Source organism: Triturus cristatus, chromosome 5_1, assembly GCF_964204655.1.
Source record: "Triturus cristatus chromosome 5_1, aTriCri1.1, whole genome shotgun sequence".
NCBI classification, from domain to species: Eukaryota; Metazoa; Chordata; class Amphibia; order Caudata; family Salamandridae; genus Triturus; species Triturus cristatus.
This window is the reverse complement of record NC_140587.1, coordinates 341,811,179-341,883,267: the sequence shown is the minus strand read 5'-3', so window position 1 is coordinate 341,883,267 and position 72,089 is coordinate 341,811,179.

Genomic DNA, 72,089 nt, shown 5'->3' with positions numbered 1-72,089 from the left:
TATTCTATTTATCATATATTTTATTGAAAAACAATGCATTGCATCTTGATGGCAGCTAATGTTATAATTTTATATCTTCTGAATACCCACATTGGTCTATGACTTGTTTTAGGAATAAGCAATGATTTACATCCCTGATTTTACTTGATTTTATTTGAGGTTTCCTCAAATGTTTTTAAGTTTCATGGGACCTTGACCGGCTATCTTGTTTTGTAATTGATTTAAAAACTAACTCTAATTAATTTGAGACACTGTGTCTCAATTGAGTAAATGATCGTTAGCTTGCAAATATCTGTAAATCTATTTTTTTCCTTTTTCGCCATTAGATACATCTGGGTATTAAAACTGAAGAGTGGGACAAGACAACTTAACATGATGAAATTAACTGAATGATTTATGATGAGGAGATTACTTAAGGGACATCGATTATCTGCTGCTATATTTGTATGTTCACATTTTTTTGACTGAAATTCTATTATTATGCACTTTAGCACTAGATCACTTTTTTGCACAATTTTGCACATAACGATTTACCATGTAAACGGAATTAGATCCATGATTATATTTTAATTAGGCCAGTGATTGTGGTTACTTACACTATATGTGGAAATTTATACCAACTGAGACTCTTCATTATGAAATATGTAAGTAATCTTGGCTCTAATATTTGAAAAGAATTCTTGCAGACTGGTTACGGAAGATTTTAGTTAGAACAAATTACAAGCACTATGTTTTTATCATTGTTCGATACTTTATTTGTTTTGCATTTATGTTTAACATGTGTTACCCTTTAGGGGAGTATCATCAAAACCGGTTTTATATGCTAATTCTCTGATTTCTGTAATTGGGTGAATTGAATCATGTGCTCAATTTGAATTTCACTATTTATGTGCACTGATAGGTCCAGCGCGTCATGTGATCAAGACTGCCTGTGTGCAGTCGAAACGCGTCATGCTGGGCACTTGCTCGTATTGATTTCTGCACTCGCATTTGCACTTTTTTTGAATCTGAAAAATAAAATGAAGAATTAAATATCCACGCTGTGGTCCGTACCTGGTTGATGTGATCAAAACTACGATTACTTCAGGATGGTGGTTTGCTTATATATATATATATATATATATATATATATATATATATATATATATATATATATATATATATATATATATATATATATGTATACCAAAACAAGAGTCTGATCAGGCAAAAGGCTGTCAGTCGGGCGGTCCGCACTCAGGTTATCGGAAACCCTGTATCTATTATTCCACTACTTCTCGAATTATGGAAATATTACGGACACAAAGGCAATTGCAGCAAAGGGTTTCTTTAGGCTGCATAGCAACGCGTTTCATCTTTCGCCTTGATCACGCTATGTGACAGGCGTTTTTGCACGTTATTTTAAATGCAGTGTCAAAACATAAAAGACAGACAAAAAACGTTCCAATAACCATGTGAAAACGGCGGCCATCTTGTAATATGTAGTCTTACATTATTATCTTTTCAATTACTATCATTGTATTAATTGTGCATATTTCAGGGGAGAATTACAGAAATGAAAAAACAAACAAAATCGATCGACAGTCAATGTGCATATATCCTGATAAATAATGCACCTTTGTTGTAAACATTCTTACGAAAATTTCATTGAAATGAAGATCGAGTTTGAATCTTGCCCAAGTGGGCATTTGTAACCACTGTTGATGAACACAATGTCTATATTGCAAAGATTTCATTAAAATCAGATTAGATCAAATTAAATCCTGCCTCAGTGGGCATAGTAACCTCTGTTGTGAATACAATGTCTGATTGCAAAAAATGGCATTAGAAAAAATCGTCATTGGAAAAAATCTAATTAAATCTAAATCCTGCCCAAGTGGGCATTAGTCACCAAACAGAGTTACTTATATTGTGTCCATATCCATATGCAACAGTCGGTCACATTAGGAGATTCTCTTCCAAGTCCATAATGTATCATCAATTAATGCTATTATCTCCTCGGAATATCATGATATCAGGTTGTTTAGATAGCCAGCCAACAAGAAAAAGTGCAAAAAACCTGAAAGTAAAAAACAAAAAAAGACCTAATTATAATCTGATTGTCTAAAATCATTCAATTCAGTATTTCCACAGCTACATTTTTACTTATGCAGATGTACAGACAATTCTTCATTGGAGTTTAAACCCAAGGGGGCCATGGTTTCAAGATCTATAATATATCTAGACTCCAACTTACGTAAAGTTAATAATCTGTTTCCACCTCGGACATTTTCTCCGACAGCATCAATGACTACCATTTTGAGAAATTTCTCATTCTGTATATGAGTGTCAAAGAAGTGTCGTGCTACCGGGTATTGTCTGTTATTGTGGCAGATAGCCCTGATATGTTCCAGTACTCGTTTTTTAGCACGATGGATTGTGCTCCCTATATAGGCCTTACTGCAAGGACAGACTAATGCATATACACAATAGGTGGTATTGCACGTCAGAGATTTTTTAATCACAAATTAATTTTTACTGCTGAAAATGTTCAGTGTCGTGCAATCAATGCTGTTACTGCACGCTTTGCAGTTCCTGCAGCATCGAAAGCCTGCTCTGCCACTCTGTTTCGATCCATTCATACTAGTTACCAAGTTGGGACTTAATTCATCTCTTAAGGACCGATTTTTCTGGAATGTAATCTGAGGACAGTTACTTAGATGTTTTTTGAGATGAGAGTCAGTTAATAACACATGCCAATGTTTCTTAAGTGTCATCCTTACATCCCTTGCTTGCCCCGAATAGGTGGTAATAAATCTTAGTGTATTTGTATCCTTGATCTTTTTATCTGGATGTAATAGCTGAGTCCGTGTAACTGCCTCTACTTTTTTACAGGCCTCAGAGATCGTTCTTTTTCCATAGCCCCTTTCCCTGAATCGTTGTATCATAGTCTGTTTTTCTTTTTGGTATCCCGTCTCAGAGCTACAATTTCGTTTGGCCCGTAATAGTTCGCCAAACGGAATACTTTGTATCAGTTTTTTTGGGTGTGAACTCAACGCACTTAAAATACTATTTCATGCAGGTTTTTTACGGAATAGTTTGGTATGCATGCCGCAGTCCTTGATTTCAATTTGAATATCAAAAAATTCAATTTCAGTAGTACTGATTTGTTCTGTAAAGGCCAAATTGTAACAATTATTATTCAGTTTTGCAATGAAGATTTTAACGGAGTCACTATCTCCGTTCCAAATGAAGAATATGTTGTCAATAAAGCGTGGCCACAGGACACACTGATCGAATTATGCCATCTGTGCCACCACCATCTCCTCCCACCAGCCCATGACCAAATTGGCATAGCTGGGGGCGAAGCAGGTGCACATGGCTGTGCCCTGTGACTGGCAATAGACGACATCATCAAACAAAAAGTAATTGTTTGTCAAACAGAACTGGATCATGGTCAGAATCATCTCTGAGTGTCCCAATAATGATACAGATCGCATTTTGAGGTAATGTTTTATGGCTTGTAAGACAAACTCATGTTGGATGTTGGTATAAAGGCTACACACATCTAAAGTTACACGTGTGTAGTTCAATTCCCAGTGTATGCCATCTATGATGGTCAAAAAGTGTGTAGTATCTCGTAAATACGATGGTAAAGCGACCACATATGGTCTCAGGTAATAATCAATAAAGCGAGATGTATTCTCCAATAGTGAACCAATTGAAGACACGATTGGTCTACCTGGCGGGTTGAGTGGATCTTTATGCAATTTCGGAAGTAGGTATAAGATAGGGATTTTGGGGTAGGGACATTTTAGGTAGTTGTACTCCTCCCATTCTAATAGACCCCTTTCACGCCACTCACCAAGCATATTCCCATATTCTTTGTTGGATCTAGATATAGAGCTTTTATCTGATATGCTATAACACCTGTTATCTGACAGCTGTCTATGGCCCTCTTCCAGATAAGCATGTTTGTCTAGAATCACGACATTACCCCCTTTATCGGAATGTCTTATTACGATGGTTGAGTCGGATTTTAAACTGTCAATGACTAACATTTGTTCGTGAGTCAGATTTTTTTGGTTAAAGGCAGTCTTCTTATACCGCAATTTTTTAAGATCACTTAAAACTCCCCTCTTGAACACATCAATCGCATCACACTCTATCTGTGGCAGGAAGACTGACTTTGGTTTAAAGCCACTTCCTGGATTTACATATCCATCAATATCGTATTGTTGCAAATCTGTAATCACATTATTCATTCCAATTTCCTGATCATGCTGGGAAGTTAAAATATTCAAGATTTCAATGTCATCAACATTTAAATTGCTTACAGTTACCCTCTGTGAGGCAATCTCATCAGTCACATGTTTTGTATCAAACCATTTTTTCAATTTCAATTTACGCGCAAATTAAAACAAATCTATTCTAGTCTGCGCAAAATTCAAGTTATAAGTTGGGCAAAAAGACAGACCCAGTGCAAGTAGTTTCGTTTCTTCCGTTGTCATTGTTCTATGGGAGAGGTTGACCACAGTCATACTTGTTGTTTCTTCCCCCTTGTCGTCATTCCCATGGGGGTTGTTACATTGTTTTTTTCTCCTCTTCTTTGCCTGCTTGTTCCGGTACCTCTGCCTCTGCTTCCGCGTCCTCTCCCTCTCTGAGCCCCCTGCACGAGCACTTGTTCTGTCCGACCCTGGTTCATCATGTGAAATTGGGCTAAAACATTTGTTGACTTTTTGTGAGCTACATTGATGCTGGAATATACTGCCGAAGTCGATGCATCCGATAGACTTCCATCCGATACGTCACCTTCCGATATCTCAATTCTTTCCACTGTATTAGTTTGATAGGTTGGACCACCCCCTTCTTTAACTTTTTCAGTCACTAGTCTGCAGTAAGATACATTTAATGACTCACTTATAGAGTCAGTTACACACCACAGAAAATCATCCATTTACACAGCTGTACACCCACTCATTCTTCAACAGGCCTTTCCCTATATATATTAAACATATTAAAACTGTTCAGAAACACATACTCAATGGATGATGCCATCAGTGATGTCATCAGTGATGTCATTTGAGATGCCATCACTGATGTCATGAGTGATGTCACTGACCATGTCATGAGTGATGTAATATGTGACATCATCAGCAGTGGATTGCTGGCGCGCGAGTTATAGTTAGCTGAACTAACTATAACGGGGGAATTTCATTGGTTTTTTATGAACGAAATGTTGAGCTAACTATAACATGTGTGAAACCAATGGTTTTTTCAGTGAATTTGCAAGGTTTTTTAAATGCTAATTCCTAACTATAACGTGTTTCAAACCTATGGTTTTTTCAGTGAATTTGCAAGGTTTTTTAAATGCAAATTTTTGAATTTTTTTTTATATTTGTTTTTTTACAATATGCTACCTATGTATATAATTATTGATTTAATGTATCGTGCAATATGGGATGGCTCACCTTTTTTAAAAAAATGTTTAGATATAATTGAACAGCATACTTAATATCTTCTACAACCCTCTAAACATTGTTTTTTTTTTTTTTAAAGGGATTTTTACCGTGCGCGCACCGTAAGCTTACGGTGCGCGTGCGTCGTACGCGCACCCGCCTTACGCGCATGCCCCTAATGCGCATGCGCGCGTGCGTCGTACGTGCGTGCACCGTATGCACATGCGCGCGTCTTACGTACGCGCATGCGTGCTTGTACCGTGCGCGCAACGTAAGCGTACGTTGCGCGCACTGTAAGTCATGTGATTAAGAAACAACACTTTTCATTGGTTTAAAGTACTTTCAGTTCCAGAAACTTCCTACACCACACCCATTCCCCTCATTATTTCTTCTGTTTCCCTGGGAGAAGGAGCTGAACTGTTTTTGGGATACAATGGCAGAGCAGCAATCATCTTCTGGGAGTGAGCAGGAGAGCCTTATCAGACAGAGACGGAGGAAACAGAAAGATTCTTTTGTCTGGCAATATTTTACATTTCCAGAGGGGCAGAAGAAAGTCAATGCTCCATTAGTCACCTGCAAACTTTGTTGGCGTGTCTTATCTAGAGGAGATCCTAAGAAGAAGTACTCTTTCAGTATCTTCACTATGTTCAGGCACATTAGGGATGTACATCCTGCGACTTTTGCTCGAGCTACTAGAGCAACCCCTCCAGCAGCTCAGCCGAGCACATCCGCAGAAGCTCAGCCGAGTACATCATCGGCAGCTCAGCCGAGCACTTCCTCTGCAGTGGGAGCGTCACCCTCTTCTGCTCCTCTGGACATTTACCCTCGGTTTCAGAGTGTACATATAAGGTGCAATACTTGCTACGCTCTTATTGCTTTTGGGGAGTCCAGTATTACCCTTATAGAGAATAAGATACAGCAGCACAAGTGCGGCACCTTATAATATTGCCATTCTTTCCTTCCTCTGTCCCTGTATTAACACAACAGCTCTTTTTAGAGTCACCTTACCTCTTAAATTTTTTTTATTTTGTTTAATCATTTTTAAAAAAAAATAAAATGTTTTTTTCACCCTTCATGGTCTTTGAGGGACCACAAGGGGAATGAGAAAAGCAGAGTGAGGAAAAGTGAAAAAAAGGGAGCATGAAAGTAAAGGGGTGAGAAATACAGATATTTCAAACTTACCTGACCCACAAAATAAATTAATTATAAATACATGTTTTTTTTAAATGCTAGAAAAAAGGATTAATTTTCCTAAATTTTCTTTCTCGATCTGAAAAAAAAAGAAAAAAGTATTAATATTTAATAATACATTTTAGAATACAGTAAACATATTTTCATATTTAACAAAGTAATTTTTTGCCCTTTTTTTGCTGTTTTCAGAATATATTGAATTTCACTGCAAATTGTGAAACCAATTGCATTCATCACTTAACAGCGGGCAAAAAAATTTACAATCTGAAAGATTGTTTAAAAAAAGCCCAGAATCTCTTCTCAGTAAAACATACCTTTTTAGGATTGTAACATATTTAATAAAAATATCATGTAAGAACAATAACTTTTTGCAATAAATATCGTCTGTAAATCTTGTTGCTTAAGCACATACACCAAAAAATTATCTGTCAAAGAAGTCCACAAGAGAAATTTTTACCTTTCCAGGAGGCCAAATGGTAATTTTTTAATTCTTTTTTGATGAAATATCCAATGGTAATCCAATAAAATCGCAATAATGGTTTGTTCAGATGGTGCAATTTGTATCTAAAATTTTGGTTTTAGAAAAATTAAGTAACAATTTGGTAAATCATAAGGCAAACGTTGCTTGAAAATCAATTGAGAATCATTACACAGTGTCCATCCTTTTTCACATTTAAGATAAACTGTGTAATGACCAGAAGTTATAGAAGGTCCATCATGAAAAATTATTGCAACTGCAACAAAAGTTTTTCCAGATATTGATAATTGATGTCCTGTAAACTTCTTTATTAAAGTGTCCAATTTTGTACCATCAGCTCTACAACGTTGCATCGTTAAAATTAGATACTGTCCATATTTACTTAAAAATAACGTTGAAAACATGTCTGATTTACATTGAGAACATTCCATGTTGTGATTGGCATCTTTAACTAATTTACTAAAAGTCACTGATTTACTCTCTGGTAATGTTAAATATATGAACCTTTCAGAATCAACATTAGAGCTGCATGTGTTCAAACAGTTTTCACAACTATGTTCCCATTTATAAGAGAGACCAAACATATTTTCCATTTCTACCCCTTCATCTTCTAGTACCATAAGCATATACATCAAGAATTCCTGTGCATCTTGCTGGACATTTTGAGTAAACTGTGTACATCCTGAACATACATCTAAAATATTTCTAACATCAGAAGCACTTTCTATTTTAGTTTTATCATTACTCAGCTTCTCATAAAGGAGACTCAGCAGAGAACAGAATCTTTTTTCATGATTTACTATTATCTGCTCTTGCAAAATTTCAACACTGTCCTTTTTCTTTTTGCTTGCAGTCACATCACTCTCTTTTTGTTTTCTCTTCTGTACATCCTCATTACAGATATTCTCAAATCTCCTTTTCCGACAAACAACACGTTTTTCAAACACAGGATACTGACCTAAATGAGGAGCATAGCTTCTTCTTAATCTATTATACTCCTTTACACAGTTTGCATCAGCACGTACTTTTGAGTCATCAAAGTCTATAATGAATAAACCAGATATTTTTTTCACGCGTGACAAAGCAACATATGCCATACCTTCTTTAAACACAGTAGATCCAATGTTTACAAATGCACTATCTACAGTTAATCCTTGAGATTTGTGAATAGTTACCGCATATGCTAGAGAAAACGGAAACTACTTCCTACGTACATATAAGTCTTTCACAAGCAAGAAACGAACTGAACAACCACAAATGTCTTTAACCTCTTCAATCTGATCAAATTTTATTTTTAAAAATTCAATTCCAACTTTTTTCTGGTAATTAACAAAACCCACAACTTTACCCATAGCTCCGTTCACTAAACCTTTCTCTACATCCAAATTACGTCTTAAAATTACTCGACAGTTCATACATACATAAAGATTATTTTCTAAACCGGCTGTTTTTGAGATGTTTTTCTCCAGAGAATCCAATTTACTTGTCAATTTGTTGGTCAATATCATAGTTATTCCCTCATGTTGTATTTTATATACAGCTTCCAGTTTGACAATCTCTTCATTTTCCAATTTCAAAAGTTCTTGATTGAATATAGAGCATTCATGTAGTGTTGGCATTAAGCAGATTACAGTATTTTTCCAGCAATTTTCTTGTATATTTTCTCTGGAACTATTTTTTTTGTTGGAAACACATTACATAGCAATCGACTCTATAAAGCTTTTCTGCCATGTTCTGTGAGTAGTCCAATTCTGATATCTTTGAGAATACTTGCATAATCCTCATCATTGGCTTGCCGCATATTGGTAATGAGTTCTTTGTACTCAAAGTATGTCCAAATATTCACATTACCTATACTTCCTAATCACTTTTTCGTGTCTTCATGTGTAAGGGTTTGAAAAACTGGTTGTCCTTTAACTGGAGTAAGCTGCAGAAGATCTCCAAAAACTATAACATGTTTTCCTCCAAATAGCACGTCATAGTTTGTCTTTAGAATTTGCTGCATTCTTAAATGCACAAAGGCAAGCATTAAGTTTGATACCATGCTTACCTCATCAATGATGAGAACTTTCATTTTTTTCAATACTCTTGCAACTTCAAAACATGCTTCTCCTGTTAGCTTGTGGTATTGTATTTTGTTCTCGTGCTCTACTGGTAACATTAGCAAACGATGGAGGGTAATTCCTTTTATGTTATATGCTGCTAACCCAGTTGGAGCAGTAACAACACAAGACAAAGTTGAATCTGTTTTGTGCTGTAGGTAGCTTCTAATTACTTTAATCAAGAAACTTTTTCCAGTTCCGGCTTGTCCACTCACATAGATTCTGATTGGTTCAAACGATGTGCATGAGCACTCTTTATTTTCATGTAGTAATCTGTGATTTATTTTTTTTCTGACTTCCTCATAAATTTGTTGTTGTTCATCATTCAGTTGTTGTTCCATATTTGGTAACTTTATTAAATATTCCTGAGCTTGATTCATAGCTGTTTCGACTTCAGTCATGGCTAATGCAGCTTCATTTTCTACGATTGGTTGTCCTAGAGGATCTTGACTGAACGTCCCAGAACTTTGACTGTCTTGAGAACTGTCTCTAGCTACTTCAGCTGCAATTGTTGCTTCTTGTTTAATTTCTTCATTTAACATTTGAACATAAGTTGAGAAAGTACTGCATTCTATGCTATCTTTGCAAGCATTAAAGGAATCTTCATAGCTCTGAAAATCTCCAAGTAGTTCGTCCTCTGAACGCCATGGTTTAAACAGCTGTAAAAGTGCCAAGTAGTAAAATTCCTTTTTGTCAGTAGTGTCACAACTCAGCTTCCGGTGATTAATCAAACTTCCTTTTGTTTGTTTTACCAAACATCCTTCCTCACCAGTGACTTTATATTTTCCATTGCTGATGTCTTCTGTGGTATTCCGTTTATAAATGTAGTTCTGCAGCACTTCACATGTTCTCAAGATGATGACTTCTTTGTGGGTAATATGTGTCCAACATGTTTGTTCTTAAAATGTCTGTACTTTCAGGTTCGTTCTCTGCTAAATATTCAATTTCTCAAACAGATTTCAGTACCCGATTTCTCATTCCTGCAAGGCCTAAACTTACCCAAATTATTCTTCTGGATTTGGAGTACAGACTTGCAGATGATAATCTATCTGAGCATTCGTAGGATCCAATTTCTCGATGCGATAACATCTTTAAACTGAAACTGTATAGCTTTTTACTGACAGTCTTCTCATGAGAAATCTCTTCCCACATTTCTTTCAATTCCGTTTTCTCAGATTTAGTGATGTAAGATGCGACATACCGAGCAACAGCAATAGAATTGTCAGCAACATACTGTATATCCATGTTAGCATTCCACATGGATAAAATGACTGGATTGTAGTCATTTATATATTTTGACTCTTCTTTTCTTCTTAGGTTGTAGGTATTCTTAGGCGATTTTCTTGCAATAGTATGTCGCACAGCTGACATAAAACTGTTTACTCTTCCTATTGAAAGAACAGGTCGTGGAAATCCAAATCGACATTTTGTGTAGAATTTATCTTTACTCTTGTACTTTCGTCGACAGTATTTTCCACACCGATGTATTTGGAAACGTAAAACTTGCTCTTTTAAGTTTTTTTCTTCTGTGCTTTTAGGTATAGCACATGTTGCATATTCTTCAATGAATGATAAAACTGCATCATCAGAATTCTGTTCCAAATGTTGGGGCATCCTTGATCCACAACAGCATATGAATATGAGGAGCACCTCTTGCTTGGTACTCTTTCTCCAAAAGAAATCCACAACTTCTCCAAGAGGTGGATATTTTTTATTGCAGATGAAGGACATCATAGCCTCAAATCTATGATTGAAATATCTACAAACAATAACCGGATCCAATGAGCACAATTCTCCTGCTGTCTTGTATTGGATGTTTTCAATATTTGAATTTGCCTCTCGAAGAAAGTCCAGTAAATCATCCCAAGCGTACTCAGCACAGCTTAGGGTAAGGAACCATGTAGGAGTTCCTAAATTCCGTAACATACATTTCAATTCTCCATGGCGTCGGTACCAATATTCATTAGTTCCTCGCTGAAAAGCCATCAAATTTATCAATTGAGATTCCAAATGATCATCTTGCTGTTGCACTTTGTTCATAAAATCCTTTGCAGACACATTATGTAGATGTACTCCAGTTTTTAAAATGTGATTTACTGCATAAGATAGTGCAGACAAGTCACTTTCAAATAAAAGATGGAACAAATAAGGAATACTTTGACGAAATCTTGGATCTTCTGCATATAATCTTGTAGTCCGATACTCAGTAGCAGGAATCTGTACTGGACGTTCATCATATCGTCCACCTTTTCCTGTAGGGAACAGCTGGGGAAAACAACGAGCTTCCAAGCTCTCCTCCCATACACTCACAGGACTTCCTTGTGCTTTTTTCATCTGAAACAGATCAATAGTGTTTCCCATAACTTCTTTAGAATGAAGAGGATGTATGCTGAAATGTTCATAAATTTCTTCTTCGTTTGACTTATCCACTTTTTCAATTTGCCCAGCTGGTATTCCTGAGTCTGCTAGTAAAACTTCTTCATCTTCATCCATATAAATTGTTTCATACCATTTATTATTTCTTTTCAAATATAAATTTGCTCTTTGTACTTTTCGTACATCTACCAGCTCCTGCCAAATTTTCTTATTCTTTGTTGGTACTCCATTAACCAGAATAACTAATGGTTCAGTTTCCAATCTATCTGCATCAATTGTTTCCATATTTTTTTTCAAATCCAATGACAAATAGACAACTCTTCCTTTTAAACCTCTTTGTAAATCCGAAGGAGGTAATTTACCTGTTTTGGGCTCCATACGAACTATAGTCTGAAAAGGATGGACACATTGAATGAGTATAGACTCATATGTATTTAAATCACTAAGTTCTGCAGGAATTTCAACCAATTCTAAATTATTATGTACAGATCTTGCTGGCATTTTATTTTCTTCTAACTTGTTATAACAGTATTTACAAATACGGTGATATTCACCCAAATCAAAACAATTTTCCAGAAATAAATATGTAGCAAAATCCATCCACTTAGTATTATTTTCTTTTTCACTGTTTTTATAGCGATCAACATACCTTGTTTGATTTTTATAATGGCTTCTCCGGCAACAAATACAAGTAATATTTGGTCTTTCATTAGAGATGATTGTAAATTTTGTCATTTGATCTTCAAATGTTTTACTAACAGTGGGTTCTACATTCTCTTCCACATTTTCCTCAATAACTGTGTAATTTCCTGCACTTTCTTGCTCTGGACCAAAGTAACAAAACTGAATATCATCAGTAACCTTCACTACATCTGATACAGATCCATGGAACAGAGCACTATTCAACTCATTTAACTTTAGTGCTGGACTTTTAGCAAAATACAATGTTCTCACAAACTTTCTCATTTCAGTATGATGAACAGCCAGCATCCTAAAATGGTGAAAAACACTTTGGCAAACTTTCCTAGATAGACAAGCAAGAGAATGTCCTTGCAAACCAGTATTCTCTCTCACTCTGCATGGGTCTAGTCTTTGAAGCACCTTAATCTTCTGTTTAACACTCTTTTTACGATATTCTCTTAGGAAGTCACGTAATTTATCAATAGATTCCTGTCGCACAGTGCAAATACTACTACAATTCCAAGTGTACACTGGGGCTTTAGGACGTCTCCCCATAACCTCATCAGCTAACACTTCTTCCTCATTTCTTGGAACCATTTTCTCCTTTTCCATTACACAACCATCTTTAACTTCATAAGCTCGACCATTGGTGTCAACTGCATGCAACAAACTATTACTTTGAAGATAACTCTCTTCATTAAAAAATGGCTCAGTACTTGAACTATGCTTCCATTCTCCTAAGAACACTTTACAAAAGTTATTTTTTTCACTACTCTTTTCCTTTTGCTTTGTGACTTCATTGCTTATACAAATTTTTCTAATCTATGCACCCTGTTCAAATATAAATGAATAGTTTTCATTTTATTTCCAAAGCCTTAGAAACAATTTTTTCAATATATATTTTTTTTATAAAATTTGGTTTTCTTCTTATATTTTTTCACATCCTTTAGCAAATTTAACATCACTCTTCTCTGAAACATTTTTCTACGAATGTTTTTAAAATCTATTTTTCGTGTTAAGTAACTCTTTCTTACTTCTGATTCAACATTGGCTTTTCGTATTTTTTGTCAACTCTGTTGTTGTTTTGTACTTGAAACACTATTTGCAGTGCATATTTTCGTAACATTTTTTCTTTGTTTGAAGATATTTTTTTTAAAATCCTTAGTCTGCTTACCAGAAGTCGTTTTCTTTTTTCCAACATGAGGTTCTTCAACTATTTTTTTTGGTCCAGTTTTCTTCAAATATAGATGTTGTTGCTGTTCTTTTCTCTTTCTTGACTTTATAGGCATCTTTAATTAATTTCACTGTTGTTCAGCAATACCTGAAAGAAACTAATAAAAAATACCTTTATGTAATTTTAATACATTACCATTTTTTTCAGAGCTTTTCAAATCCTATCTCATGACCTGTCCCTTTCCTACAACTCCAAGTCTTACAGAACAAGAGCAACACGAATTAAATCTCTGACAACAATTCCTGAGTGCACACAGACTCATGGTGTGATTCTAGGCAAAAAACGATTTTAGTTTGGCAATTTCAAAGCACATTTACTACCGTGGAAGAGTAAGTCATAATTACTATGGCAGCCGGACACATTTTCCTCATATTTTAAAGAGGCGGAAAAGAGTACATGTTCTAACAGCTACTTGAGACCATCAGCATGTGTTACAGGGTGAGTGATTAGAGTAGAGCAATGGAAATGAGCCTTGGTGACGTTGAATGTGTTAGCATTACACACTGCTATCTAAAATACCACACAGAGCTGAATAGTAAGCATGAGAGTGCAGGAGAAGCACCTGTCTGTGTGCTAAGGGCGTGCTTCTGGAGACCATGTATTGTCAGGTGCAACACAGATCTGCATGGACTCTTGTAGAACTGCATGAAGACTGCAGAGATGTATGTAAGAGTACATGTGTGGTAAAGGTTAATTGGAGTTTTGAACATGTAGGATCTACCTCACCCATTGTAGGAGTGGAAGGAAAATGTACCATGCTAATTTCAAATGTGTTAGCATTTGCCTCTCATTTGTGACAAAGTGATTTCTGCTGAATGCTAACCATCACAGATCTTGAAAACAAGCTGCCCCTTTCCTGCGAGTGCAAGTCTAACAGAGCAAGAGCAAAACGAATGAAATCTCTGTGAAAAATTCCTGTGTACAGACAGACTCATGGTGTGATTCTAGGCACAAAACAGTATTTCTGGGTGATACCAGTACACCTTAACTTATGGTGAAGACATACTCCATAATATCTTTCAAGTTCAAGGCACTTAAATATCTTCCTTAACATAAAATGTAAAACACAACTTTTAAAGTGGTAGGAAAATGTACCATGCTAATTTTCAAATGTGTTTGCATTTGCCTCTCATTTGTGAGAAAGTGATTTCTGCTGAATGCTAACCATCACAGTTCTTGGAAACAAGCTGCCCTTTTCCTGCGAGTGCAAGTCTAACAGAGCAAGAGCAACACGGATTAAATCTCTGAGAAGAATTCCTGTGTGCACACAGACTCAGGGTGTGATTCTAGACACAAAACAGTATCCCTGGGTGATACCAGTACACCTTAACTTATGGTGAAGACATACTCCATAATATCTTTCAAGTTCAAGGCACTTAAATATCTTCCTTTACATAAACTGTAAAACACAACTTTAAAAGTGGAAGGAAAATGTACCATGCTAATTTCAAATGTGTTAGCATTTGCCTCTCATTTGTGAGAAAGTGATTTCTGCCGAATGCTAACCACCACAGTTCTTGAAAACAAACTGCCCCCTTCCTGCGACTGCAAGTCTAACAGAGCAAGAGCAACACAAATTACATCTCTGAGAAGAATTCCTGTGTACAGACAGACTCATGTTGTGATTCTAGGCACAAAACAGTATTCCTGGGTGATACCAGTACACCTTAACTTATGGTGAAGACATACTCCATATTATCTGACATGTTCAAGGCAGTTAAATATCTTCCATTACATAAAATGTAAAACACAACTTTTAATGTGGTAGGAAAATGTACCATGCTATTTTCAAATGTTTTTGCATTTGCCTCTCATTTGTGAGAAAGTGATTTCTGCTGAATTCTAACCATCACAGTTCTTCAAAACAAGCTGCCCCTTTCCTGCTAGTGCAAGTCAAACAGAGCAACAGAAACACAAATTAAATCTCTGTGAAAAATTCCTGTGTAAAGACAGACTCATGGTTTGAGTCTAGGCAAAAAAAAGTTTTTTAGGTTGATACCTGTACACCTTAAGTTATGGTGAAGACATACTCCATATTATCTGACATGTTCAATGCAGTTAAATGTCTTCCTTTACATAAAATGTAAAACACAACTTTTAAAGTGGTAGGAAAATGTACCATGCTATTTTCAAATGTGTTAGCATTTGTCTCTCGTTTGTGAGAAAGTGATTTCTGCTGAATGCAAACCATCACAGTTCTTGAAAACAAGCTGCCCCTTTCCTGCGAGTGCAAGTCTAACAGAGCGAGAGCAACACAAATTAAATCTCTGTGAGAAATTCCTGTGTAAAGACAGACTCATGGTGTGATTCTAGGCACAAAACAGTATTCCTGGGTGATACCAGTACACCTTAACTTATGGTGAAGACATACTCCATAATATCTGACATGTTCAAGGCAGTTAAATATCTTCCTTAACATAAAATGTAAAACACAACTTTTAAAGTGGTAGGAAAATGTACCATGCTAATTTCAAATGTGTTTGCATTTGCCTCTCATTTGTGAGAAAGTGATTTCTGCTGAATGCTAACCATCACAGTTCTTGAAAACAAGCTGCCCCTTTCCTGCGAGTGCAAGTCTAACAGAGCACGAGCATCACAAATTAAATCTCTGTGAAATATTCCTGTGTACAGACAGACTCATGGTGTGATTCTAGGCACAAAACAGTAATCCTGGGTGATACCACTGCACCTTAACTTATGGTGAAGACATGTTCCATAATATCTGACACGTTCAAAGCAGTTAAATATCTTCCTTTACATAAAAAGTAAAACACAACTTTTAAAGTGGTGGGAAAATGTACCATGCTAATTTCAAATGTGTTTGCATTTGCCTCTCATTTGTGAGAAAGTGATTTCTGCTGAATGCTAACCATCACAGTTCTTGAAAACAAGCTGCCCCTTTCCTGCGAGTGCAAGTCTAACAGAGCAAGAGCAACACAATTTAAATCTCTGTGAAAAATTCCTGTGTACAGACAGACTCATGGTGTGATTCTAGGCACAAAACAGTATTCCTGGGTTATACCACTGCACCTTAACTTATGGTGAAGACATGCTCCATAATATCTGCCACGTTCAAGGCAGTTAAATATCTTCCTTTACATAAAATGTAAAACACAACTTTTAAAGTGGTAGGAAAATGTACCATGCTATTTTCAAATGTGTTTGCATTTGCCTCTCTTTGTGAGAAAGTGATTTCTGCTCTATGCTATCCATCACAGTTCTTGGAAACAAGCTGCCCCTTTCCTGCTAGTGCAAGTCAAACAGAGCAACAGCAACACAAATTAAATCTCTGTGAAGAATTCCCGTGTGCACACTGAATCATGGTGTGATTATAGGCACAAAACAGTATTCCTGGGTGATACCAGTACACCTTAACTTATGGTGAAGACATACTCCATATTATCTGACATGTTCAAGGCAGTTAAATATCTTCCTTAACATAAAATATAAAACACAACTTTTAAAGTGGTAGGAAAATGTACCATGCTATTTTCAAATGTGTTAGCATTTGTCTCTCGTTTGTGAGAAAGTGATTTCTGCTGAATGCTATCCATCACAGTTCTTGGAAACAAGCTGCCCCTTTCCTGCTAGTGCAAGTCAAACATAGCTACAGCAACACAAATTAAATCTCTGTGAAGAATTCCCGTGTGCACACAGAATCATGGTGTGATTATAGGCACAAAACAGTATTCCTGGGTGATACCAGTACACCTTAACTTATGGTGAAGACATACTCCATATTATCCGACATGTTCAAGGCAGTTAAATATCTTCCTTAACATAAAATATAAAACACAACTTTTAAAGTGGTAGGAAAATGTACCATGTTATTTTCAAATGTGTTTGCATTTGCCTCTCATTTGTGAGAAAGTGATTTCTGCTGAATGCTAACCATCACAGTTCTTGAAAACAACCTGCCCCTTTCCTGCGACTGCAAGTCTAACAGAGCAAGAGCAACACAAATTAAATCTCTGTGAAAAATGCCTCTGTACAGACAGACTCATGGTGTGATTCTATGCACAAAACAGTATTTCTGGGTGATACCAGTACACCTTAACTTATGGTGAAGACATACTCCATAATATCTGACATGTTCAAGGCAGTTAAATATCTTCCTTAACATAAAATGTAAAACACAACTTTTAAAGTGCTAGCAAAATGTACCATGCTATTTTCAAATGTGTTTGCATTTGCCTCTCATTTGTGAGAAAGTGATTTCTGCTGAATGCTAACCATCATAGTTCTTCAAAACAAGCTGCCCCTTTCCTGCTAGTGCAATTCAAACAGAGCAACAGCAACACAAATTAAATCTCTGTGAAAAATTCCTGTGTACAGACAGACTCATGGTGTGAGTCTAGGCACAAAATATTTTTTTGGGTTGATACCAGTACACCTTAACTTATGGTGAAGACATACTCCATATTATCTGACATGTTCAAGGCAGTTAAATATCTTCCTTAACATAAAATGTAAAACACAACTTTATAAGAATTTTCACATTTCTATTATTTATATCCAACTACACCACATACATCCCCTCTCAAATTCATAACTCACCTTTAAAAGTAGTTAGTTGGGAAAGAAATGTGCCACTCACACAGCAGATTATCAGAGCCAGAATCTCTGAACTGTACACCTCTCAGCAGAACCAGTCAATGGCAATGTTTCCCTCTCTTTTTTCACACATATACATGTTAATTTCAAATCACAGTGCTTCCCACATTTTTTCAAATGGAAACACACATTTCTATTGGTTGCAAATTTCAACCCTTTTCCAAATGATCCCTTCCCCCAACATGACTTCTACCTGCTACCATAGCAACAGGTCATGGAACACTGGAGTGAGCAGAGAGGTCAGAAGTTCAGAACACAATGTTTCAAATCCAAAGAGCAAGAGTGCTTGACTTTTCAAACCTAACAGCAAATCCAAACTAATGTTCTGTGGGAACACATTTTTCTGAACCAATACAAAACATGTTTTTAAAAATTTAAACATACAACCTAGGTGTCGCTCGTTGCCACTGACCTGTGCACTCTGGAACTGCCCTGATCCCTGCTTGATTTCCCCCGAGTGGCGTGGACGCTCTGCTGCATTCAGGGAGGACGCTGGAGAGGCTCTGAAGACCGGGACTGCGAGGACCAGGGTGCCTGCCTGCTGGCTAGTTGATTTTGCACACCTGACTCCTCTTCCCTGCCCCGCCTCCTGCCACTATATAACTTCTCGCGGCCCCCGCTGCGTGGGTGTCGCTCGTTGCCACTGACCTGTGCACTCTGGAACTGCCCTGATCCCTGCTTGATTTCCCCCGAGTGGCGTGGACGCTCTGCTGCATTCAGGGAGGACACTGGAGAGGCTCTGAAGACCGGGACTGCGAGGACCAGGGTGCCTGCCTGCTGGCTAGTTGATTTTGCACACCTGACTCCTCTTCCCTGCCCCGCCTCCTGCCACTATATAACTTCTCGCGGCCCCCGCTGCGTGGGTGTCGCTTGTTGCCCCTGACCTGTGCACTCTGGAACTGCCCTGATCCCTGCTTGATTTCCCCCGAGTGGCGTGGACGCTCTGCTGCATTCAGGGAGGACGCTGGAGAGGCTCTGAAGACCGGGACTGCGAGGACCAGGGTGCCTGCCTGCTGGCTAGTTGATTTTGCACACCTGACTCCTCTTCCCTGCCCCGCCTCCTGCCACTATACAACTTCTCGCGGCCCCCGCTGCGTGGGTGTCGCTCGTTGCCACTGACCTGTGCACTCTGGAACTGCCCTGATCCCTGCTTGATTTCCCCCGAGTGGCGTGGACGCTCTGCTGCATTCAGGGAGGATGCTGGAGAGGCTCTGAAGACCGGGACTGCGAGGACCAGGGTGCCTGCCTGCTGGCTAGTTGATTTTGCACACCTGACTCCTCTTCCCTGCCCCGCCTCCTGCCACTATATAACTTCTCGCGGCCCCCGCTGCGTGGGTGTCGCTCGTTGCCACTGACCTGTGCACTCTGGAACTGCCCTGATCCCTGCTTGATTTCCCCCGAGTGGCGTGGACGCTCTGCTGCATTCAGGGAGGACGCTGGAGAGGCTCTGAAGACCGGGACTGCGAGGACCAGGGTGCCTGCCTGCTGGCTAGTTGATTTTGCACACCTGACTCCTCTTCCCTGCCCCGCCTCCTGCCACTATATAACTTCTCGCGGCCCCCGCTGCGTGGGTGTCGCTCGTTGCCACTGACCTATGCACTCTGGAACTGCCCTGATCCCTGCTTGATTTCCCCCGAGTGGCGTGGATGCTCTGCTGCATTCAGGGAGGACGCTGGAGAGGCTCTGAAGACCGGGACTGCGAGGACCAGGGTGCCTGCCTGCTGGCTAGTTGATTTTGCACACCTGACTCCTCTTCCCTGCCCCGCCTCCTGCCACTATATAACTTCTCGCGGCCCCCGCTGCGTGGGTGTCGCTCGTTGCCACTGACCTGTGCACTCTGGAACTGCCCTGATCCCTGCTTGATTTCCCCCGAGTGGCGTGGATGCTCTGCTGCATTCAGGGAGGATGCTGGAGAGGCTCTGAAGACCGGGACTGCGAGGACCAGGGTGCCTGCCTGCTGGCTAGTTGATTTTGCACACCTGACTCCTCTTCCCTGCCCCGCCTCTCTCCTTGCTCTCACGACAGCATAAGACTCCCGCTCTGACGCGCCAGCGGGACGCGCCCAGGGCGAAGACCGGGCAAAGAGCGGGCCGTTTGAGGCCGTTCGAGGTCTGCGAGGTCTGGTCGGGGCTACCCTCTTTCGTTTTTTATTCCAACAGTTCTGTGTTGAGCCTAATTGCCATACTATTTATTATTTGATTCCCACAGTTAAGTCAGGGGGTTGTCGTTGTTGTGGTTGGTAAGCTATGTCTACCAGGTTAACACGGAGTAAGGCCGCAAACGGCGGCCCTCCAATCAATGGTCCTATGGACGATTTTATTACTCGTACCAACACAGCTATAGACCATGAAATTTCCAAACTCCAGACTCGTGTTTCCCTGGAATTGGCATCTGCCAGGAGACTGTCCCAGGTAATTGATTTGTCAAAAAAATCCTCCCTGGGCCATATAGCCACTGCGGTTACCCCGGTGCGTCCAGTAATCCCCCATTGTGTAGTTACACAAGTTGATGTTCATCATTCCCCGACTTTTCCTCCACTACCCCCCACTTTAGAGCCATTGATTCAGGATAGCGTAGTGAATCCCCCCACTATTCCTCCTAGGCATGACGCTAGTTCTAATAATTCCATCTCTATAATGTTTCCATCTAGGCGCACTATTAGTAAAGATCACCATTCTAAAAGAAAATGCACCTCTCGGTCTGCTTACTGTCGTAAGAAGGCCAAAATTGCGAATGCACAACACCTAAATTCGACTAGTGTTCCGGTTTTAAATCCTATTGGAGGGTGTGTGTCCAGGGAACAACCACATTGTGAGGGAGTCAAAGAGGGGTTAGTTTCTGCTCTCTCGACTGACCCTACGGCCACTGAGGCAGAGGTTGAGGGCTCACATACAGGGAGCGTGGATAGGAATGATGGGGAATTTATAGGTTTAGTTTGGGAAACCCTTAAGAAACTTATTTCCCCTCTCGATCTCAGACTCTCACGTATTTAGAACAATTTGCTCGAGATGGAAAAGAGCATTATTGCTCTGGCCACTCTCGGCCTGAGAAGTCTTGAAAATCAGGGCTCTCCTGTTGTCGAGCCACCACCCCATGTTTTAATTCCTCAAGTCCCGCAAGCCTCCCCTCTAGTACCAGCTACCACACGATCGGTTTCTACATTGGGGTCTGTGGGTGTGGATCATAGTACCACCACCTCCATACTCAAGGCTCCTAAGTGTTTCATCCCTCAGCCACCAGTTAAACCCAATGCAGGTGTTCCGCATAGTCCCCCTCCTAGTGAAGTGGTGCTACATCCAACTAAGAGCCCACCTATCAAGAATAATTTTAGAGGGGGTTATATTGATCTCCCTCCAGAGGCCAATGACTATGTGGTTGTGTTGACGGGTGTCCCCCAGTTAGGAAACGGCCAACATGAGAACCACTGGTCTTTGAAGAATAAGACAATTCATTGGCTTAATGCGAACAGACCAATTCCTATCGGACAGAGAAGCAAAATTCTGATGGTACGCAGAACCCCCTGGGTAGGCCCCTCAAGGAAATCTAGTCCCGGGGACTGTATAGTGGTGACCTTTGAGGACCCACATACGGCACATTATATCTGCTCCTGCCCCATTGGTGAAGGATCTCTTGTTACACCTAGGCCTTTGTCCTTTTTCTACCCACCGCGCCCTAGATATACAAGCGAAGAAGACTGGTCCTTAGTTCACCACCATAACTGGAGGAGCCATCCCAAAAAATTCCAAGATTCCTCCACAATCTGGAATGGCTTCCCCACTTCGAATCGGTTTGCGGGGCTTGAGGAGGTAGATTGACTCGCACGCCATCCTGTTCCCCAAGTTCCTTTACCACAGGTTCTGGGGCACAATGAATCTTTTCTTATGCCGATTGAACCTCCGGTTGTTAGCCTTCCAAGTCTAGAGGGTACGTTTACTCCTTTACCGATAGAGGCGGGTTTGAACACGTTAAGTACTTTTGATTCCCTAGTAGCAACGGATCAACTGGACCCATCTTGTATGATTCCCCTGCCTCCAATTCAGAACGTTCCACCAATTAGGAAGTTGACTGATGCAGAAATGGCTCCCCATCACCACCAGCTTGACCCACTGCCTAAGCTAAATAGATTTGTTGTGGGGAGGGCAGGACCTGTGTCCAATTTGGTTACATTAGATAACCCTCCAAGGCAGATTACCGCAGACGACCCCTTGCTAAAGATTATAAGCTGGAATGTGGCAGGTCTCGCTCGTAATTTTGAAATTCCTGAATGGAATGCTTTTTTAGCCTCCTATAACATCTGTCTTTTGCAGGAAACGTGGTGCCTCGAACCTAGGCATAGAGTGGGCTTTACGACCTACTTTGTTCCAGCTTCCCATCAATACGGATGTAAAGGTCGCCCGTCAGGTGGCCTTCTTATATGGGTTAATATAGCTTTAGGTTTAAGCGTAAGCCAAAAGTCTACGCACTCTCCCGATCTCCAGTGGATAACCATTCTATGCCCAGGGGGTAGGAAGCTGGAAGTTTTTAACCTTTATTTAAGAGGGGCCAGGGGCGGGTTATCCACTCTATCCTCTATAGGATTAAGCAGCGATCTAGCCGCCTGCAGTATTGATTCTTATGTTCTTCTTGCAGGCGACTTTAATTGCTGCTTTGAGCCATTGACTAGGGAGGATATCCTGAACACTTGGGATGAGGACACAAGGAGAGGTATTCCCACCCTGACCATAGATCCGATTCCTAAATGGTCTCAGAGTGCAGTAGACATCAATGCACTCTGTATGGAACATGACCTAAGACCAACTAATGGTCGATCTAAATCGGATCCCTTGGGTGCGCACACCTACAACAGGATGGGTCACACTTCCAGAATAGATTATGTTGTGTTGAATTACAATTTGTGGTCACTTCACTATGATATGGAGGTTATTGCGTCTTGTGATAGTGACCACAATCCTCTCTCCCTAACATTGATTTCGCCCTGGCAGGTTGGGAATTCAGTTAAGATCCCCTATAAGTGGAAAACCTCCCATGAGCTTCTTCCCTCGTGCTGTGGCAGGCGTTTAAAGTGGGCTAAAGTAGTAGCGGATGAGGAAAGGTTGGCACAGGCAGGGACCACTATGGTAGTGGTGGGGCCGCGCCTTGATGCCCTGGGTGTCACCAGTCAAACTGTTTTACCAATATTCACAGAAACCATTGCGGTGTTAAGTGATTTGTTTATTATACCCCAAGCCAGCGTGAAGGTTTCCGCGAAAGGTGCTCCTAGGGCAAGAAATAAGTGGTATTCTTCTAAATGTCGGGCTGCCAAGGGGGAACTCATTTCCGCAGTGAAAAGTAAGGTTCCAGGCAATATTAGATTGGCGAGGAAATTTTATAAAAAAGTTGTGGCGGAGGCGAGGGAGGCCCACGATTACAGTTTTTGGTGGGACCTAGTGGAGGCAAGCGCCAGGAAGGACTCCAAGGGGTTTTGGGATCTGCTGAGAGCTAGGGACAAACCTCTTGATTCCCAGTTTACTTGTAACATTCCGGGTGATCTCTGGTTTGCCCACTTCTCCAAACTGTACTCTGTCCATAGTGGGGAATCCCACCTAAACATGGGCCCTCTCGCCAGCTTACCAGCCGAGATTCCCATCATTGCCTGCCCCTTCAGCACTGAGGAAGTTGCAAGGGCAATCAGTTGTATTGTATCTAATAAGGCTGCTGGACCGGATGGTATTCCGGGCGACTTGCTGAAAAAATATCCATTACCGTGGAGTAGATTAATTGCCACACTTTTGAATGAGGCTGTGTTGGGAGGTCCTCTCCCTGACTCATGGAGGGGCGCTGAGGTCGTCCCTATTTTTAAAAAAGGTTGTCGGGACGACCCAGCCAATTATCGCCCTATTAGCCTGCTTGACTCATCTCAAAAGGTTGCGGGCAAAGTGATACTAGGCAGGATCCTGCAATGGGTTGAAGAAAATCAGGTTCTGTCAGATTTCCAGGCAGGTTTTAGATCAGGGATGGGCACCATCGAACAGACGTTTCGCCTTTTAATGATATACTGGAAAGTGGTCGTGCTGGGCGGGGGCAGCTTGTATTTAGTCTTCATAGACTTGCGAACTGCCTTCGACCTGGTCCCTCGAGTTCAATTGTGGAATGTCTTAGGTAGGTTGGGTTAACCTCCCTATTTGTTGGCCTTGCTCATAAAGTTCCATGATAGCAACTTTGCCCAGATTAGATGGGGTACCCAGGGGGAGAAGACATCTCGTATTTCCGTAGATAGGGGCGTCCGCCAGGGATGTGTGCTTGCCCCCACTCTGTTCTCTCTTTATGTTACCGGAGTGGTGGACCATCTGCTCCAACAGCCGTCAGATGCACCATCCTTGGCTGGTAGGAAAGTTCCTACGCTCCTTTTTGCGGATGATACCCTCCTAATTTCAAAGTCACCAGTAGGTATCCAAAAGTTGCTTTCCAGCTTTAAGGCCTTTTGTGATACCAAGGGCCTGTCTATAAATATAAGCAAGACCAAATTCCTTGTTCTTAACCCTCCCAGGAAAGCGGTTGTTCCTCCTACCCTGGACTCTGTCTCTCTTGATAGAGTCAACGAATTCGACTACCTAGGTATTCGACTGTGTGTTAATATGAGTTGGAAGGCGCACCACCAAAAGGTGTTTTTGACCCACAAGAGGGTCGCAGGGGCCCTGCTCAAGGAGCAACGTGCCTCCGCTTTAAAACCTATTGGGGCACCACTTGATATCTACAGGGCAAGGGTGGTGAGTGCAGTATTGTATGGTGCGGAACTGTGGGGTACACAAAGAGTTGACATCTTGACACACCTTGAAAATAATTTCCATAAAGATCTTATGAAGTTACCCCACAGCACCCCCACAATTCCTCTCTTGCTAGATGCAGGCACACGCCCAATTTCCGAGCAAGCTAGGCTACGTCCCCTTTTATTATGGGCCAGGATATGGAACGTCCCTGAATTGAGTAGCTATGCAGATGCCCTCAGCGAAATTTTATCCTTATCAGGCTGGTATAAGGTAATCTGGCTCAGGGAGGTTAAGCGACTTCTTTATGAGCTGGGCTTAGGAGAGGCTTGGGTCAACAGAACAGCACCCTCAAAACAAATGCTTAAGAAGATTTATTGGCTCTGGGTGGATAATGAGAGGTTGCGTAACCCTAATCATTGCAAATCTGTCGCCCAGTTCCTGCTAGTTAAGGAGATCCCTTTTAGAGAACCTTACCTTGACTCAATCCTTAACCCGGGTGACAGAGCACTATACTTTAAATTCAGGGTGGGTGTTCTTCCTCTAGGATTTTTCACGTCTACTTGGAAACCTCCATTCCAAACCATTCCTTATTGCCCCTTTTGTGACTCAAGGGTGGAGTCTATAGCTCATTTGTTGTTTGAGTGCCATGCTTACTCTGCGCCCAGGTCGAGATGGTTGAAGCCTCTATGTAGGAGACTAGGCACAGGATCACATTTGGAAGCTTTAAGCATATTGCGCTCAGATGCCTGTCCCTTTTTTGCCTGTTGTATGGCTAAATTTTTGGGTTGGGCTTGGAGGATAAGAACTGCAAGGAAACAGTTGTTACAGTAATGTGTTCTTTTTATAACTTTTAAATATTAGACAGTATATGGAATTTAATACGTTTTTACCTTGTAATAGTAATGTATTATTTGTTATTTATTGTGTGATATGTGTTGTATTGTTGTGCTTTTATGACAAAACTGTCGAAATAAAGCTATTTCACTCACTCACAACCTAGTTTTTTAGTGTTGTATGGTCTGAAACAGCCAATGATTTCTTTTTATTTTGAAAAAAGTATGTAAGCCTCCATTTTACAACTATCTTTCTTTACATATTGCCATTCTACTGAAAGACACCTTCTGAGTGCATCCAGATCTCCTTGAAAGATGTTCACAGTGTGGATTATAGGTCACAGCTATGTCTTCTGGAGAGAAAGGTTTGCAGAAAAAAGAGGTATTGTGAAAGATCTTGCTTTGCCAAATGTAGACATTAAATGGATTGGTCAGAGAGGGTTAAAGTGGCACCAATTAATGCCTTTGGTGAAAACCTTTCTACATCTCCCACAGCCTAACCTTATTATTGTGCACTGTGGTGGAAATGACCTAGGCACTTTAACTGGGGTAGGTCTGGAAATGCTTATTAAGGACACCTTTGTGCAATTGATGTCACTTTTTCCACAAACTGCCTTTGTATATTCTAATATATGCCAAAGGCAAAAGTGGAACTGGTCCTACCAACATTGTCCGCAGATTGACAAAGCAAGAAAGCACGTCAGTAAGTCTGTTTCTGCTTTCCTCAGAGACTATGGTACGGGTTCTATATACCACAACAACTTGCGTTACAACATGCAAGGCATTTATAGAGGAGACGGTGTACATTTCAATGATGAAGGGAACAGAATCTTCCTCTTGAACTTTAGACTCTGCATCGGTACTTACTTGTAGGTACCAAAAAACACTCAATGAACACAACGGCTCTTTTTAGAGCCAACCAACATCCAAAGACGTAATCTTTCTTTTAAAATCTTTTTTTTTTAAATTTTTTTGCCGTGCGCGCACCTCGCGAATTAAAAAAAAAATTAAATCTTTTTCTTTGCCCTTCGGGGTCCCACTGTGACCCCCTGACAAACGCTAGGGGGTCAGGAACTCCCTACCCTGCCCCCTTTTCACATTCTCCACCTTTCCTTTTCAGTGTGACTGACAAAATGGCGGCCGACACTTCCTGATTTTCGACCGATTCTAATGTTTACAGACATATAACAACCAATCAGAATTACGCTCGCGCACGTTACGGTGCGCGCACCGTATGCTTACGGTGCGCTTACGGTGCGCATACGGTGCGCGCATATAGATATGTATATACTTTTAAATGCTATTTTCTGAGGAACTAATGAACAGATTGGCACCAGACATGCAAAAGGCACTTCCCTGACCTGAGGACTACTTCTCTGCCAAATTTCAAGTAATTCTGTTCAGCCGTTCGGGCTGTACCTTCGACTAAAGGTCCTATGGAAAAATGCATGGGGAAAACGCGTTTTTGGACCCCCCTTTTTTCTCGGCCCCCGCTTGACAAATCACCCCGAGACTTTCAGGATAGGAGCTGAGCGGAGCGCCCCATTTGTTTTGAAAATTTCGCGAGGATTCGTCAACCGGTACCAAAGTTATTCAAAATAGAATTTTCAGATTTCCTATGGAAACACGGTCCTAACTATACTATCTACTGGCGACCGCCAGTAGATAATATATATATATATATATATATATATATATATATATATATATATATATATATATATATATATATATTCACGGGGGAATTTCATTGGTTTTTTACGAGTTAAATGTCCAGCTAACTATAACATGTGTGAAACCTATGGTTTTTTCAGTGAATTTGCAAGGTTTTTTAAATGCTAATTCCTAACTATAACCTATGTGAAACCTATGGTTTTTTCAGTGAATTTCAAAGGTTTTTTAAATGCTAATTCCTAACTATAACATGTGTGAAACCTATGTTTTTTTTAGTGAATTTGCAAGGTTTTTTAAATGCTAATTCTTAACTATAACGTGTGTGAAACCTATGGTTTTTTCAGTGAATTTCAAAGGCTTTTTAAATGCTAATTCCTAACTATAACGTGTATGAAACCTATGGTTTTTTTAGTGAATTTGTAAGGTTTTTTAAATGCTAATTTATGTATGTATTTTTATATTTTTTATATAATTATTTTACAATAAACTACCTATGTATATAGTTATAGATTGACTGTATCCTGTAATATTGAATGTCTCAGCTCTTTTTTTTTTTATTTGGATAAAGTTGAACAGCATAGTTAATATCTTCTATAAACTTATAAACACTTAATGTTTTTTGTAATTTTTTTAATGGGTTTTTGACCGTGCGCGCAACGTGCGTGCACGGTATGCACTCCACGTGCGCATGCATACGTCATGTGTGCTCCATGCGCACATGCTCCGTACGCGCATGCGTGCGTGCTCCCTATGCGCATGCTTTGTACGCGCATGCGTGCGTGCACAGTGCGCGTACGGTGCGCGCACCTGTGTGCTCCAAGTGCGCATGCTTACGTTATGCGTGCTCCGTGTGCGCGTGCTCCGTACGCGCATGTGCGCGTAGACCCTACGTGCGTGCTCCGTACGCGCATGCGCGCGTAGACCCTACGCGTGTACTCCGTACGCATATGCGCACGTAGGGTGCGTGCACGGTGCGCGTACCGGCATGCTCCGAGTGCACATGCGTGCGTGCTCTGAGTGCGCGCACGGCAAGTCATGTGATTACATAACAACACTTTTCATTGGTTCATATTAGTTTCAGTTTCAGAATCATCAAACACCACACCCACTACCCTCACTTTTTCTACTAATTTCCTGAGAGAAGGTTGCTGAAGAGCTACTCCAGTGAAATGGCAGAACACCAGTCATCTTCAGACAGTGAGGAGACCTTTCAAAAACCACCAAGAAAGAGCAAACAGAAGCACTCTTTCATTTGGAATTATTTCACTTTTGCAGACGGGCAACAAAAAGTGAATGCGAAAGGTCACTTGTACAATTTGCGGAAGTGTCCTGTCTAGAGGGAATCCGGCCAAAAAATACTCCTTCAGCATTCATTGCATGCTTAGGCATTTTAAATCAATGCATCCAATTCGGTTTGCTCGTGAAACCACAAGAGCCCTAAGGGAGAACCCTCCACCTGTACCTTCTCAGCCGAGCACATCATCTGCGGCTGCAGATTCACCATGCACCAGGCCTCTTGACATCCGGCCCCTGTTCCAAAAAGTGCACATTCATTGCAATATGTGCAATGAGGTAATTTGCTACGGTGAGAGTAGCATAAATGTAATTGAAAACCGTATACAGCAGCACACATGCTCCAGGTCATAATTTTTTTTTTGTTTTGTTCCTGTTGAGCAGTTTTTTGATTCCCAGTTTTGTTTTGGTGCTGTAAAAAAATCAACAAAAAAAAAAATTGTTTGAAAACTAAAAAAAAAATATAAAACAAAAAAAAGACAAAAAAAAACGTTCTTTTAAGAACTCACTTCACTTCTCCAAAAAGAGCTATATTCTTAATATACTGTTTTTTATTTTGATTGAATGAATGTGTAGTGTATTCAAGAATGATTGAAATGATTGAAATGACTGAGTGAAGAGGAGGAAAGGACAGACAGAATGAGTGAGAAAAGGAAATTATGATCAGTCATGAAAGGGAAGTGAAAGACTGACTGCAACAAAAGGACTAAGGGTAGAGGATACAGGTAAGAAGAGTAAATGAATAAGGGAATGGCAGTGAGTAATGGAGAGTGATGGAGGGGGAGTGAGAAAAGGGGAGTAAGGGACGGAGATAGGAAAAGGGAGTAACAGATGAAGCGGATAAAGTACAGCAGGGTAAGGCGATTGAAAGTAAGAGAAGTGGAGTGATGGTGAGATAAGGGGTATGAGGATTAGAAAAGGGGGTAAGGGAAAGTGAAAGATGGGGAGTGAGGGGATGGAAGGATTTAGGAAACTGGAGTGAGAGAAAGGGAGTCAGGATTTCAATGGGCAAAGGAGAGTGAGGGAGAGTGAAGGAAAGAATGCGAAAAGATGAAGGGGTGTGAGATACAGACAGGAGGAAGTGAAGTAGGAGAATAGGAGTGACTATGAGTAAAGGATAGTGACAGTTAGGGAAGGTGAGGGAAGGAGAATGACGGAGAAGGTTAAAAAATTAACATAGATGGAAAATGAGTGATGGAGAGAGGAGGAGTGGTAGAAATAGAGATATTAAGGAAATTAAGGGAAAGACAGAAACAGGGAGAGAGACAGAAACAGAAACAGAGAACAAGGAACTGAGAAGGAGTAAGGCAGTTAGAATGACTGAGACATATAGAAACAGGGAGAGAAACATGGTTGAAAAAATAGTGATGGAGGCAGTAAACCTAGGGGAGTAGTAGAGAAGGAGTGAGGGAGTTACGAAAGAGCAGTAGAGGAAGAAGAGAGAGGGAAGGGGAATGAGAAAAGCAGAGTGAGTAGAAGTGAAGAAAAGGGAGAAAGAAAGTGAAGGGGTGAGAAATACAGATATTTTAAACTTACCTGACCAACAAAATAACTTAATTAGAAATAAATGTTTTTTTTTAATTGCTAGAAAAAAGGATTACATTTCCTAAATTTTCTTTCTCGATCTGAAAAAAACGAAAAAAAGTATTAATATTTAACAATACATTTTAGAATACAGTACACATATTTTCATATTTAACAAAGTAATTTTTTGCCCTTTTTTGCTGTTTTCAGAATATATTGAATTTCACAGAAAATAGTGAAATCAATTGCATTCATCACTTAACAGTGGGCAAAAAAATTAACAATCTGAAAGATTGTTTAAAAAAAGCCCTGAATCTATCCTCAGTAAAACATACCTTGATAGAAATGTAACATATATATTAAAAATATGTTCTAAGAACAATAACTATTTGCAATAAATATTGTCTGTAAATCTTGTTGCTTAAGCACAAACACCAAAATGATATCTATCAAAGAAGTCCACAATAGAAACAGTTACCTTTCCATGAGGCCAAATGGTAATTTTTAAATTCTTTTTTGGTGAAATATCCAATGGTAATCCAATAAAATCGAAAAAATGGTTTCTTCAGATGCTGCAATTTGTATCTAAAATTTTGGTTTTAGAAAAATTAAGTAGGAATTTGGTAATTCTGCAGGCAAACGTTGCTTGAAAATCAATTGTGAATCATTACACAGTGTCCAGCCTTTTTCACATTTTAGATAAACTGTGTAATGACCAGAAGTTATACAAGGTCCATCATGGAAAATTATTGCAACTGCAACACAAGTCTTTCCTGATATTGATAATTGATTTCCTGTAAACTTCTTTATTAAAGTGTCCAATTTTGTTCCATCAGCTCTACAACGTTGCATCATAAAATTACATACTGTCCATATTTCTTTAAAAGTAACGTTGATAACATTTCTGATTTACATTGAGAACATTCCATGTTGTGATTTGCATCTTTAACTAATGTAGTACAAGTCACTGATTTACTCTCTGGTAATGTTAAATATATGAACCTTTCAGAATCAACATTAGAGCTGCATGTGTTCAAACAGTTTTCACAACTATGTTCCCATTTATAAGAGAGACCAAACATATTTTCTATTTCTACCCCTTCATCTTCCAGTACCATCAGCATATACATCAAGAATTCCTGTGCATCTTGCTGGACATTTTGAGTAAACTGTGTACATCCAGAACATACATCTAAAAGATTTCTAACATCAGAAGCACTTTCTATTTTAGTTTTATCATTACTCAGCTTCTCATAAAGGAAACTCAGCAGAGAACAGAATCTTTTTTCATGATTTAGTATTATCTGCTCTTTCAAACTTTCAAGATAAATACAACATTCAGCACTACATTAGCGTAGCAGTTGACACCAGAGCTATTTTCAAACTGACAACCAACAACCTCTTCAGCATTGTCCTATTACTTTTTGCTTGCAATCACATCAGTCTCTATTTGTTTACTCATTACAGATATTCTCAATTATCCTTTTCCGACAAACAACACGTTTTTCAAACACAGGATACTGACCTAAATGAGGAGCATAGCTTCTTCTTAATCTATTACACTCCTTTACACAGTTTGCATCAGCACTAACTTTTGACTCATCAAAGTCTATCATGAATAAACCAGATATTTTTTTCACGCGTGACAAAGCAACATATGCCATACCTTCTTTAAACACACTAGATCCAATGTTTACAAAAGCACTATCTACAGTTAATCCTTGAGATTTGTGAATAGTTACAGCATATGCTAGAGAAAACGGAAACTGCTTCCTACATACATATAACTCTTTTACAAGCAAGAAACGAACTGAAAAATGACTAATGTCTTTAACCTCTTCAATCTGATCAAGTTTTATTTTTAAAAATTAAATTCCATCTTTTTTCTGGTAATTAACAAAACCCACAACTTTACCCATAGCTCCATTCACTAAACCTTTTTCTACATCCAAATTACGTCTTAAAATTACTCAACAGTTCATACATACATAAAGATTATTTTCTAAACCAGCTGTTTTCAATATGTTTTTCTCTAGAGAATCCAATTTAGTTGTCAATTTGCTTGTCAATATATTAGTTATTCCTTCATGCTGTATTTTATCCACAGCTTCCAGTTTTATAATCTCTTCATTTTCCAATTTCAAAAGTTCTTGATTGAATATAGAGCATTCATGTAGTGTTGGCATTAAGCAGATTACAGTATTTTTTCCAGCAATGTTCTTGTATATTTTATCTGGAACTATTTGTTCTGTTGGAAACAAATTACATAGCAATCGACTCTGTAAAGCTTTTCTGCCATGTTCTGTGAGTAGTCCAATTCTGATATCTTTGAGAATACTTGCATAATCATCATCATTTGCTTGCCGCATATTGGTAATGAGTTCTTTGTACTCAAAGCATGTCCAAATATTCACATTACCTATACTTCCGAACGACTTTTCGTGTCTTCATGTGTAAGAGTATGAAATACTGGTTGTCCTTTAACTGGAGTGAGCTGCAGTAGAACATGTTTTCCTCCAAATAGCACGTCATAGTTTGTCTTTAGAATTTGCTGCATTCTTAAATACACAAAGGCAAGCATTAAGTTTGATACCATGCTTACCTCATCAATAATGAGAACTTTCATTTTTTTCAATACTCTTGAAACTTCAAAACATGCTTCTCCTGTTAGCTTGTGGTATTGTATTTTATTCTCATGCTCTACTGGTAACATTAGCAAACGATGGAGGGTAATTCCTTGTATGTTATATGCTGCTAACCCAGTTGGAGCAATAACAACACAAAAGTTGAATCAGTTTTTCTCTGTAGGTAGCTTCTAATTACTTTAATTAAGAAACTTTTTCCAGTTCCAGCTTGTCCACTCACATACATTCTGATTGGTTCAAATGATGTGCATGAGCACTCTTTATTTTCATGTAGTAATCCATGATCAATTTGTTTTGTGACTTCCTCATAAATTTGTTTTTGTTCATCATTCATTTGTTGTTCCAAATTTGGTAAGTCTATTAAATCTTCCTGAGCTCGATTCATAGCTGTTTCGACTTCAGTCATGGCTATTGCGGCTTCATTTTCTACGATTGGTTGTCCTAGAGGATCTTGACTGAGCGTCCCAGAACTTTGACTGTCTTGAGAACTGTCTCTAGCTACTTCAGCTGCAATTGTTGCTTCTTGTTCAATTTCTTCATTTAACATTTGTACATAAGTTGTGAAAGTACGACATTCTATGGTATCTTTGCATGCATTAAAGGAATCTTCATAGCTTTGAAAATGTCCAAGTAATTCATCCTCTGAACGCCATGGTTTAAACAACTGTAAAAGTGCTAAGTAGTAAAATTCCTTCTTATCAGTAGTGTCGCAACTCAGCTTCCTGTGATTAATCAAACTTCCTTTTGTTTGTTTCACCAAACATCCTTCCTCACCAATGACTTTATATTTTCCATTGTTGATGTCTTCTGTGGTATTCCATTTAAAAATGTAGTTCTGCAGCACTCCATAGAGACACATGTTCTCAAGATGATGACTTCTCTTTGGGTAATATGTGTCCAACATGTTTGTTCTTAAAATGTCTGTACTTTCTGGTTCGTACTCTGCAAAATATTCAATTTCTCGAATAGATTTCAATACCAGATTTCGCATTCCTGCAAGGACTAAACGTACCCAAATTTTGGATTTGGAGTACAGACTTGCAGATGATAACCTATCTGAGCATTCGTATGACCCAATTTCTCAATGCGATAACATCTTTAAACTGAAACTGTATAGCTTTTTACTGACAGTCTTCTTGTGAGAAATCTCTTCCCACATTTCTTTCAATTCCGTTTTCTCAGATTTAGTGATGTAAGATGTGACATACCAAGCAACAGCAATAGAATTGTCAGCTACATACTGAATATCCATGTTAGCATTCCACATGGATAAAATGACTGGGTTGTAGTCATTTATATATTTTGACTCATCTTTTCTTCTTAGGTTGTAGGTATTTTTAGGCGATTTTCTTGTAATAGTATGTCGCACAGCAGACATAAAACTGTTTACTCTTCCTTTTGAAAGAACACGTCGTGGAAATCCAAATCGACATTTTGTGTAGAATTTATCTTTACTCTTGTACTTTCGTCGACAGTATTTTCCACACCGATGACTTTGGAAACGTAAAACTTACTCTTTTAAGTTGTTTTCTTCTGTGCTTTTAGGTATAGCACATGTTGCATATCATTCAATGAAAGATAAAACTGCATCATCAGAATCTGTTCCAAATTTTGGGGCATCCTTGATCCACAACAGCATATGAATATGAGGAGCACCTCTTGCTTGGTACTCTTTTCTCCAAAAGAAATCCACAACTTCTCCAAGAGGTGGAATTTTTTTATTGCAGATGAAGGACATCATAGCCTCAAATCTATAATTGAAATATCTGCAAACATTAACTGGATCCAATGAGCACAATTCTCCTGCTGTCTTGTATTGGATGTTTTCAATATTTGAATTTGCCTCTCGAAGAAAATTCAGTAAATCATCCCAAGCGTACTCAGCACAGCTTAGGGTAAGGAACCATGTAGGAGTTCCTAAATTCCGTAACATACATTTCAATTCTCCATGGCGTCGGTACCAATATTCATTAGTCCCACGCTGACAAGCCATCAGATTAATCAATTGAGATTCCAAATGATCATCTCGCTGTTGCACTTTGTTCAGAAAATCCTTTGTAGACACATTATGTAGATGTGATTTACTGCATAAGATAGTGCAGACAAGTCACTTTCAAATAAAAGATGGAACAAATAAGGAATACTTTGACGAAATCTTGGATCTTCTGCATATAATCTTGTAGTCCGATACTCAGAAGCAGGAATCTGTACTGGACGTTCATCATATCGTCCACCTTTTCCTGTAGGAAAAAGCTGGGGAAAACAACGAGCTTCCAAGCTCTCCTCCCATACACTCACGGGAGTTCCTTGTGCTTTTTTCATCTGAAACAGATCAATAGTGTTTCCTATAACTTCTTTAGAATGAAGAGGATGTATGCTGAAATGTTCATAAATGTCTTCTTCTTTTGACTTATCTACTTTTTCAATTTGCCCAGTTGGTATTCCTGTGTCTGCTAGTAAAACTTCTTCATCTTCATCCATATAAATTGATTCATACCATTTAATATATCTTTTCAAATATAAATTTGCTCTTTGTACTTTTCGTACATCTACCAGCTCCTGCCAAATTTTCTTATTCTTCGTAGGTACACCATTATCCAGAATAACTAATGGTTCAGTTTCCAAACTATCTGCATCAGTTGTTTCAATATTTTTTTTCAAATCTAATGGCAAATAGACAACTCTTCCTTTTGAACCTCTTTGTAAATCTGAAGGAGGTAATTTACCTGTTTTGGGCTCCATATGAACTATAGTCTGAAACGGATGGACGCATTGAATGAGCATAGACTCATACGTATTTAAATCACTAAGTTCTGCAGGAATATCAACCAATTGTAAATTATTATGTACAGCTCTAGCTGGCATTTTATTTTCTTCTAACTTGTTATAACAGTATTTACAAATACGCTGATCTTCACCCAAGTCAAAACAATTTTCCAGAAATAAATATGTAGCAAAATCCTTCCACTTAGAATTATTTTCTTTTTCACTTTTTTTATAGAGATCAACATTACTTGTTTGAGTTTTATAATGGCTTCTCCGGCAACAAATACAAGTAATATTTGGTCTTTCATTAGAGATGATAGTACATTTTGTAATTTGATCTTCAAATGTTTTACTAACAGTGGGTTCTACAGTCTCTTCCACATTTTCTTCAATAACTGTGTCATTTCCTGCACTTTCTTGCTCTGGACCAAAGTAACAAAACTCAATATCCTCACAATCCTTCTTCACATCTGATACAGATCCACAGAACAGAGCACTATTCAACTCATGTAACTTTAGTGCTGGACTTTTAGCAAAATACAATCTTCTCACAAACTTTCTCATTTCAGTATGATGAACTGTCAGCATCCTAAAATGGTGAAAAACACTTTGACAAACTTTCCTAGAAAGACAAGCCAGAGAATGTCCTTGCAAACCAGTATTCTCTCTCACTCTGCATGGATATAGTCTTTGAAGCACCTTAATCTTCTGTTTAACACTTTTTTTACTATATTCTCTTAGAAAGTCACGAAATTTATCAATAGATTCCTGGCGTACAGTACAACTACTACTACAATTCCAAGTGTACACTGGGGCTTTAGGACGTCTCCCCATAACCTCATCAGCTAACACTTCTTCCTCATTTCTTGGAACCATTTTCTCCTTTTCCATTACACAACCATCTTTAACTTCATATGCTCGACCACTGGTGTCAACTGCATGCAGCAAACTATTACTTTGAAGATAACTCTCTTCATTAAAAAGCGGTTCAGTACTTGAACTATGCTTCCATTCCCCTAAGAACACTTTACAAAAGTTTTTTTTTTTTCACTTCTCTTTTTCTTTTTCTTTTTGACTTCATTACATTCACTAACTTATCTAATGTACGGATCCTGTTCAAAATTAAAATGAATAGTTTTCTTTTTAATTCCAAAGCCTTTGCAACAATTGATTCAATATGTTTCTTTTTCTTATAAAATTTGGCTTTCTTCCTATATTTTTTTGCATCCTTTAGCAAATTGAACATCACTCTTCTCTGAAACATTTTTCTACGAATGTTTTTAAAATCTATTTTTCTTTTTAAGTCATTCTTTCTTACTTCTGATTGTACATTAGCATTTAGTATATTCTGTCGATTGTCTTGTTGTTTTCTACTTGAAACACTATTTCCAGTGGATATGTTTTTTAAATTTTTTCTTTGCTTGAGGATATTTTTTATAAAAACCTTACTCTACTTACCAGAAGGCTTTTTCTTTTTTCCAACATGAGGTTCTTCAACTAATTTTTGTTGTCCAGTTGTCTTCAAATATTTTGGCTTTCTTCCTATATTTTTTCCCATCCTTTAGCAAATTGAACATCACTCTTCTCTGAAACATTTTTCTACGAATGTTTTTAAAATCAATTTTTCTTTTTAAGTCATTCTTTCTTACTTCTGATTGTACATTAGCATTTAGTATATTCTGTCGATTGTCTTGTTGTTTTCCACTTGAAACACTATTTCCAGTGGATATATTTTTTACATTTTTTCTTTGCTTGAGGATATTTTTATAAAATCCTTAGTCTGCTTACCAGAAGGCTTTTTCTTTTTTCCAACATGAGGTTCTTCAACTAATTTTTGTTGTCCAGTTGTCTTCAAATATAGATGTTGTTGCTGTTCTTTTCTCTTTCTTGATTTTATAGGCATCTTTAATTTATTTCAGTGTTGTTCAGCAATACCTGAAAGAAACTAAAAAAAAAATACCTTTATGTAATTTAAATATATTACTATATTTTTTATGAGCTTTTCAAATCCTATCTTATGAGCTGTCCCTTTCCTACAACTGTAAGTCTTACACAATAAAAGCTACACAAATTAAATCTCTGACAACAATTCCTGTGTGCAGACAGACTCATGGTGTGATTCTAGGCAGAAAACGATATTTGATTGGCAATTTAAAAGCACATTTACTACTGAGGTAGAGCAAGTGATAATTACTGTAACAGCCTGACACATTTTCCTTATAGTTTAGAGAGGCAGAAAAGAGCACATGTCCTAACAGCTTCTTGAGAGCATGAGCATGTGGAACCTGGGTGAGTGATTAGACTAGAGCAAAGGAAATGAGCCTTGGTGATGTTGAATGTGGTAGCGTTACACACTATTATCTAAAATACCACACAGTGCTGAATAGTAAGCATGGGAGTGCAGGAGAAGCAGCTGCCTGTGTGCTAAGAGTATGTTTCTGGAGACTGTGTATTGTCAGGTGCAAGAGAGATCTGCATGGACGCTTGCACAACTGCATGAAGACTGCAGAGATGTATGTAAGAGTACATGTATGGTAAGGGTTAATTGGAGTTTTGAACATGTAGGAACTACCTCACCCATGGCAGGAGTGGAAGGAAAATCTACCCTGTTGTTTTCAAATGTGTTTGCATTTGCCTTTCATCTGTGAGATAGTGATGTGTGCTGTATGCTAACCATCACAGTTTAAGAAAACAAGCTGCCCCTTTCCTACGAGTGCTAGTCTTACAGAAGCAGAGGCAACACAAATTAAATCTCTGACAACAATTCCTATGTGCACACAGGTCTCATGGTGTGATTCTAGGTAGAGAAAACGATATTTGATTAGCAATTTCAAAGCACATTTACTACTGTGGTAGAGCAAGTGATAATTACTGTAACAGCCTGACACATTTTCCTTATAGTTTAGAGAAACAGAAAAGAACACATGTCCTACCAGCTACTTGAGACTATGAGCATGTGTAACCTGGGTGAGTGATTAGACTACAGCAAATGAAATGAGCCTTAGTGATATTGATTGTGTTAGCGTTACTCACTGCTATCTGAAATACCACACAGTGCTGAATAGTAAGCATGAGAGTGCAGGAGAAGCAGCTGGCTGTGTGCTGAGAGTGTACTTCTGGAGACTGTGTATTGTCAGGTGCAAGAGAGATCTGCATGGACGCTTGCACAACTGCATGAAGGCTGCACAGATGTATGTAAGAGTACATGTGTGGTAAGGGTTAATTGGAGTTTTGAACATATAGGATCTACCTCACCCATGGCAGGAGTGGAAGGAAAATCAACCATATTGATTTCAAATATGTTAGCATTTGCCTCTCATTTGTGAGATATTGATTTGTGCTGAATGCTAGCCATCACAGTTCAAGAAAACAAGCTGCCCCTTTCCTACGAATGCAAGTCTTACAGAACAAGACCACCACAAATTAAATCTCTGACAACAATTCCTTTGTGCACACAGACTCATGGTGTGATTCTAGGCAGAAAACGATATGTGATTGGCAATTTCAAAGCACATTTACTACTGTGGTTTTGCAAGTGATAATTACTGTAACAGCCTGACACATTTTCCTTATAGTTTAGAGAGGCAGAAAAGAGCACATGTCCTAACAGCTACTTGAGAGCATGAGCATGTGGAACCTGGGTGAGTGATTAGACTAGAGCAAAGGAAATGAGCCTTGGTGATGTTGACTGTAGTAGCGTTACACACTACTATCTAAAATAGCACACAGTGCTGAATACTTAGCATGGGAGTGCAGGAGAAGCAGCTGCCTGTGTGCTAAGAGCGTGCTTCTGGAGACTATGTATTGTCAGGTGCAAGAGAGATCTGCATGGACGCTTGCACAAATGCATGAAGACTGCAGAGATGTATGTAAGAGTACATGTGGGGTAAGGGTTAATTGGAGTTTTAAACATGTAGGATCTACCTCACCCAATGCAGGAGTGTAAGGAAAATCTACCCTGTTGTTTTCAAATGTGTTAGCATTTGCCTCTCATTTGTGAGATATTGATTTGTGCTTAATGCTAGCCATCACAGTTCAAGAAAACAAGCTGCCCCTTTCCTACGAATGCAAGTCTTACAGAACCAGACCACCAGGAATTACATCTCTGACAACAATTCCTTTGTGCACACAGACTCATGGTGTGATTCTAGGCAGAAAACGATATTTGATTGGCAATTTCAAAGCACATTCACTACTGTGGTTTTGCAAGTGATAATTACTGTAACAGCCTGACACATTTTCCTTATAGTTTAGAGAGGCAGAAAAGAGCACATGTCCTAACAGCTACTTGGGACCATGAACATGTGGAACCTGAGTGAGTGATTAGACTAGAGCAAAGGAAATGAGCCTTGGTGATGTTGAATGTGGTAGCGTTACACAATACTATCTAAAATACCACACAGTGCTGAATACTTAGCATGGGAGTGCAGGAGAAACAGCTGCCTGTGTGCTAAGTATGTGCTTCTGGAGACTGTGTATTGTCAGGTGCAAGAGAGATCTGCATGGACACTTGCACAACTGCATGAAGACTGCACAGATGTATGTAAGAGTACATGTGTGGTAAGTTTTAATTGGAGTTTGTAACATGTAGGAACTACTTCACCCATTGCAGGAGTGGAAGGAAAATCTACCATGTTGATTTCAAATGTGTTAGCATTTGCCTTTCATTTGTGAGATATTGATTTGTGCTGAATGCTAGCCATCACACTTCAAGAAAACAAGCAGCCCCTTTCCTATGAATGCAAGTCTTACAAAACCAGACCAACACAAATTAAATCTCTGACAACAATTCCTTTGTGCACACAGACTCATGGTGTGATTCTAGGCAGAAAACGATATTTGATTGGCAATTTCAAAGCACATTTACTACTGTGGTTTTGCAAGTGATAATTACTGTAACAGCCTGGCACATTTTCCTTATAGTTTAGAGAAGCAGAAAAGAGCACATGTCCTAACAGCTACTTGAGACCATGAACATGCTGAACCTGAGTGAGTGATTGGACTAGAGCAAAGGAAATGAGCCTTGGTGATGTTGAATGTGGTAGAGTTACACACTACTATCTAAAATACCACACAGTGCTGAATACTTAGCATGGGAGTGCAGGAGAAGCAGCTGCCTGTGTGTTAAGAGCGTACTTCTAAAGACTGTGTATTGTCAGGTGCAAGAGAGATCTGCATGGACACTTGCACTACTGCATGAAGACTGCACAGATGTATGTAAGAGTACATGTGTGGTAAGTTTTAATTGGAGTTTGTAACATGTAGGAACTACCTCACCCATTGCAGGAGTGGAAGGAAAATCTACCATGTTGATTTCAAATGTGTTAGCATTTGCCTCTCATTTGTGAGATCTTGATTTGTGCTGAATGCTAGCCATCACACTTCAAGAAAACAAGCTGCCCCTTTCCTACGAATGCAAGTCTTACAGAACCAGACCAACATGAATTACATCTCTGACAACAATTCCTTTGTGCACACAGACTCATGGTGTGATTCTAGGCAGAAAACAGTATTCCTGGGTGATACCAGTACACCTTAACTTATGGTGAAGACATACTCAATACTATTTTACAAGTTCAAGGCAGATAAATATCTTCCAAAACATAAAATGTAAAACACAACTTTAATACAAGAATCACTTTTCTATTTTTTATATCAAAATACACCACATACATCCCCTCTCAAATTCATTACTCACCTTTAAAAGTAGTTAGTTGAGAAAGAAATGTGGCACTCACACAGCAGATTATCAGAGCCAGAATCTCTGAACTGTACACCTCTCAGCAGAACCAGTAAATGGCAATCTTTCCCTCTCTTTTTTCACACATATACATGTTAACTTCAAATCACAGTGCTTCACACATTTTTTCAAATGGAAACACACATTTCTATTGGTTGCAAATTTCAACCCTTTCCAAATGATCCCTACCCCCAACATGACTTCTGCCTGCTACCATAGCAACAGGTCATGGAACACTGGTGTGAGCAGAGAGGACAGAAGTTCAGCACACAATGTTTCTAATCCAAAGAGCAAGAGTGCTTGACTTTTCAAACCTAACAGCAAATCCAAAGTAATGTTCTGTGGGAACACATTTTTCTGAACCAATACAAACCATGCTTTTAAAAATTTAAACATACAGCCTAGTTTTTAGGGTTGAATGGTCTGAAACAGCCAATGAGTTCTTTTTATTTTAAAAAAAGTATGTAAGCCTCCATTTTACAACTATCTTTCTTTTCATATTGCCATTCTACTGAAAGACACCTTCTGAGTGCATCCCGATCTCCTTGAAAGATGTTCACAGTGTGGATTGTAGGTCATAGCTATGTCTCCCGGAGTGAAAAGTACACAGAAAAAAGCGGTATTGTGAAAGACCTTGCTTTGCCAGATGTAGACATGAAATCGATTGGTCAGAGAGGGTTAAAGTGGCACCAATTAATGCCTTTGGTAAAATCCTTTCTACATCTCCCACAGCCTGACCTTATAATTGTGCACTGTGGTGGAAATGACCTAGGCACTTTAACTGGGGTAGGTCTGGAAATGCTTGTTAAGGACACCTTTGTGCAATTGATGTCACTTTTTCCACACACTACCTTTGTATATTCTAATATATGCCAAAGGCAAAAGTGGAACTGGTCCAACAAATATTGTCCGCAGATTGACAAAGCAAGAAAGCACGTCAATAAGTCTGTTTCTGCTTTCCTCAGAGACTATGGTATGGGTTCTATATACCACAACAACTTGCGTTACAACATGCAAGGCATTTATAGAGGAGACGGTGTACATTTCAATGATGAAGGGAACACAGTCTTCCTCTTGAACTTACTTATAGGTACAAAAAACACTCCATGAGCACAACGGCTCTTTTTAGAGCCAACCAACATCCAAATATTTCATTTTGATTTTAATTCTATTTTTTTTTTTTTCGCCGTACGCGCACGGTACGCGTACCCCGCGATTTAAAGAAAAACCAAAATATGTATTTTTCACACTTCTGGGTCCTTTTTGGACCCCCTGACAAAGGCTACGGGGTCTGCAACTCTCTACCTTGCCCCCTTTTCACGTTCTCCACCTTTGTTTTTTAGTGTGAGGCACACAAAATGGCGGCCGACACTTCCTGATTTCGACCGACTGGAATGTTTACTGTCATGTAACAACCAATCAGAATTACGCTTGCGCACGGCAGCGTGCGCGTACGGTAAGCTTACCATACGCGCACGGTGCGCGCTTATAGATATATATGTACTTTTAACTGAAATATTCTCAGGAACTACAGAACAGATTTACTTCAGATATTCAAAAGGCACATCCCTGACCTGAGGACTACCTCTCTGCCAAATTTCAAATAATTCTGTTCAGCCGTTCGGGCTGTACCTTGGACTAAAGGTCCCTATGGAAAAATGCATGGGGAAAACGCGTTTTGGGACCCCCTTTTTTCTTGGCCCCCGCTTGACTAATCACCCCGAGACTTTCAGGGTAGGAGCGGAGCGGAGCGCCCCACCTATTTTGAAAAATTTGCGAGGATTCGTCAACCGGCGCCAAAGTTATTCAAAATAGAATTTTCAGATTTCCTATGGAAACACGATCCTAACTATAACTATCTACTGGCGACCGCCAATATATATATATAACAAATGGTATGAAACAATTTATATGGATGAAGATGAAGAAGTTTTACTACCAGACTCAGGAATACCAGCTGGGCAAATTGAAAAAGTGGATAAGTCAAAAGAAGAAGAAATTTATGAACATTTCAGCATACATCCTCTTCATTCAAAAGAAGTTATGGCAAACACTATTCATCTGTTTCAGATGAAGAAAGCACAAGGAACTCCAGTGAGTGTATGGGAGGAGAGCTTGGAAGCTCGTTGTTTTCCCCAGCTGTTTCCTACAGGAAAAGGTGGACGATATGATGAACGTCCAGTACAGATTCCTGCTTCTGAGTATCGGACTACAAGATTATATGCAGAAGATCCCAGATTTCGTCAAAGTATTCCTTATTTGTTCCATCTTTTATTTGAAAGTGACTTGTCAGCACTATCTTATGCAGTAAATCACATTTTGAAAACTGGAGTACATCTATGTAATGTGTCTGCAAAGCATTTTATGAACAAAGTGCAACAGCGAGATGATCATTTGGAATCTCAATTGATTAATCTAATGGCTTGGAGAATTGAAGTGTATGTTATGGAATTTAGGAACTCCTACATGGTTTCTCACCCTAAGCTGTACTGAGTACGCTTGGGATGATCTTCTGGATTTTCTTCGAGAGGCAAATTCAAATATTGAAAACATCCAATACAAGACAGCAAGAGAATTGTGCTCATTAGATCCGGTTAATGTTTGCAGATATTTCAATCATAGATTTCAGGCTATGATGTCCTTCATCTGCAATAAAAAAAATCCACCTCTTGGAGAAGTTGTGGATTTCTTTTGGAGAAAAGAGTACCAAGCAAGAGGTGCTCCTCATATTCATATGCTGTTGTGGATCAAGGATGCCCCAAAATTTGGAACAGATTCTGATGATGCAGTTTTAAGTTTCATCGAAGGATATGCAACATGTGCTATACCTAAAAGCACAGAAGAGAAACACTTAAAAGAGCAAGTTTTACGTTTCCAAAGTCATCGGTGTGAAAAATAATGTCAACGAAAGTACAAGAGTAAAGAAAAATTCTACACAAAATGTCGATTTGGATTTCCACGACCTGTTCTTTCAAAAGGAAGAGTCAACAGTTTTATGTCAGCTGTGCGACATACTATTACAAGAAAATCTCCAAAAAATACGTACAACCTAAGAAGAAAAGAAGAGTCAAAATATATAAATGACTACAACCCAGTCATTTTATCCATGTGGAATGCTAACATGGATATACAGTATGTTGCTGACAATTCTATTGCTGTTGCTCGGTATGTCACATCTTACATCACTAAATCTGAGAAAACGGAATTGAAGGAAATGTGGGAAGAGATTTCTCACGAGAAGACTGTCAGTAAGAAGCTATACAGTTTCAGTTTAAAGATGTTATCGCATCGAGAAATTGGATCCTACGAATGCTCAGATAGGTTATCATCTGCAAGTCTGTACTCCAAATCCAAGAGAATAATTTGGGTAAGTTCAGGCCTTGCAGGAATGCGAAATCGTGTACTGAAATCTGTTGGAGAAATTGAATATTTGGCAGAGAACGACCCGGAAAGTACAGATATTTTTACAATCAAACATGTTGGACACATATTACCCAAAAAGAAGTCGTCATCTTGAGAACATGTGTCTCTATGAAGTGCTGCAGAACTACATTTTTACACGGAAAGCCACAGAAGACATCAACAATGGAAAATATAAAGTCATTGGTGAGGAAGGATGTTTAGTGAAGCAAACAAAAGGAAGCTTGATTAATCACAGGAAGCTGAGTTGCGACACTCCTGACAAAAAGGAATTTTACTACTTAGCACTTTTACAGCTGTTTAAACCATGGCGTTCAGAGGATGAATTACTTGGAAATTTTCACAGCTACGAAGATTCCTTTAATGCATGTAAAGATACGATTGAATGCAGTACTTTCACAAATTATGTGCAAATGTTAAATGAAGAAATTGAACAGGAAGCTACAATTGCCGCTGAAGTAGCTAGAGACAGTTCTCAAGACAGCCAAAGTTCTGGAACACTCAGTCAAGAACACCTAGGACAACCAATCGTAGAAAATGCAGCTGCAATAGCCATGACTGAAGTGGAAACAGCTATGAATGAAGCTCAGGAAGATTTAGTAGACTTACCAAATTTGGAACAGCAACTGAATGAAGAACAAAAACAAATTTATGAAGAAGTCACACAAACAATTGACCATGGATTACTACATGAAACGAAAGAGTGCCCATGCGCATCATTTGAACCAATCAGGATGTATGTGAGTGGACAAGCTGGAACTGGAAAAAGTTTCTTAATTAAAGTCATCCGAAGCTACCTACAGCAAAAAACAGATTCAACTTTGTCTTGTGTTGTTACTGCTCCAACTGGGTTAGCAGCATATAACATAAAAGGAATTACCTTACATCGCTTGCTAATGTTACCAGTGGAGCATGAGAACAAAATAGAATGTCACAAGTTAACAGGAGAAGCATGCTTCGAAGTTTCAAGAGTGTTGAAGAAGATGCAAGTTCTCATTATTGTTGAGGTAAGCATGGTATCAAACTTAATGCTTGCCTTTGTGCATTTAAGAATGCAGCAAATTCTAAATAGAGACTATGACGTGTTATTTGGAGGAAAACATGTTATAGTTTTTGGGGATCTTCTGCAGCTCACTCCAGTTAAAGGTCAACCAGTGTTTAATACTGTGACACATGAAGACACAAAGAAGTCATTAGGAAGTATTGGTAATGCGAATATTTGGTCATTCTTTGAGTACAAAGAACTCACTACCAATATGAGGCAAGCAAACGATGAAGATTATGCAAGTATTCTGAAAGATATCAGAATTGGACTACTCACAGAAGTTGGCAGAGAAGCATTACAGAGTCGGTTGCTACATAATTTATTTCCAAATGAAGAAATAGTTGCAGAGAAAATATACCAGAACATTGCTGAAAAAAATACTGTAATCTACTTAATGCCAACACTACGTGAATGCTCGATATTCAATGAGGAACTTTTGAAATTAGAAAAGGAAGAGATTAAGAAAATGGAAGCAGTGGACAAAATTCAGCATGAAGGAATTACTATTACATTAACAGGCAAACTGAAAAATAAATTGGATTCTCTAGAGAAGAATATTTCGAAAACAGCTGGATTAGAAAAAATTCTTTATGTTTGTATGAACTGTCGAGTATTTTTAAGAAGAAATTTGGATGTAGAAAAAGGTTTAGTGAATGGAGCTATGGGTAAAGTTGTGGGTTTTGTGAAATACCAGAAAAAAGATGGAATTTAATTTTTAAAAATAAAATTTGTTCAGATTGAAGAGGTTAAAGACATTTGTCGTTGTTCAGTTTGTTTCTTGCTTGTGAAAGACTGATATGTACGTAGGAAGCAGTTTCCATTTTCTCGAGCATATGCTGTAACTATTCACAAATCTCAAGGATTAACTGTAGATAGTGCTTTTGTAAACATTGGTTCAACTGTGTTCAAAGAAGGTATGGCATATGTTGCTTTGTCACGAGTGAAAACATTATCTGGTCTAGTCATGATAGACTTTGATGACTCAAAAGTTAGTGCTGATGCAAACTGTGTAAAGGAATATAATAGATTAAGAAGAAGCTATGCTCCTCATTTAGGTCAGTATCCTGTGTTTGAAAAACGTGTTGTTTGTCGGAAAAGGAGAATTGAGAATATCTGTAATGAGGATGTACAGAAGAGAAAACAAAAGGAGAGTGATGTGACTGCAAGCAAAAAGAAAAAGGACAGTGTTGAAGAGGTTGTTGGTTGTCATTTTGAAAATAGCTCTGGTGTCAACTGCTACGCTAATGTAGTGCTGAATGTTGTATTTTATCTTGAAAGTTTGCAAGAGCAGATAATATTAAATCATGAAAAAAGATTCTGTTCTCGTCTGAGTTTTCTTTTTGAGAAGCTGAGTAACGATAAAACTAAAATAGAAAGTGCTTCTGATGTTAGAAAACTTTTAGATGTATGTTCAGGAAGTACACAGTTTACTCAAAATGTCCAGCAAGATGCACAGGAATTCTTGATGTATATTCTTATGGTACTGGAAGAAGAAGGGGTAGAAATTGAAAATATGTTTGGTCTGTCTTATAAATGGGAACATAGTTGTGAAAACTGTTTCAATACATGCAGCTCTAATGTTGATTCTGAAAGGTTCATATATTTAACATTACCAGATAGTCAATCAGTCACTTTTAGTAAATTAGTTAAAGATGTCAATCACAGCATGGAATGTTCTAAATGTAAATCAGACATGTTTTCAACGTTATTTTTAAAGAAATATGGACAGTATGTAATTTTAATGATGCAACGTTGTAGAGCTGATGGAACAAAATTGGACACTTCTATAAAGAAGTTTGTAGGAAAACAATTGTCAATATCAGGAAAAACTTTTGTTGCAGTTGCAATAATTTTCCATGATGGACCTACGATAACTTCTGGTCATTACACAGTTTATCTTAAATGTGAAAAAGGCTGGACACTGTGTAATGATTCTCAATTGATTTTCAAGCAACGTTTGCCTGCAAAATTACCAAATTCCTATTTATTTTTTCTAAACCCAAAATTTTAGATACAAATTGCAACATCTGAACAAATCATTTTTTGCGATTTTATTGGATTACCATTGGATATTTCATCAAAAAAGAATTTAAAAATTACCATTTGGCCTCATGGAAAGGTAAAAATTTCTCTTGTGGACTTCTTTGACAGATATTATTTGGGTGTATGAGCTTAAGCAACAAGATTTACAGACATTATTTATTACAAATAGTTATTGTTGCTAGATGATATTTTTATTATATATATTATATTTCTATCAAGGTATGTTTTACTGAGAAGAGATTCAGGGCTTTTTTTAAACAATCTTTCAGATTGTTAATTTTTTTGCCCGCTGTTAAGTGATGAATGCAATTGGTTACACAATTTGCAGTGAAATTCAATATATTCTGAAAACAGCAAAAAAGGGCAAAACATGTCTTTGTTAAATATGAAAATATGTGTAATGTATTGTAAAATGTATTGTTAAATATTAATACTTTTTTACTTTTGTTACAGATTGAGAAAGAAATTTTATGAAAATTAATCCTTTTTTTCTAGCAATTCGAAAAAAAACATTTAATGAAAATTAAGTTGGTCAGGTAAGTTTGAAATATCTGTATTTATCACACATTTACTTTCGTAGTTCCTTGTTTTCAGTTCGCCTCACTCTGCTGTTGTCATTTCTCTTGTGGTCCCTGAAGTACATTGAAGGGTGCAATAAATATATATATATTTTTTTAAATGTGTGCGTACCGTACGCGCACGGTACATTTTTTTTTAAAGAAAACAGATGAAATAACTAAAAATAAAAAATTGTGAGGTAGGGTGGCTCTTAAAAGAGCCCTTGTGTTAATACAGGGACAGAGGAAAGAAAGAATGGGAATATTAGAAGGAACCGCACTTGTGCTGCTCAATATTATTATCTATTAGAGGAATACTAGATTCCTCCACAGCAATAAGAGAGTAACAAGCGATGCACCTTATTAGTACCCTCTGAAACCGAGGGTAGATGTCCAGAGGAGCAGAAGAGGGTGATGCTCCCACCGCAGAGGAAGTGCTCGGCTGAGCTGCCGAAGATGTACTCAGCTGAGCTTCTGCGGATGTGCTCGGGTGACTTACTGAAGGGTTTGCTTCAGTATGTCGAGCAAAAGTCCTGGGATGTACATCCCTAATGTGTCTCAACATAGTGTGATTACCAAAGGAATACTTCTTCCTTGGATTACCTCTAGGTGTCATTTGAGATGTCATCAGTGATGTCATGAGTGATGTCACTGACCATGTCATGAGTGATGTAATATGTGACGTCATCAGCAGTGGATTGCGGGCGCGCGAGTTATAGTTAGCTGAACTAACTATAACGGGGGAATTTCAATGGTTTTGTATGAGTGAAATGTCCAGCTAACTATGTTTTTTTCATTGAATTTGCAAGGTTTTTAAAATGCTAATTCCTAACTATAACGTGTGTGAAACCTATGTTTTTTTCAGTGAATATATATATATACATATATATTTATATATATACAGCATGGGGTTATAAATGTCCATACCCTCCAAACACGCACTAAGATCTTTCTATTTCACAGTATTTATTTCACACAAAGGGAGGCATTTACTGGTAGATCCTTGCATCAGGGGCCAATGAGCTTACCAGGTGTTCTGATTGATGCCCTGTGAACAGCATGATCATAGTTAAAGTAGTCTTCTTACCAGCACTGCAAGAAAGAAAAAATGCTCTGTTAACCAATGTTTTATATAGGTGTATATATACATACATTCCATTGTATAGTTGTGGGTCTGCCTCACTTTCCACTGAAAAGACATGTTTTGGGACCATTTGCCTATAACTTTCATCCCATAGATGGATCTGCACCAAATGTGGCTTTGTCTTTGCATTGTCTGCTAAGGTTGTGTATGCCAATTTTCATGCAGTTCCAAATGAGGAGGAAATGCTAAAGGGAGAGTGCAGTAAGTTGTTTTCTCATTTTAGTTCCCATGGGTAATTCTGCTCTTGCCACACTTAAAGCTGCTCAATGGATTTATTCTGAATTTGGTATGAATGGAGAGTTTTACCCAGAACGAATGCTTTCAATGATTTGGTGTAAATCCATTAAGTTGCTTTGGAAATATAAGGGTTTAAGTAAGGTGGTGTCACAGAAATTCTGCTGGTAAACAGAACTATGCCTTGGGATGATAGGACATCAGAATTTAGGGACTGTGTCTCTTTACCACATCGGCACTTGGAAGCTTAAATCTGGGCAAGCTAACAGTGCCTTATCTGAACTCCTAACCTTCCCAGAGTAGCAGGTGATTTTTGCAAACCCAGAACATAACCCTGTAGTCCCCAAGGGAACCGTAGCAACAGATCATTACTTTTCATCTCTGACTCATGCATGCCCTTAGTAAACCAAAGAAAGAAACAAAGAAAATTCACAATACATTAATTGAAACAATTGCAATCTATTGTGAAGCAGATGTGCTGTGATGAGTAGGCTAATACAACTAAGCAGTGTTATCAGCATTGCTACAGGCCGTATACAATGAACAAGCAACCATGGCACATGATCTCTGTCTAGGCCTATACTTACTGTGTAAGTAAAGTGGTACATTAGTGATCTCTAGGATTAGCAATACACCCCATAACTGGCCTGCATTCATCCCAGGACAAGTCTGTCTGCCAGAATTCTCCTCTCTGCCCACAAATGGACAGAACACAGTTTATGTGATAAAACTATTGCATTGGAAAACCACAACTGTGCTGCTGTGTTATGTCTAGAACATTAGGAACTGTTGCTGACCGAGCAGGAAACAGTTCAACATGGTGTTATTTGTTCTTAGCCACCTTGAACGAAATGTACAGAAGGAATCCCAAGAAGAAGCACCAAATAACAAAACAACATGTACAGCATATTTAAAAAAGAATGTCACAAAAACAAAAGTGTTATGTGTGACTGTGCATGCAGAAGCAGCCTAAACTAGCTAATACACTAAACTAAGGAAGAACCAAAGTGGACCCAAAAGGGACATCATAACACCCCCTCCTTGGTCGGGAAAGTAAATTAGCAACTATCAAAATAAGAAATGCCACAAACTAAGCAAATTCAATGCAATGCTAAAGCAGAACAATAGATTCTACATTAAAAAAATGTGGGCGAATTAGGTCGAGGACAGGGCACCCATTATTTCATCCAGAACATCAATGCTTAAAGATTTAGAATAGATTCCGCCTCCGCAGACGATGATAACTGAAGAGCCCCATTCAAAGGCTCCAAAGAATAGACATGATCTTTGAGATCAGCCAATACTGTAGAAGTAGTCTGTTTTTTTTTTTTTTTATTTAAGCTTGTGATTACAACAAAGAAAAAAAAGACAAAGAAAAACCAGACTTTAGTTCAAGGCAAAAAAAAAGCGAAGAGAAATAAAAAATACAGGTTAATTATATACATATGCATTCCTATCACAAAACTTGCTAGACAATTCTCAACACAATATGCATTGACAAAAACAAATATACAAGGATGCTACCATCATCAATAATTACAATACAATCTATCGATAGGAGACATTATATATCATTTTGCAGTAATAGTAAGAGGCCAACTGCTTAAACTAAATTAGACATCAGCTATTGGCCTATCCATGCTTCAAGCGGAGCCCAGATCTTTTTACCAAAGTCACACCTAACTCTACCCCACCTAGCCCAGACTGCAGACTCCAGGTTATATAATGCTAGAATCCTCCCTCTCCAGTCAAAAAAGGTGGGTGACACCGGACTTATCCACTCTGAGGTGATACAAAGGCGAACCATGGCCATAGCTATTAACAAAAAAGCTGAGGGATAACGAGGCCGAATATGCTCACTATTGCTTTGATACCCACAGATAACTAACTCAGAGGAGAGAACAGCAGAAATCCCAAGATTGACATTGAGGAACTGCTCTACTTCCTTCAAAAAAGGCTTCAGCTTCTGACATCCGAAAAACATGTGGACATCATCAGCCGCCATTGACCCACACCTTGGGCAGCTATGCCCCCCACAACCCGCCCACTTAGATATCTTGGCTGGGGTATAATATAGGTCGAATAGAGCCATGTAGGACTGGGATCGTAGACTACCTAAAATGAGGACCCTACCTGCTAGTTCCAGGATAGTAACTATATCTATTCCTGTTACACCAAATTTGGCTTCTATTTTTATCGTAGAGGCAGTAATATCATCAGGAAGACTTGTAAGTAAATGGCGATAGATTACCCCAATTTTAGAGCACTTAGCAATAAGCTCAAACAAAATTATCCTCCCAAATAGTGCTTCGGACTTCAGTTTGCTTCTCTCTATAAAACTGCGTAACTGTAAATATTTAAAGAAGTCAAATGTATTAAGCAGATGCTTCTCCTTAAGGCATGCAAAAGAGGCGAGCCTCCCTTCATGTTCTAGGTTGCCAAGTACATTTATTCCTAGAGCTGACCAGTTAAAGGTGACTTGATCCTGGAAGACTGCTGGCAAAAGCCGAGCTGCAGAAAAGGGTGTATAGAAGTTAATGTTGGAAACTGAAAATTTACGACGGACCTTACGCCATACCGAAAACATGGACCAGATGACCTTGAACCTAGTTCTTTAATAGTAACTAGGTTCTAGAACCCGAACTAAAACTCGTTTGACATCTTCACCCATCCCAATTTCAAAACTTGAGGGGCTACAGGCCAAGGAGGGGGCGGCAGCATCTCCCAACAGTGGTAAGCCAAAATTTTGAATCATTGAAGACCAAAAATAGAATATTAAGCTGGGGACCCCCCATCCACCACGTGAGCGAGGCTGGAGCATCCATTTAGCCGCCCTTCTGGGTTGCCTATAACCCCAAAGAAACATGTTGCAAATTCTATCTGCGAAAGCTAAGCTGGATTGAGGCACCTCTAAGGGTACTGTTCTAAATATATATAGGGATTTAGGCAGGATCAACATCTTAAGAACATTGCATCTGCCATAGAGCGAAAGATGGAGATTGCCCAACCTTGCCAATATTATTTTAACCAAATTAATTATAGGCAAAATGTTTAGATCTGGGATAGTGCTAACTTGTGATGTAATATATACACCCAGATATTTTGCATACTGCACTATCGGAGCATCCGAGGGACCCATAGCTGCAGATTGAATAACTTGGGTCTTAGCAGCATTAAGTTTATAGCCAGCATAGGCTCCATACTGAGCTTCTATAGTTTTAACAGCCATATAGGCAGACGAGACATCTGAAGTCAGAATGACAATGTCGTCGGCATAAGCTAAAACCTTATAATCCGTTGAATGAATCATAACTGGATTGATGTCCTGCGCTTTCTCAATTGAATATAAGAAAGGCTCTATATACAGCGCAAAGAGCAGAGGGGAACACGGGCAGCCCTGACGAGTGCCCCTTCCTACTGTGAATGGCTTAGAAACTAACCCAGAAACCGAGACAGTGGCTTTAGGGGTAATATACAAAGATTGGACTGCATGAATAAATTCAGGGCCCAGGCCCTTCCAACCAAGAACCGCCCAAAGAAATGGCCAGGCGACCCTGTCGAACGCTTTTTCAGCGTCCAGCAGGATCGCCCCTACAGGTGAAGATGTAGCCTGGGCCCAGTCCAATAAAGCCACTACTCGAGATGCATGATTTGCTGTATCTCTGCCTGGGATAAAACCATGCTGGCGTAACGAGACCAAAGGGGTGATTACAGCTGCTAATCTAGATGACAAGATCTTGGCGAAGATTTTATTGTCAGAGTTTATAAGTGAAATAGGCCTAAATGAGGCAGGATCCAATTCAGATTTGTCTTTTTTCTTAAAAAGAATAATATTAGTCAAGGTCCAGGACTCAGGAATACTTCCCAATTGTGCAGCCCTAAGAACTGAGAGAAGAGCCCGACGGGTCTCCTGAGTGAACACTTTATAAAACTCTAATGGGACTGCATCAGGGCCTGCTGCCTTGCCATTGGCCAGTGCTCCGATTGCTGTCTCAACCTCCTCCCACTCAATGGGGGCCGAAAGAACACTTTTCTGTTGATCGGTAGGTTGGGTAGTTGGAATATTTGCCAAAAAGGTGGCAGCATGCTGGTCTAAATTTATGACGCCATTACTGACTTCATTATATAGGTTTTTATAGAACTGCTGAAATACCTCAAGGATCCCTACTGGAGTTTCAATAAGCTGACCTTGTGGGTTCTGTATCTTGGTTACATAATTAGCCAGCCCCTTCTGCTGAAGTCTCTTTGCCAGAACCCTACCTGACCGCTCCCCCATTTCGAACATCTCAGAGCGATATTGCATAAATTTTGCGGCTAGATCCTGACCAAAATACTCCAACAGAGAGGTCTTTGTCTTAGCGATTTTGACCTGAATTTGCATAGTGTCTCTACCTTCACTTATAGCTTCAATTAATTCTGTCTCTACTGTGCTTAACACAGCCAATCGCTCATAAATTTGTTGCTGGACTACTTTTCGACGAAAGAAGGAATTGCTCCTAGTCTCGCCCCTCATGGCCGCCTTGAATGAATCCCACACCACATTCTCAGAAGCTGTGCCAACATTGAAATCAAAAAATTCGCTGATCCAGCATTTCATATGCTCTATATAAGCCTGCTCTGTCAGCAGTTTCCTTTCGAACGTCCAAGCCCTGAGTTCTAGTGCCCTCTGTGGCAGAGTATATTCTACAATAAGAAAATTGTGATCAGATAATACCCTTGGATGCAGTGCAATAGACGATGACATAACCAGCTGTTCGGACATAAAAAAATAATCTAGCCGAGACATTTTATTGTGTGGGGCCGAATAGTATGTAAATCCATCTAATAATTGATTATGGTACTGCCAACAATCTAGCAGGAAATGCTCTTGTACCAAAGCTTGTAGCGCACAAAACACCCTGGGCTTTTTCCCGGAATAAGATTGGTCCGTAAATAAATTAAGATTAACCGCTAAATTGATAGTAAAATCTCCACAGAGGAAAGTAGGATTTGGATACAAAGCTACTTCAGTATTCAGGTGGTGCAAAACTGCCGGGTCATCTACATTTGCCCCATATACTGTACAGATTGTATATGACCTAAGATTTATAATTACCTCGACAATTGCCTACCTGCCTGCACTATCTTGACTGGTCCTTCTACAGGTACAAAGACCTCGTCGTGCCAAGACCGCCACCTCCCTGATCTTTGAAGTTTGACGAGAGCATCCAATTAGTTCAAATCCAGGTATCCGAAGCTTACCCCGCTCATTCCAAGCAATGTGGGTTTCTTGAATACAGATCAGATCCAGCCGTAAGACTGACAACAATTTTGAAAACAGAGCCCTTTTCCTCCCATTATTTAGCCCACAAATATTCCAGGAAGCTATCCTAATTGTTGCTTGCGCCATTCAATGTATATACAAATACCTACACTATGATAAGCAACACAACTTCTAACAAATAACTTTTCTGCATTGAATCCATAAGAAAATACTGAACTACACATAGTAAAGTTGAACCACAAGCTTTTTTTAATACTCAAAATGACCCCCCTCCACCCAAAACATCCCCTACCCCACCACCCCCACCCCCACCCTGACCAACCCCTGCAAAGGGCAACAGGCCTAAGCCCTTGTGATGGAGGAGTTGGGAAGACTCATACTCCTGAGAGCCATCGCCACACTATATAAAGAAAAAAATACCCATGACACCATTTATCCATCAAGTACAATTCGCGAAACCAGTGAAAGCCATTAATAGGCCAAATGAATGAAGCAAATCAGAAACATTATCTGGCTTTTAAATGAGAGTTCTAGAAGGGGGGACAGATAGAAAGACTAGTGTTATTCAGATTATAATGTGCACCAGCTAAACATCACCCCAAATCAAACCGTGCTTTTCCCTTATAAGGAATCCAGATAATCCTTAGCTTTCACTTCGGATTGGAAAAATTTAACTTGGCCCTTAAGGATGACCTTAAGCTTTGAAGGGAAAAGCAAAAACGCCTGAGCCCCCTTTCACTGAAAGGAGGTGATTAGTTGGCGGAGGTGCCACCTTCGCTCAACAGTGGCTGGGCAAAAATCGGGGCGCACAAAAAAGTGACACCCCTTAGTAGAAGTAGTCTGTTGTCCTGCATCCATGTTGTCAGAGAAGGAGTTATAAAATCCTGGTGCTGAAGCACACATCTCTCGTGTAGGGAGAGGAGCATAGCATGCATCTTGATACAACTGCAAGTTCATAATATAAATCCAGAAATGGGTCATTGTCAGACTTATCAGCAGGTACATGTCTATAGGAACAGACAATTGCAGTGCAAGCCAGACATCAGGTTCCCACTCAAAGCAACATCATAAGCAATGAAACACAGGCTGTATGCAAGTAAATCAAGCAGGTCGGAATGACAATGACCAGTCAGTATTCAGTTCCTGGAGCAACGGTACTCCAAAGACTTTTATCATGAGCTAATGGCACAATTGGACCGGTGATAGTTCCATTACCAGTGTGCTTTGAAACAGAACATCCATTTTGGAGTAGCAACAATAGAAATAAATGCCACAAATAAGGAATAACAACAAGGGAATGCTCCCATAACACTCGAAAACAGGGAATGTATAAATGCCAGTGTTACTCCAAAGATTGTCTGGAAGGTACTGACCAAGCCAGTCCTAATTGTTTTTAAAAAATTGAACAATACCAGCAGTATTGTAAGCTTTAAATATATGATGCACATGCTCACCAAAGTGCTATGGAAGGTTTGTGCTGAAGAGTACCGTATTTCACTTGATGTCCGGCATTTTTACTACAAGTTGCAGTCTAATAGCTAATATTTGTGCTCGTATTTTAGCATCTATGTTGATGAGCAATAAGGGTCTATAGGACTCGCATTTCTCTAGGGGTTTGTTGGGCTTTAGCAATCTTATTATTAAGGCTTCTAGTAGCGTGGGTGGCAGAAATCCCTTCGAAAAGGTGTCCCTGCACATTTTAGTTATGTGTGAGATTATTAGATCTTTGAATTCTTTGTAGAACTCGCTTGTGAGTCCATCTGGACCTTGTGTCGTTCTATTTGGTTAGGAGCATATTGCCTCCCGCACCTCATCCTCTTCAATGGCCTGACTTAAATATTCCCTCTGTCCATTTGGCAGCCAGGGGAGTGCTACATCTGATAGATACTCATCTAGTTCTTCCCAATTTGCCCGCACACAAGAGGAGTATACTCCTGCATAGTATGTCTTTATGCTCATAATGGTCTTCCCCTTCTTCATCTGTGATTTTTATAATGTTATGATTTCTCTTATTTGCCAATATTCTCATTACCAGATTGTGTCCTGGTCTCCCTCCTTCTCGTTATGCCCTCGCAGTATGTCTCTTAGACAGGTGTCGCACTTCCTCCAACACCAGCTCATTGTATAGGGTTACCTATTCTCGTGTGTTCGCTAAAATATCAGTATGGGGTGCAATCTCGTATTGCTCCTCCAGGTATTGAAAGGCCTCCTCTGTGCATCACAACTGTCTGTGGATAACATTTAAGATTCCTACACTTGTATATTCTCCTTATACTGGCCTTAAATACTTCCATTAGTGTGGCTGTTTCGCTTACTGATCCTTTATTAATTTCAAATTACTCCTTAATTGCCTTTCTAATAGTGACCCTGCATACCGGATCTAGCAGCGTATCTGCTCTGAATTGCCATATGACTTGCCGGGGGATGCTTGCTGGAAGCTGTACACTTAGTTTGACCGTGTTGTGATCTGAGTGTCCTGGCCAAATTCCCCACATCTGGCACCCATGTGTTAACCTCTGCTGTCGTCAGCATGAAGTGTAGTCTGGACCAGGTTCCGTATGCCATTGATGCGTGTGTGCCCTCCAGTCTGTCTGGGTTGCGGATTCTCCAGACATCCACCAGCCCCATCTTGTCTATCCCTTCTCTTAGGATTCAGGCTGCCCTCGTGTTATGACACCCATGCAGGACCGATTTATCTTTGCTTGGGTCCATATGTGTATTCAAGCCCCCTCCATATTATTTCGGTATTCAGAAACGGGCAGCGAGCATTTAATATTGTTTTGTAGAATCCAGGGTCTTCTGTCTTTGGCCCATACACATGCACTGTTGTTAGGAGTTTACCGTGTATTTGGCCCTGCAGTATAGTGTATCTCCTGCCCTCGTCAGTGATACTGTGTGTGACCTCAAACAGTGTACCTTTTTCTATTAGTGTTAGCACACCTCATGCATATGCTGAAAATGAAGATGCCATACGAACTCCTGCCCATTGGGTTCCCACCCTTGCTTCCATATGTTTTGTCAAGTGCGTTTCTTGAAGAAGCGCTATGTGAATATATACATTCCCTAACCCCTACTATTTAAATTCTAACTTTCTGTCAATCTTAATATACTTAATAGTTCCTATGGGGTTTGCCCAAGTGGGGGCCATCAGGAGCTCAGACTCCCTACAGATTGGAGGTGGCCCTGCAAACCAGTTTTCCAGCTTTTATATCGTCAATGGTTCGTAAGTAGGTCTCAGTTCTTTTGCCAAGTCTGCTGTCCCTGCTGGGTTCTCTTGTTGCGAGTACCGGTGTTCTGCAAGCTAATATACTAGTCTGAGTCCTCATCATTGTGGTGGCACTTTGTGATAGATTTCAAAAAGTCTTGTGCAGCTTTTGGAGTTGTGCATATTTTTTGTTTACCCTCGTATTCTATGTGCAGTCTGGCAGGGTATAGCATTGCGTAGGAGATGTTTTCTTTCTGTAGTTGCCGTTTAATAGATAGATAATTCCTTCTTGATGCTTGTAATGTTGCAGTGAAATCTGGATAGAAGGTGACCCTACTACCTTGATAGCTGATCTCCTTAATTTGCCTTGCTAGTCGAAGCACTGCATCCCGATCACGGTAATTGAGAAGTTTAGCGATAATTGTGCGCGAAGCAGCCCCTGGTTGTGGCTTTGTTGAAAATGACCTTTGTGCTCGCTCCCCCACCATTATGGCTGACAGGTGTTCCCAGCCAAACCGTTCATTAATCATCTGTTCTACATTCAGCTCCATTTTTCCTGTATTCATTGTCTCCGGATCACCTATTATGCTCAAGTTGCTGCACCTGGAGCATGCTTCCCCATCTTAATTTTTTGCTTGTATTGAGGTAAGAGTCTGTCCATTTTTGGTTCGTTTGGTTCGTTGATCTCAGGTCATCCTCTGCCTTTGAGATTCTTTGTTCTGCTTCTGTGATCCCTGGTGCCTGCTTATCTAGTTTGACTGATATACTGACAATAAATTGATTCAAGGAGTCCATTTTGCAATCAATTGATTTCAGGCTCAGCTGCATAGCCTGTAGCATCAATTCCAGCACTGATGCTCAATGTCCTCCGTCTCTTGTTGGGAATCTAGCTGCCAGACTTGCACAGGTTTTGTTGTTTTTTTTGTGTCAAAGGTGAGTTCAGATTGTGTTTTCTCTGACTTCCCCAAATTGAAGTCTTCCTCCGGCCTACTGACCAAGGTTCCATGCCTCTGAGTTAGCGCTGCTAGGGGAAACCTGTTTTATTTGTTTTGCAGTGGCCTTATAGCTGCACCTTATTTATCACAGTTTTCGGGTGTCACTTGCTGTTTACAGCATGATATTAGGTCATTTCTCAGCTTGCAGGTGGTGTCTCCGCTTTTTTATTTATCTTAATTATTCTTTTTTTCCTGCACTTCTATGCAGCCCAACTCACACACACAGCCGCAGATCTTCAATTTTCTGCTGGGCGGCTGCTCTCCACTGCTTCTGGCTTGTTTCTTAAGTCACTGTTCAGGCTCTGCAGCACGGTCTGCTCCCTGGTGGTGTGGCCTCTGGGGCCTAGGGGAAGCTCCCAAAGCCCGGTCGCTCAGGCCTGGTTTCAATGCCCTCAATTGCTGCAATTTTTCCCCTTTGCCCGTTGGGCTCTACACCAATTAAGGTATGTCGCACTTGTATTCTTCAGGTGTCTTACTGCTGCAGCATCGCAGCGCATTGTGGTTCCTTCCTCAATGTTTCTCTGCTCCAGTGCTGCTCTGCTTCTAGGCCCGGCAGGGCGACTCCTCCAGTCTGCTGTGGCGCCAGGCCCTGCCTGTGTCTTTTGCGCTTAGTGCCTGTCCTCCTCTATGCCCCTCGAACACCGGGTGTGTGTCCTGTGCTGCACCATGGTTGTATTCACAGGTGTGACTGTGGTCGCAGCAGGGGAGGCTCCACCTTAAACCTTCGCTCTCTTCTTTCTGGGCCTGCTGCTGTGTCTTCCCCTGAATTTGGAGCCTCTCCCTCACAGCATCGTGACCCCCAGGTACATTTTGGTTTGCCTTTTCTCTGGAGTAGGGACGCACTGTCCCAAAGTTCGATGACAGAATTGGATGCCTTCGCTACTCACTTCATGGGCTACCTGTCCAGGTCTGCTCCTTGTGTTGTACTCTTTCTTGCTTGAGCTGGAGCTCCCCGCCACAAGGCCTTGCACTCTGCATTCTGTTTATAATCGCTCCCAGTGTCTCCTTGATTGGTAAAAGATTTACTTCAAATATTCAGGACCCGCTACCTGCTTTGTTTACCCCTTTGGTTTAGTACCACCTTACATATATATATTTGCTAGATGGTTGGACTTTTGTCAGATTTCTTCGCCCGGCAGGCAGAGCATCACTAAAGTGCGGCCATCTTGCCTCGGACTCACTAGCACCCCCCGCATCTGCTAAGTTTGTTAAAGTCTCCCTTCGAAGTTGGAATTTAAGGCCACAACGAGCAATTCAGAAAACACATGCATAGGTGTGAAAAGCACATTATTCTACCAGGTCACTATCTAGGAAGCAGACAGGATATACGGGATACCGACCGTCATTCTAAAACAGTCGCTTAGCATTAAATAATTTCCATTGAAAAGCACACTAATGATGGGAAGAATCAAAGGGTCTTGTATCCCTTTCAGAAAACAGTCCAAGTTCACTACCAAAGAATCAAATGCTCTGTGGATGGTAACATTCTTACAGACAAGTGAGTGGACACATCAGAGTCGCATTCATTTCCAGTAAGGCATACCTCTCTGTCTCCCTGTTTACATTTGTAATCAAATGGAAGTGACCAGAATTCATGAATAAAGGTCCCTCCCAGGGCTTAATAAGCACTTATCAGGAAATATCTCATGCAAGAAGTGAATTAGAATGTGGAATTCGGCAAAGATATTATGCCAGGAATTAACCATAATTGGGAGAATGTTTTAGATACAGTAAAGGGCAGTTGTTTTAACTTCTCAATATGTACCATTGTGTAAGTGGCATCATTTTTAGCCGTGAGTTGCTGTTCATGTGTCAGATTGAAAGGCAAAAATAGCTGGGTAGAATGTAGATAACGCCATGGCCATTTTTGAGGACATGCATTATCCAACTAAACTGCGTGATAGATCTATGCTGACTTTGCCCATGGTACAATAAACACATGTTGTTTTGCATAATATCAATAACAGATGACACAATGTTATTCATATTGTAAATACAAGAAGACAACATATTAATGCTATTATCAACAACAGCAAGTAAGTTATCCAAGTTATCTTGATGAATTTGCTTTAAATTGCAGCTTCTTCCATTTCTAAGTGGCATAGATGAATCTTTTTGAATGTGGAGACTTAGCACCCAACAAAAAGTCACATGTTTCTATGTCTTCGGACAAGAGGGAAAGATGTTGTTTTACTGTAGATGGTGTAGTGTATTTCAACCATTGTGGGCACAATTTCCCTACTGAAAAGGTGATGACTATCCCCAAGTATTGCGCATGGGAATAATTAGGGTCTCGTCTGCTTACCTTAAACCCCAGTGGTGGTTTAAGAAAACAAGCATAACAACCAGTTGTGTCCACTGGCCACAATAACCACTCATTTAAAATTGAAAGTGTGATTTTAAATGTACCGTTCTGTACCATACTGTTGAGCTGTTCTTCGTTATAATTTGTCAAATGTTCCAAATGATCAAATTATTCAATGGGAGGAATGAAGGGAGAACTCATGTCTTTAATTTGAGCAAGTCCTAGACAAGTAGTCTGTTGAACTGTGTCATTTAGAAAATTCATAGAGTTGGAAGTAAACTGGCTCTGTTCCCTGAACCTGCCAATGTTTGGTACCTTGAATTGATTTCATGTTAATGGTATCCTCCCAATACTCATAGCCATATAAGGATAACTGTTTGACAAACAAATCTGTATTTATTAGCTTGGTTTCTGCCAGCACATATTTCTTCGCTGGTGTGGGCACAGGTTTAAAATTAAAAGATTTCAGGTCTAGAGTGTCATATCCAGAAAAATATGTGATTGTATCCCTATATGTTTATGTGCTCTTTGTGGGGGAGTTGGACAATGTTCCCATTCTGTGTAATTAAAAATAATGCATTGAACACTAACTGGATGTAAATAATAATTAGCAGAATTTAGATACAGGTCTTCACTTTCCCAAACAGAGTAATATTCCATCTATGAGGGCATGGACTTTACAGTATCAACATCCCAATCATCAGAATGCAACCCAGGTACAATACCATCACCCATAGAGATCTTAAAGACTTAAGGAATCTAGAGTATTTCTGTAGGGCTGAAAACATCATACGGTATCTTATCCTCCAAAAATTCCATCCGGTACTGGGACAGCTGAAATGGTCACATGAGACAAGTCTCTTTTCAGTTTATGTGAATATGAATGAAGCAATAACACCTCGTTGACCCGTTCTGTGGCAGAACATTCTCGAAGGAAATGGCCATTGATTAGCATGAAGAAAACAGTCACACATCCAATCCAAAGAAATAGAGAAACCAAAGTAAGTGTTATCCAAACATGTTTCCAAGGATGGACCAGATAGGTGTGTTTCAGCCATGAAAAGAAAACACAGACCCATGTCGGCCTTGTCGTGTAGGTGGATCTGTCAAAGGGATCTGATGAGAAATCATCTGTTCCCACAAAGTAACTAGAAGCTGTTTGTTGAAAAATAGGAGCATAGGTGCAGTAAAAGAAATAGCAAATTCCACAAGAGATTGATCATTATAAACAACATCCTCTTCTGGAGACACAGTAGTAAGTACAGTGCTCACATCCATCGTATGGCTGGTATTTGTAGCGGTATTAGGAAGTGACTGAAGTTCATTCTCCACCCCCATAGCTGAGGAGAAGCAGCTTTGATGTTGCTCACAAGCTGTAAAGGAATTTCCTGTATGGTAGTGAGAAGAGTTAGAGAACTACCATGGACTCCTCGTGGCCTGCTGTTTAGAATTAGTCATATGCTGTAACTAACTCTCTAACATCTTAGCATCCCATTTTATTGGGTATTGTGGCTGGCACTTTTGAGATGGATCTTATGGGTATTTCATGATAAGGAGAGCTGGGTCTAGTGCAAGAACCCATTCTGCTGCATAGGCTTATTTGACTTCATCAGGGACAAGTGCATAAAATGATGGTAGTATAACATCTTCACCTTGTGGGGATGTTCGTACAAACTTCGGGAGCCAATCGACCTCTGCTAAGAGAATGTCAAATAATAATGTTACATTTTCCCAGAATATTTCCTGAATGGTGTGTTGTATGTCACCCTAAACTTGTTTATCCAAATTCTATAGTCTCTCTGGAAGGACTAAATGCCTATCTGTGGTTTTAACTGTAACTAATCAGTTGCCTTTGCTGCCAGAAACTCCTGGAGATTCTGGTGCACTATGCTGACTTCTGTCATGTTGTTGAGGAAAGTCAGTGCCCACCTCCTGTTCAGGAGTAGAGTTCACATTGTTAGTGGCATATTTTGCAGTTTAAGCTGAAACCTTCTTTTTCTGAAATTGGCGTTCAAATTGAGGAGGTTTTTCCTCCTTCTTTATCTTCATGTCAGATGAGTGTTGTGAGTCTGTTTTGGTTTCACGTGCTCTTCTTGTCTGCACTTAAAATGCCCTCCTCATGTTGTTTTTCAGAGGAATCCTGAAAGGATCAAGGATGAGTAAGTATCAGAAACCTGATACCTATCAGGTACTTTCAATTGTGGGTGGTCACACAAATCATAGCGTCTGTCATTGGTCTTTGGGGGTGGAGAACCTCCTTGAGATCTAGCTTTTTGTTTAGGTTTGGGTTTGTCACGGAACCAAGTTTGCCAAGTTGTAATTTATTTGGCCTGGTTCCCAAATTATTGTGACCTATATAAGTATATACTTCAGCGATAATTATAGGTAGCTCACATTCCTGGTTGGCTGGAGCAACCTGTGCAAGCTTCTGGCATTTAGCTAAAGATTCCGCTTCACCTTTTATGGTAGACAGAATCATTGAGGAGACCACAGTTAAGTTTCCCATTCATGTAATCCCCAAGTCAAGGGCAGCAACTGACTCGTGTTTGTTCTGTATTTTTTTAACACTTCTGGCAAGACTTTCATTGACCGAGTACCATAAGTGATGGGATAGACTGCAGCAAAGACTGTGCCCCAAAGTTTACAGTCACCTACTTGGGGAACCATTCCATGGGTAAACATGTATTCAATATTCTGTGCTTCTCTTGTGGTCCTGTAAGGGCAAACACAGCTTCAATTTGATCGTTTTTTTTGGCTATTCAAAAAGTAATTTCCTCACTGTTGGCTGGAATTTTACCCATATTTGAATAAATAATTACAGGACTTATAGTCTGTACTGCAAGCAACTGGGGTTGCCCTGCCAAGGCTGGCCATGCAGGGGCAGCCATCAATGTGTGAGAAACATACTGAGTTAAGCGTCTATGTAGTCCACAGCTGGAAAATTGGCCCAAAAATAAAAGACTTCCACGTGATAGGCATTGTGGTCTTCAACCACAAAGATTATATCACAGCCTACATTGCCAAAAACCATGTAAATTTAAATGTGCATGGACTGCAGGTCTGCAGTTGTCAGCAGTTGGTATAGGATGTGGCTGGGTCGTTAATAAAACAGTAATGGAAACAAAGTGAAAACACTAATATTGATAATCCTTTTAAAGGTTCAAGCTTGAACAATGAACAGAAAATTAGGTGCCTCCTAAAATACTGTGGAGGATAAATCCCAAACATCAAGGACAACTCTGAAGAGGTGTAACGGTACTATGGGCATGCACAAGTACTATTCAGGAGACCCGTCAAATAAGTACCTGACCAATCGCTGGTGGTGCCATGTTGCAAGGATTCTGCTTTTAAGCAGAACAGTGTCTTGGGATGATAGGACTTCAGAATTTAGTAATTTTGTCTCTCTACCACGACTGTACCTGGCATCCTAAATCCTGGCTAGTTCATAGTGCCTTAACTGAACTCCTAATCTTTCCAGAGTAGGTGATTTTGTCAAACCTCGAAAATAACCCTCTAGTCCCCCAAGGAACTGCGTAAACAGATCATCACCTTTCGTCTCTCACTCATGCATACCCCTAGTAAACAAACGAAAGATACAAAGAAAGTTTACAATACATATATTGAAAGTATTATAGACAATTGTGAAGCAGGTGTGCTGCAATACGTAGGCTAATACAACTAAGCAACATTATCAGCATTACTAGCAGGCTGTATACAATGAACAACCCAATCATGCCATCTATCTATCTAGGTCTAGTCTTACTTTGTAAGCAAAGGGATAGATTCGTGATTTCTTGGATGAGAAACGGACCCCATAACTGGTGTGTGTTCGTTCCAGGACAGGTCTCTCTACTGGAATTCTCTTCTCTGCCCATAAAGGGACAACACAGTTTATAAGAAAAATGAATGTGTTGGAAAGCCGCAGCTGTGCTGATGTGTTACGTCTAGAACATTAGGAGCTGATGTTCACCGATCAGAAAACATTACACATGGTGTTATGTGTTACTTCTAAAATAATGCCACAAAAACAACTGTGTTATGTGCAGCTGTGCAAACAGAAGCAGGCCAAAACAGCTAGAAATCTAAACTAAGGGAGAACCAAAGTGGGCCCTTAAGGAACATCACTACAGTGGTGAGTGGGCTTTAAAGGGTTACAACTTTTGTACAGTTCTACTGTTTAAGCTTTCAAGCTGAAAATTGAGAATTGTGTAATATTAGATTTTTTTAAAGTGTTTGTCTTGGTTTGTTTTAGGATTTACTTTTGCTGTCATCTTGAAAAATCGTGATGTTGGAAAAACTTGAATTTATAGATGACTTGCTGAAAGTTGATGCCCCCAAAGTTGGCGAACGCACAACCCCTATACTATTTAATGCAAATGATGCGGTCCTGTTATCTAGAACCACAAATGAGCTTCAGTGTCTGATTGAGAACTTTGTCGAATATATGGAAGAAAAGGACCTAAAACTCAATCTAAAAAGACATTCACAATGGCATGTGGGAAAGGGAAGCCTAAAACTAGACCATACCATGCTAAGGAGGCACCGATAGCAGAAAGTCATACTTTTATGTATCTTGGCATGCTATTTACATCCAATGGCCAATGAGGGCCACAGATTTATTTATGTAAATCACATTTTTTATGATCAACAGAGGCCATTTTTAGATTTTTGGGCAAGATAGGGAACAAGCCAGTAACATAGATATTGACCCTTTATAAGAGTAAATGCATTTCGGCATCTTGCTATGGTGCTGCCTTATGGGGAATGGCTAATTGTGTACCACTTCAGACTCAAGAGAATATTGTTTTCAGGAGAATACTTGTAGTCCCTATATTAACTCCCTCCTATATAGTACATAAGGAGGTTGCAGTTCCCTATATCGACGATTACATTAACATAGCTCCATTAACTGCCTGGCATGGGATCTGGAGCAAAAGTGGAACTAGATTCACTCAGGACATTATAACCGATTGTCTGGGCCTTGACTTTAGCAATAAAATCCCATGGCTGACATACATTAACAAACTCCTAAAAGAGTTTGATAGAATATTGATGTCAATGCTCCTGCACAAATGTTATGCTATAGCAAAAAGGAACTGAATATGGTGCTTATATGGGTGAGGCAATTTTGAGGGAAGCTAGCAAGAGTTTAAAACCGACAATCAAGGAATACAGTGAGGGATTACGAGAGAAAGGTATACAAAATATCTTTTCTGGGTACCAACTTTGCAACACAGATTTATCTTACTAGACTAAGATTGGGTACCCTTCAGTTGTTAACAGCTTTTTCCGATATGTGCAAATGGAAACAAAAACTACCATGTTGCCCCTGTGATGGAAAGTCAAAACAGTCAACCTTACATTTTATTATTTTTTGTAACTTTTACTTCAAATTTTGTTTATTGAATTTTTGAGATTGATACAGGAATGTAGTACACAAGCAACAATTATCACAGTAAGCCACGAATTACAAAGATCACATTTAAGTTACAGCTTGGTCACAAGTTCTGCAGCCTAAAAAATAAAAAATAAACATTTTAAGATTACACTTGCATTTTGTTGCGTTTGATATTCTACTTACGATCGTCCGTCAATCCATACCCCTGAGAGAGGAACATAGAAAGGAAACTTAATATACCTAAAAAACCAACACAACATTGATGTCATGGTGCAAATGATAAGGAGGTGATCATGAGGGCTGGGCGCCTGGGCCCATGGTAAGGCATTGTCCCTGTTGCAGACTGCCAGCTGTACTGCTGTAACATTATATATGAAACACGTTAAGGGCCTGTAGTCGTGGGGCACATGCTGTCAACGGGAGGCCTTCTGATAATTAACTCTCCAGGGGAGACCATATGTATTCGAACCCTTTTCTAGTATCATCTACTATGTCGGCCATGCGCTCCAGCGCCAGCGCCCTCCACAGCCTCACATGCCATTGGGTTAAGAAAGGTGCCTCTTGTTTCTTCCATGCGGTAGCTACAGCCATTTTAGCTGCCCCTAGGCAAAGCCACATGACAGACCTATCACTCTGCGTTTGGTGTTTCAGGATTGGGTCTCTTACTCCCAGCAAGGTGTGTTCCAGGGTATGAGGAATTGGGTAGTCTAACATGAGTTTGATTTGGGACAAGATCTATTTCCAGAAAGGCTGGACGGATGGGCAGTCCTACCAGATATGAGGAAAGTCAGCCAAAAGCCCACAACCCCGCCAACACCTATCCGAAGTGGTGGGGAAGATCTTGTGAAGTTTCTGGGGATATAAGTACCAGTCATACATGATTTTGTAGTGTGCCTCGCTTAAGTACATCGAGCGGTTGAATTTTGCTATGTCGTGATGTAGCCGCTCCAACTGCTTGTCCACTAGAGGAGTATCCAAAAGTGCATCCCAAAAGAGTTTGTATCCCGGGGTCGACCTGGGGCTTAGGGTTTGTATGAGAGCGTATGGAAAGGAGATGCATACCTTGGAGGTGGATCCCGATTGGGCAAACTGCTCTATTGGGAGCAGGTCCCTGGTGACAGCCAGCCGCACCAGGGCTTGCTGCACCCAATGTTTAAGCTGCAAATACTGGAACTCCTCTTTGGGGGTCAGTGCTAATTGTTTCCTGCATTCCTGGAAGGTGAGAACCTCCCCTTTGTGGAACAGGTGGGAAATCATGAGACAGCCTCCTTCTCGCCATGCTTCGAAGGGTCCCTCTTGGAGCGCAGGGGGAAAGCAGCATTAAAATGTATGGGCGTGTTGGGAGATGGGAAGGTGGTCATCTGCAACCCCCTGTTGATTTTGTAACTTTTATAAGGACATCAGGAAAAGTTATTTACGCCCTTTTTTTTACAGTGGAAAAATACTCCTATAAACTAAAGATGCCTTTAATTTTATTTGCAGCTTGAAAAACAAGAGAGTATGTTATGCTGTGGTTTCGTAGGTACAACTAGTGATTAAAAAAAAGAGGGCAAATTCACATCTTTGGGCCTTACTATATGAAACTACATAAGGCTTATATTCATAGGATGACTGTAATATTGCTATGTCCTATATTACTTCTGGATTGGTCTAAAAAAATCATACGCTGTCTTTCGCATGTACTTTATTGCTCATTTCACAGTGGAAATTTACCTATTATAAGGATGCTATTTTAAATGCAGTTTATTGCTCATCTTGTTGAGGAAAACTATACTCATATAAAGCTACTTTCAATTGTATTTGAAGTCTGGAAAATGAGAGAGCATGTTACGTTGTGGTCTCCTCTGTACAATCAAAGATCAAAAGAAGAAAGGTAAACCCATACCTTGAGGCTTTATTACATGCCATTAAAATATGCTATATATCTATAGGAAAATTATAATATTGTTATGCCCTATTTATTCTTGGATTGGTTTAACAATACCATATGCTGCTTTTCACATGCACTTTTTTCACCCATTTTATTGTATTTTATGAAACTGCCTTTGAAATTTGTATTAATTTTATCCTTGTTGTTTGTTTTAAATTGTTATATCGAAAACGGATGTATTTGCTCGATATGTATTACTTTTTTAGATTACTTTTATGGTTGCGTTTTAACCAAATAAAGCTGAATTGAATTTAATAGATGACTTACTCCAGGCGACACCTCAGGGCATTCAGAGGCGTAAACAAGTTGGACATAAAACTGCTAAAAAGCTCAAGACTTCTACAGTAAGATGGTATTTTTCATGAACATTGGAGTCACTCTGCAGCCATATTCTATTTGGAAAAAGGTCACACTTTTGGAAAGAAATCATGATCTCCTTCAAATTACTGGTTTTCTTAGTTAAAAGGGCTATCATTGAGAAAAGTCCCTGTTTAGGAACCCTTTCAGAGGGCAATAGGGCAGGCAGGGGCTACTGTGCCCAACTGTGGTGGTTGAGGCCTCCTACTCCTGATGTTTTTGGTTACTGGAAGCTCGTGAAATATGGCCTGCTCCTGTACCCATACCGGCGGCAGCAAAACCTTTAACAAAACAAACAAAAATAATGTCAGCGGACATTGAGACAATAAGATTGAAAAAGCTAAAGCTTGCAAGCTGAGCATCAACATTATAGAACAGCAGGGGCTTACCACACTACCTGTCATCCCCCTTTAAGCCAACAATGAGATGCCAACTAATGAGGCTGCTATTCCGCGTGATCCCACTAGTGGCATACAACTACGACCAAGGTTATGAAGAAATGGTAGTTACACAGTGCCTAGCTAGAGGGGAGAAGAGGAATCACTAATTCATATATTATGCATCTGTGAGACACTACGCCCCTTGAGAACTTCTTGGCTCCTCCCCATTTGGTGTATTTTGGATATTCGGACATGTCAGAATGCCATGGTAGAATGTTTGAAGGGCGATTCAGCACAGCACATGTTTTATGAAATTTCTGATGGCTGTAAAGGTCATTTTGACTTCTGACAAATCTAAAGAATCATAACGTTCAACCCACTGTCATCTGTCCCAATCCTTTTTCCCATTGATAATGTGAAGTCCAAATTTTTACATTTTCCAATAATAGGATGTTATTTTGTTACATTTTACCTTTCACAATGGAACTCACGCACTTTATTCTGGACTTAATCAAGCACAATTGCAATTATTTTAGTTAATTGTGCAATAAGAAATGATCTATCTATCTATCAGATGTTTTTGTGACAAGCCTACTATGGATTCTGAGCAACGGAGCCAAGTACCCCTTCTACACTTGACTCTCAGTGGCAGATGTGGATGAGCAGTCCAAAGCTCCCTTGGTTTGGAAGTGTAGATACAGGTGAGGAAACATGAGTCATATCTCAAAGTGGACACAGTATTGTCAATAAGTCAATGTCCAGTTAAATATTTGTCTTTATAAGAAAAATAAGTATTTTATATCTAACTCTACACATTCAAAGAAATACCGACATTCATAAGCAATAACTCAATCCCCTTAAGGTTGGGGCTCTAGCTTTTGTTAGGAAAATTACTGTCCTACCCTGTTGCTTGTAATATGTTTGTGGTTAATCATCATTCAGTGGTTCCCGCATCCAGGGAATGGTCACTAGTAGGCAATACTCAAGAGCTTCGGGGGTGCCCACAAGGCCTGATCCTGTTCAGAGAAGTTGGGCTGTTGGTGGTACATGCAATCGTGCTGCAGGCTTTTTCCAGTGATCAGAGACGCTCCCAACCTGTGAAGGTGAGGTAAGTCAATCTTCCCCACATTGGGGGAGAGGGATGATTCAATCCTACAACCCTCAACCAAAGCCCAGTGAGGTTGTGACATCCTTAACGGCCTTTGGGGGGGGCAGTCAAGGGCAGGTCTTGGTGTGCGATCTCGACCCTCTGGTCACGCCTCTATCGTCTTACTGGGCAATGGTACAAACATTCTGCGAATTGGTACTGGCAGCCCCTTGTGGCATATGGAGTTTCTGTGGTACTTTCTTGCCTATGCACAAGCTTCTACAGTGCAATCTCTGAGACCACAGTGGCATCTCCTGGCATATGAGATTGTCGCTAAGGCAGATACAAGTCTAAACGCGCTTGCAAAAATAACCTCAATGGTGATCTCTCTGGGATAAGGGGTAACCACAATAAGGTGGTGTGGATTGGCGCTTCCTGAATGGTGCTCAATACATGGCTCAGTTCACGGCAGCCCCCTACTGCTGTACGGGGTTCGCCTTTTCACACCTGCACAATGGGCAATGACACAATTGGTGCAAAACTATTTCCTCACATCCTGATCCAGGAGTCATCTCAGTAGGGGTCACAAATAGACTTCACCCCCTCCAACGCTTCCTTCTTCCTCACAGGGAACACTGGAGTTGGCAAGCAGCCAGACACTGGTGCTTCATGGCAGGCAGTTGTGGTTTCCCTGTGTGAAGAAACCTCGCCCAACAGGAAGTCTAGCAGACCTAAGTCCCCAGTCCTGGACACTGACAGACATTTTGCAGAGCTTTCCGTTCACACACATCCTATCTGGCTTCTAGGCAAATGGACAGGTTTGGGCTTTCAACCTGCCCTTCTTATAGTCCATTTAAATGTGATTTAGGGTCTGAGTATTTGAAGTTTTATGTTAGGGTTCTGCTTCTTTTGAAGTGTACACTTTTCATTTTATTTTTTTCTCTTGAAAGGCTGTCTTTCACAGCAGAATAGACTCCGAAGTTGATTGTCCAACAGCAAAGGCCATGGAAATTAAGAGTGCATAGCAAGATATCAACCACAATGATATGTGCAAACACTAGAACAAGGGAAGAGGCTATAGCAAACCGCACCTGACAATACAAGTTTCAAGTTCATGTCTATTATCATTGAGTGCAAAGAACCTAGGAGCGCTCCACTTAATACTCCTGAATGGGAAAATACATTTTCCCTTTAACACAAAAAGCATTTGTTTCAGCACCCTATAGTTATTTATGTATCCAAATGTTATACAATATGCACACAAAGATAATTCCAGACTTCAGATGTGATCTTTTCTTATTTTAGACTGTTCTTTCCTATTTTCCATTAGAATTCATAGAGCCATAGCCAACGCGTTGCATCTCCAACAGAGACTTCTTCAGGGCTACAGA